Source organism: Talpa occidentalis, unplaced genomic scaffold, assembly GCF_014898055.3.
Source record: "Talpa occidentalis isolate TD23 unplaced genomic scaffold, MPIMG_talOcc4v2.1, whole genome shotgun sequence".
Classification (NCBI taxonomy): domain Eukaryota; kingdom Metazoa; phylum Chordata; class Mammalia; order Eulipotyphla; family Talpidae; genus Talpa; species Talpa occidentalis.
In genome coordinates, this window is record NW_026555331.1 from 67427262 (window position 1) to 67499350 (window position 72089).

Sequence of the window (72089 nt, forward strand, 5' to 3'; positions counted from 1 at the left end):
CCACCTCTGGTCTTCACCTCTGGATAGTTTCTATAGCATTCTGCTTTTTCTATAGCACTCTGCATCTGAGGATTTTTCACTTCTATTGCTGGTTTAACAACTGTGTCAATCATTTCTACCCCCACCTCCAGTTTCTGGTCTTGTGATGCCTCCTACCCAGATTATTTTTACTCTAAGCCTCCATCAGGTAGCTCATTTTATAATTTCATTCAAAGATTTAGTTACTGGTTTTAGATTCTTTGAAGATAAGCCTTTTTCTAATGAAACATACACATCCTTTTTTTTTTTTTTACTTTAGATTCTAAGTTTGACCTTTACTGATAACAGTTTCTTTTGCCTTAAACAGTGCTTGGAAAGCATTAATTGTACAAGTATGTTCTAATAATATCTTCTCTTATTGTATTATTCAAAAATACTAATTTTATAAGTCAAAATTTTGGGACATATTTTCCTTGTTTGATAATATGCCTAATTTCAAATTTCAAAATAAAATGCAAGTAAGCTCAGAATCATAACATTTATATATGCATATGGGTATATGTATAAATATATTTATATCTCTATATATGTATTAAATCATTAAAGTCTGTATGTTAACATATCACAACTTTGCCAAAAACATGCTTTTCTCATTTATACCTATGGGATTTTATTTACAGGGGTGACTGAGTGATAATATGGAGAGATCAATGTCCCTTAAATTTAGTAAGGTTAAAATCTAAATGCCCATCCCTTGCCCAGCAGGAAGGTTTGGGAGGCTTTAATAGATAAAGGGAATTGATAAGGTTGCTATGGGAACCAGGCCAGAAAACTGATCAATTTCATCCTGAATGCAGAAGCAGGGCCAAGACACATTATGTCAAAGGTCAATCCCCAAGACCAGATATCCCAGCACTAACTGGCCCAAACTGACTCCCCAGTCATGACAGTCTTGTGAAACAGTTTACAAAAGGGAGCCCAAACCCTTCTTCACAAGCAGACCTCTCCTGCCTGGCCGGCTGCTTCTCCTAGCAGTGTACTTCAATAAATCCCCCTTTTCTACTCTCCACTATGGTGAATTCTTTCATCCCCACACCGCTGGTTTTGTTAGGGGGAAAAGATGTCCTGAGCTAATTCCACTCCACCCCCACTCCAGACCAAAGCCATCAAGACATTGGGAGAGACAAATGCCATCACCATCGAAGGGAAAGTGGCTGGGACCTGAGGGTGGGGTTAAGCAGCCAGGTTTGGTACAAAACCAGACACGTGGGTCTTGGGGGGGGCTCTCCCTCTTCTTGGCTTCAGGGGTCTTGGCTCACCGCCAGCTCTCAGAGTGCCATTTGGGATTCCATGTCGGCGGAACTGTTAGGGGGAAAGAATGTCCTGAGTTAATCCCATACAGGCTTTGTGGACTCCACCCCCACTCCAGACTAAAGCCATCAGGACACTGGGAAAGACAAATCCCATCACCACCAAGGGGAGGGTGGCTGGGACCTGAGGGTGGAGTTGGGCAGCCAGGTTGGATATAAAAACCAAACACTGGGCCTTGCTCTCTCTCTGGCTCACGATCGCTCGCCTCCTGGCTTCAGGGCTCCTGGCTTGCAGCCAACTCTGAGAGCGCCATTTTGGGATTCCTGATCGGCGGATCGGGTAGGACTCATTTAAAACTTTGTCTCCCACTTTTCTCTCAGAGCTGTACATTTCCTCATTTCCCCTTCCCTTGTAAATAAACCTTTTATTAACCTTTTGTGTGTGCCTGCAGTAGAGCATTGATAAGTCCTTTTAAGCACGCGGGTGAGGACCCACAGTCAGGCACCCCGTTTTGTATCGGGGTTGCTCTACAACAGAACGAGTAGGACGCATTTAAGACTTTATCTCCCACTTTCCTCCCTGAGTTGTACATTTCCTCATTTCCCCTTCCCTTGTAAATAAACCTTTTATTAACCTTTTGTGTGTGCCTGTAGTAGAGTATTAATAAGTCCTTTTTAAGCGTGTGGGGGAGGACCCACAGTCAGGCAACCCATTTTATATCGGGGCTTCCCTGTAACAAGTTTCACCCTGATCTTCTCTCCCCAACAATCAATGCAGTGAAAGGACTTACTATTTACATTTCCAGAAAGAAGGGGGTATGAAACACCACAAAGGACCACAGGGGAAGCACTAGACATGGTCAGAAGCAGAAGCCAGGATTGTTAGTGGAGTTTCTGCAGAAAAGGCAAGGCAATGCAGTATAAACATTTTAGGACATGAAACAGTTAAGGCAAGTTTAAATAATTTTGAGTTGGTACTTGGCCGTGAAATGATTTAAAGAAGGGGAAATACTAGACCAGTATTGAGTTTGATAAAGGAGGTTGTTGAGATATGGACTTGATGTCAGTTTTGGAGAGGTGTTGTATACAGAGAGCGGGGTCCTTGGGTTAACTCTGGGGAAAGTTTCACTAGAGCTCCTTTCAGTGGCAGAGGAGAGTTTCCCCACAAAGATGTTCTCAGTTATATCCAAAAGTGCACGTTTATTATAAAGAGGAAGAAAAGAGTAAAGGTCACTTGCACAGACACAAGCAGGCAAAAGAGCTGCCCCTGAAAGGGACAGGTTTGCTAAAAGAGAGGCCTGCAGGGTCACAGGGAGGCAGGAAAGCAGCTGTAACAGGGTGGTCCCCAGGGAAAGGGGAAGTCCCAGGTTCCTTGCCCCACCTAAGGAAGGGTGAAGCTGAGCTGGAGAAGGAAGGAGGGAAGGAAGGAAAGGAGAGCCAGAAGCAGACCTGGAGGGGGTACTCAAAATAGCAGCTGCAGCAACCAAACAATCTCACAAAGGCCACACTCACACAGCTCAGTGAGGCACACATCTCTGTATCTTCACCTTCTCTACCAGGCTGTAACAGCAGCAAAGCTGGAAACAGTTTCAGTTGCTCAGCTGCCTGCAAAGCCCCTGAACTTTTCCTCTGAGTTTGGCTGCTGGAGGCCTCTCCATGTCCTTCAGAGGCCCACAACAGCTTTCTGGAAGAGCTGCATGGTGGGGACAGAAATGGCTAACCCCAAATCACTGAAGATCCAAAAACACAGAAATCCTGAATGCTGAATCCTGGGGAGCTACTTCTGCCGTCCCTTATATTCCTTTCCCCACCAAGACTTTGTTCACATTTCCCCTAGGGCTATTCATCTCATATGCACTCCCCTCCAGGGGGCACCACCTGTCACAATCTTTGGCTTCAGCCCCCTGTTATACTAGGCCCAGAACTTTTGCTCTCTCTCTCCAGACTATAGCTACAAGACTAGAGGCAGATTCAGCTGCCCAGTCACCTGCAAAGCTCCTCTGCTTCTCTTCCAAGGTTCACTGCTGAAAGCTTCTTTTCTTCGGAAGTCAAGAACAGAGTGTCCGCAGTCTGGACCTCTCCACATCTTCAAGTCTGGACCATTGGCTTTGGGGAGGGGAGAGGTAGAGAAAGGGGGTCTGACAGAATGCCTCTGGGGCTTGCTCCTCCATTACCTTGTCTTTTCTTTACAGAGCCCAGCACCCCCCATTGATGCCTAAATTATTTATCTTAGTCCTTTCAAACTGGAGGTGCGCCCAGACTAGGAATACCCAATTTTTGGCACCCGTGCCATGATGAGAGATGCCACATTATCCAATGCTTCATGAAATGCCAGTCTTGCCCTGTAGTGCAACTATACCTATTCCCCCCAACCCCACCTCATAACAATAGGAAAAGCAAAAGCTGAAATTTTTCTATTCCAAGAAACTGGCTAAACCCTGCAGGGGCAGTCTTGATGAGAAAATACATTATTGAGCAAATGGATATAATAAAGATCCCAGCAGAACTTCCAGCCCAATGCAGGCATAATTAACAAGGTTGTTTACTTACAATTTCCTTTTAAAGATTCATGGTCAGCTTCTCAGCACTCCTGTCTAAACAAAGTTGTATTCAAAGAGTCAGCTAACCAGTGGAGCAGTCCTGTCTCTTTGGGGTAATCCCCAAAGGCCTGCATCCTCTCCCACTGTCCAAGACTCCCTTTTGCGTGGGAAGCTGCTTTGCTCACTTTTTCTCTCCACCAAAGGTTTTGCCAGTTATCAATGCAACAAATGTGAAGACAGTTATGGATGTATAAAAGGAACCCTTTGTCTTTAATGGCCATTTGATGCAGGCCTTTTGATGCAGGCATCTGGAGATCTGGGAGGATCGACAAGGATTGGCACCAGCTCTGCTTTATTTAACCTTCTGATGTTTAATTTCCATATTATCTTCTTAGGAATGTCCTTCTTATTCCTTAGAATGCAAGAAGACAAACTTGTAAAGCAACAAAGTTGTTAAATGCAAGACATAGTTATGCCCATCTGGTGGTACAAGAAGAGAGACCTGTTCTTTTGTCATAACATCATCTCTGCTCCAAGAGCCTCCTCCTTGCTCCCCTTCTGTCCTTCCTGTCTTCCTCCCAGCTTCTCTGCCTCCCAAGTCCTTGCTCAACTCTGCCCTTCCTTGGGTAGGGCAGGGAACCTAGAACTATCCCTTCCCTGGAGACCACCCTGTTATACAACATCCATCAAATTTCGCTTTCTTTATTTTTATCACCACTTACATGGTGAAGGTCAATTGTATGGGTGCTGGAGATGTGGCCTCAGAAGACAGTCTTTTTCTAACATTCCTATATATTCAAAGGAAGTAATAATCAATCACTAAGCATTATCCATGGACACCCAGTATGGCTAGTTTAAACAGTCAAGTTCAAGCAAAAACTGACTCCAAATGAATTCATCAAACAAAGAGAAAACAAAACACCAAAAAAAAAAATTAAAGGAAAAAAAAAAAAACAAGAATATATCTTTATAATGGTTCCACTATCAAAAGGATTTTTGCTCTACCTTCCTCATAATTCTACCAAATAATACAGTAAAAGAGAGGACCCCTCCCCCAACAACATGGTGGAATAGAGAGATTGGGATCACCCTGTAGTGGCAATAAGGGACACAGAGCAGGTTTTCTGATTCAGCAGACAGGTAAAGGAGAGTCCTGGAGCCCTTGGTGGCTTTCTCAGGCTTTTAGTGAGCTTTACGTGCATGGCAACAACCAGATACGCAGCAGTCAGGCAAGTCTCCAGGCCCCCAGCAAGTCTTCACTCTGGGCTTCTCTAGCATCTTTCTCTCCTTCTCTCTCCTGCCTGTCTCCTGCTTCTGCTTCTCTTGGTAACTATCTTAATACTCCTCCCATGGCCCACAGAAGTAAATAAGATAGTTTGCAACAATGTAACAATTGCAGGTGCCCCATCAGGCAGGGCAATCCCAATGGTGGAGAGGCAGAAAAGCCTGAAAACCATTTACCAAACCATTTACCCTACACACCCTTTCCCCTAAAAACAGCTATAAAATAAAATAGTATGTGCTCATAGGAAGGTCTAGATGCTCTGTCATCTACAGAGTCCTAGGAATTTCCCATGGAGATGTCAAACCAAGGTTGGTGGCTACTGAGGGGAAGGAGTGGGAAGAATTGAAGGAGAGCTTTGCTGGCAGAAGAAATATCCCAATCTGAAGAACAGGCTGGGGATCAAAACATCCAAGTCACAATGGAGCACTGTGAGATTTCCTGGGGGAACTTTGTCACATGTGTGTGCACAGTAGGAACTCTGCAGTTGTAGACCCAGGAAATTGGGAACTCGGCAGTTAGTACAGGCAACAAAAGCTCCCTCCCACCCTTTCCCAGAAGAAATCAAAAGATGCCCACCTGAGCCAGGCTGGACTCAATAAAAAGTTCAATAGCATTTCACTGAGCATAATTCCTTGTAGCTTCATCCACATTGCTGGGAATGGTATGAGTTTATCTTTTTTGATTGCTGACTAATATTCCCTGTGTATAAAACCACATCTTCTTGATCCAGTCAAGAATATAGAGGAACCAAATAAGACATCAGTGTAAAAAATAATGACAGATAACAGTACAAAACACAACAAAGCAAAAACAGACAATTATAAATCAGAGACATACTGCAGGGGAGGAGGAGGGAGAGGGATCAGAGGGATGGAGGGAGGAGCACAGGGAACTGAGGTGATGGTGCACAGGTATATTGGGAAGGAAATTCCATGGGGACTACATCTGAGGGGGTGGGGGAAAGCAAATATTGTTTAAAAATGAACAACAGGGCCTCCCCAGTGTCACAACAGTTGAGCGCTGGGTTGTGAAGCTGCCCGCAGCCTCTGCAGCACCGGTTCGATCCCCAGCCACCAGGGAGGGTCCCACATGGCACGCAGACCTCTCCTGCCATCTGCTGCTCCCCTCAGCAGTGTACTTCGTCAGTCTGTCCTGCTTTCTGCTCTGGCTCTGGTGAATTCTCTCACCCTCCTGCGCTTCTGACTATACCCAGTGCTTGTATAAATAAATAAATAAATAAATAAATAAATAAATCTTTTTAAAATGAACAACAATGTAAAGAAATAAAAATTAATTTAAAAAAATTTTGGAAGTTGGTGGCCTCCCTGGTGGTACAAGGGGTTAAGCCACAGCACTATGAAACTATCCACAGCCACTACAGCATGAATTCAATCCCTGATTGGCCAGGGAGCTACCCACATGGTGCAGCAGACCTCTCCTGACTCGCTGGCTGTTCCTCACAGCAGTGTGTTTCAGTCAGTCTGCCTGTACTGTTCCCCACTCGGTCTCTGGTGAATCCTCTCACTGCCCTGCACCTCTGGCCTGTACCCCAGCTCTTGTATGCATAAATAAATAAATCTTTAAAAAAAAAAGTTCAATAGCAAAAGGGACTTATAAGATAACTCAAGAATAACTTGGGAAATAAACAAAGAGCATGCAGATATTACAGCACCACAGTAGTGGCAACAGAAGTAGGGGTGGAGTGGCAACAAGCAATGTTGGCAGCCATAACAAAAAGGCAATGCACTCACACCCACCACACTTGGGCTCAGTGCTGCCTGCCTGCCAAACACAACTTAGTCCTGGAGTCTGAGCCTGGTAGTTCAGACCTAGCTCCCCCACCAAGAAATTCATGCTTCATAGATCATAATCAATGACAGAAAGAAGCAGCAGGGAGTTGGGGAGGATGTTAAGACCACCTGGGTACAGAATATAGCTTGCTATGGAAAGAAAGAAAAAGAATGAGAAGCAACCAACTTCACTCCTCAAAATGAGTATTAAAGCCCCAGAATCTCTTGCTTCTACCTCACACCAAGGAAAACTAAGAAGAGAAACAAATAAAAATAAATATCCAGTACCCCAACCACACATGTGTATGCATGCACACACACAATAACAAGACCACACACATGCCTAGGAAATGAGGAACATCTGATCACAAAATGAAAAGAAAAATGAGAAGAACAGAAGTCCTGAGACAAATAAAAAAAATACAGAAATAGAGGACTTATTAGGCAAAGAACTCAAAACAATATTAAAAATGCTAAATGAACTACTTTGAAGGTAGTAGCCATTAGCTTCTATGAAGGTCAGCTAATGAAGGTCAGTCAAAGGCAGATAAGCAAGTACAAGATCTTAGAAAGGAGATCCAGGAACAAAGAGATTGAATATATTTGAAAACATCACAAAAAGAGACTGAATAAAATGCATACAAATTTAGAAAGCAATTTAAATAGAATTAAATTGGCAGAAGAACTTCAGATGTAGAAGATGAAAATGAACAAATCACCCATTTAGAAAGAGAATCAAGAAAAGGAAAAATGAGGAAACTCTATGAAAAATACTAGACTTACTTAGAAGAGGAATTTAAAACTAATTGGCAACCCAAAAGGTGAAAAGAGAGAAATGGGAACAGAAACCCTATTCAAAGATTATTCCAAACCTAAAGAATTAATTAAAATGGGTGTCAGGAAGCAGACAGTACACCCAAGTTTTTAAATGCAAAACAATGTACATCTATATACATCATTATCAAACTATCAAAAATCAAAACCAAAGAAAGAATTGTGTAGGAAACAAGGGGGGAAATAACTTAAAAGGCTCCCGAAGTTGGATTTCCCTGGACTTCAGCCCATACAATTTCTAGGCAAGAACAGAGTGAAAGGAACTTTTTACAATCCTGAAAGACAAGCACTGCCAGCCAAAAGTACTCTATGCTGCAAAATTATCATTAAAGCATGAAGGTGCAATAAGTCTTCCCAGACAAATAGAAGCCAGTGAATTTTACCATCCTTAGATCTGCCATTCAAGAAATGTTGAAAAGAGTCCTTCTATAAGAAAAGGGGGAAAATGAAACATAAATTCCTAAGCAAAATGACAATAGGTGAAAAGAGAAGCCAGAAGCAAGAGAGAGAATACTAATAGTCAATAATAAAACACTAAGGAGGAGGAAGAAATGGATGGAGCCTATACAGCCAAATGTTGGAGAGCAGACACAATCTCATAAAGGACTTATGACAAAGGAATTTAAGTAAAACGCCCACACCAACCAGGATTTAATAGACAGCTTAAACAGTCCAATCACAATTGCTGAAGTTGAAAGAGTGATAAAAAGTCTCCCAAAACACGAAATCCTAGGACCAGATGGTTTCCTCCAGTAACTTCTACCAAAACTTGAAAGATCTAGTACCTATCCAACTCAAACTCTTCAAAAAAATCAAAAAGAGAAGAAAAATTCCCAACTCATTGTATGAGGCTAACATTTATTGACCCCAAAATCAAAAACAGAACAATAAAAAGAAAATTATAGAGCAATATCTCTGATGAAAATACATGAAGAAATCTTCAACAAAATGCTAGCCAACCAAATACAGCAACATATTAAGAGAATAATCCACAACATTCAAGTAAGCTTCATCCTAAAGATGCTTGCAGGCTGGTTCAACATATGTAAATCAATCAATGTCATTCACCAGATCAACAGAAACAAAGAAAAAATGACATAATCATATCAAATACATCCTCAAAAAAAAAAATCCTCCAAAAATGGGAATAAATGGAACTTACCTAAACATTATATAAGTGATACATGGCAAACCTACAACCAGCATTATATTCAATGGTGAAAACCTGAAATCCTTCCTACTAAGATGAAGAAAAAGACAAGGATGTCTGCTAACACTGCCATTATTCAACATAGTATTGGAAGTCCTAACCAAAGCAATTGGGCAAGAAAATGACATAAAAGGAATCCAAACTGGAAAAGAAGAAGTGAAACTGTCACTATTTGCAAATGACAGGTTAATATTATCTGCTTTGTTAGAGAAACAAAAAAACAAACAATACTAGCAACAATGAACGAATAAAGTAGAGTGGCAGGATTTAAAAGTAATATACAAAAGTTAGTTGCATCTTTATATGCAAACGATGTATCGGAAATAAGTAATACAATTCCATTTATAATCATGCCAAAAAGAATTAAGTACTTAGGAGCAAACTTAACAATGGAGGTAAACGACTTACATTTTAAAAACTATGAAACTCTGTTAAAGGCAATGAAAGAAGACACAAAGAAATGGAAAGCTATTCCACGCTCATGGATTGGAAAAATAAACATCATTGAGATGGCCACATTACCTAAAACAATTTAAAGATTCAATGCAATAGCTATAAAAACACTGATGACCTTTTTCAAAGAAATAAAACAATCATAAAATTTACATGGAGGGCCTCCCCGGTGGCGCAGCAGTTGAGCACTGGGTTGCGAAGCTGCCCACGGCCTCTGCGACGCTGGTTCGATCCCAGGCTGCTCCCCGGCCACAGGAGGAGGGTCCCACATGGCGCCCAGACCTCTCCTGCTGCCCGCTGCTCCCCTCAGCAGTGTACTTCGGTCCTTCTGCCTGCTCTGCTCCCTGCTCTGGCTCTGGTGAATTCTCTCACCCTCCCGTGCTTCTGACTGTACCCAGTGCATGTATAAACAAACAAACAAACAAACAAATAAATAAATAAAACATGCCTCTATTAAAAAAAAAATTAAAAAAAAATTTACATGGAAATATAATAGGCCCCAAAGAGCAAAAACAATCCTGAGGGGGGAAAAAAATGGAAGTATCACACTTCCTGACTCCAAGTTATACTACAAAATAAAACAGTATGGTACTGGAACAAAAACTGAAACTCAAATCAATGGAACATATTAGAATGCCCAGAGATAAACCCACAGAAATATGGACAGTTCCTCTCTGACAAAGGAGCTACAACAATAAAATGGAGAAAAGATAGCCTCTTTAATAAATGGTACTGGGGGAGCTGAGGGACCCCCACAAGCTAGGCCCTGCCTGGTAACCTCCAGTCTGAGCCCAGAGGGGAATCCATCCAGCTGCCAGGGCAGACCTCAGGCACAGGGAAGTGCACTCCTGACTCACCATTTTAGAATAGGGATCTTTGCCTTTGAGTCCAACACCACTGAGACTGCTTGGAACTGGAAAAGGGCTTCCCCCACAGCCAGAGTTGAAAAGCCCCCACACACCAAGACCTGTCTGGCCACCAGTCAGAGCCCAGAGAGGGATCCAGACACCATCCTGGCAGACCACAAGCACAGGGAAGTGCCTTTCTGACTCACCATTTTAGAATAGGGATCTTTGCCTCCAGAACTCACCAAGACCATGTGGAATTGGGAAAGGGCTGTCCTCACAGCCAGAGGTGAGCTGAAGGTTCCCACAAGCCAGGCCCCACCTGGCAAGGAGTCGGAGCCCAGAATGGGATCCAGCGATGTGGAGTTCAATGGGCAATCTAGCCACCCCACCTCCAGGGCAGTCTGTAGGACCTCAAGACACACCTTTGGAATTAAACAAATACAGAAGGAGGAAGATACTCTGTGACAACGACCACTAACATATTCATAGTACTACTGCCTTACTGGACTTCTGGCATAACAGTATTTAAATCAATTGGACCACCAGTTTCCCACATCCCAGAAAAGCACACCAACAAGATGCCAACCAGGGCCTCCCCAGTGGCACAGCGGTTGAGTGCTGGGTTGCAAAGCTGCCCGCAGCCTCTGCAGTGCCTGTTTGATCCCTAGCTGCCAGGTGAGGGTCCCACATGGCACGCAGACCTCTCCTGCCGCCCACTGCTCCCCTCAGCAGTGTATTTCAGTCAGTCTGCCTGTTCTGCTCCCCACTCTGTCTCTGGTGAATTCTCTTACCCTCCCGTGCTTATGACTGTACCCAGTGCTTGTATAAATAAATAAATAAAATAAAAATCTAAAAAAATAAAAAATTAAAAAATTAAGATGCCGGCCACCACCAGCAACAATGTCCCAATGCATAAGACAGATTAGAAAACAAGCAGCAGGGAGAAGAAAAACTGCAAGCAACCAAGCAAGTCCTCAGGGAAAAGACACACCACAAAAAGAATATCACATTCCTCAACAAAATCCTTGCCAACAGAATCTGTCAATGCATCAATAAGATAATTTACAGGGGGCCTCCCCGGAGGCACACAGGTTGAGCGCTAGGTTGCGAAGCTGCCCGCAGCCTCTGCAGAACCAGTTTGATCCCTGGCCACCGGGCGAGGGTCCCACATGGTACACAGACCTCCCCTGCCACCCACTGCTCCCCTCAGCACTGTATTTCCTCAGTCTGCCTGTTCTGCTCTCCGCTCTGGCTCTGGTGAATTCGCTCACCCTCCGCGCTTCTAACTGTACCCAGTGCACGTATAAATAAATAAATAAATCTTTAAAAAAAATAAAAAGAGCCAAAAAAGAAAAGGAAAGAGAAGTACAAATGATAAAGAATGAAGAAAGACTTCGGGATCTATCTGACTCCATGAGGAAAGGAAATATAAGAGTTATAGGAATCACAGAAGGAGAGGAGAGAGACATAGAAACAGAGAAAATAGTCAATGAAATAATTGAAGAGAACTTCCCAAACATGAAGAAGAAGCTGAAAGTAGACATACAAGAAGCAAGAAGAACACCAAACTTCCATGATGAAAGGAAAAATACAGCAAGACACATAATAATAATGTTCCCAAGAATACAAGACAAGGAAAAAATAACGAAGCTGACAAGAGGTGAGAAACAGATAACATACATAGGAAAACCAATCAGGCTGACATCAGACTTCTCCGAAGAAACACTATGGGCAAGGAGAAAGTGGAGGAAAATAGTCAACTGACTTCAAGGCAACAAATGCCAACCAAGAATACTCTATCCCACAAATCTTTCCTTCCTCTATGAAGAAAGAATAAGGACCTTCTGAGACAAACAGAAACTCCAGAATTTCATTAGGATTAAACCCCCACTCCAAAAAATACTACAAGGAGTCCTAAAGCCAGAACCAACAGAGGGATGAATAAGAATGAAACAAGAGAAAAAAATTAAATGAAAAAATGGTAAAAAATGGTAAAAAAAAAATTAAATGAAAATAAATAAATAAAACCAGAAAAAAGACAAACAAAATGGCAAATACAGACACCAACATATCAACATTAACTCTAAATGCAAACGGACTAAACTCTTCAATAAAAAGACACAGAGTCACAGGCTGGATTGAAAAACAAAACCCACCCTTTTGCTGTCTTCAGGAAACTCACTTAACTACAAAAGATAAAAAAAGACTGAAAGTAAAAAGATGGAAAACAATCCTACAAGCAAATGGACAAAAAAAAGAAGGCAGGAGGGCCTCCCCGGTGGCGCAGCGGTTGAGCGCTGGGTTACGAAGCTGCCTGCAGCCTCTGCAGTGTCCGCTCTATTCCAGGCTGCTCCCTGGCCACTAGAGGAGGGTCCCACATGGCGTGAAGACCTCTCCTGCCTCCTGCTGCTCCCTTGAGCAGTGTACTTCAGTCTGCCTGCTCTGCTCCCTGCTCTGGCTCTGGTGAATTGTCTCACCATCCCGTGCTTCTGACTGTACCCAGTGCTTGTATAAATAAATAAATAAATCTTAAAAAAAAAAAAAAAAGAAGGCAGGAATAGCTATACTTATATCAGATAAAACAGATTTCAAACTCAAAAAGGTAAAAAGAGACCCAGACAGTCACTACATTATGATCAAGGGGACAATACTTCAAGAAGACATAACACTCATTAACATTTACTCACCAAAAAATAAAAGGGCAGAAGAGCCCATTTACTCTCCAAAGAGGAAATGCAAATGGCCAACAGGCATATGAAAAAATGTTCAATATCACTTGTAATCAGGGAAATGCAAATCAAAACTACAATGGGATATCATCTTACACCAGTGAGAATGGCACATATTAAAAAACTAGCAATAACAAATGTTGGCGAGGATGTGGAGAAAAAGGAACTCTCCTGCACTGCTGGTGGGAGTGCAAACTGGTCCAATCACTATGGAGAGCTGTGTGGAGTTTCCTCAACCTATTAAAGATAGAGCTTCCATATAATCTAGCAATCCCACTCCTACTTACCGAAAGGTAAGTACTTACAGAAATATTAATTTAAAAGGGCACCTGCACACCTATGTTTATTGCAGCTCTATTTAAAATAGCTAAGCTATGGAAACAACCCAAATGCCCAAAAATAAATGACTGGATCAAGAGATATGTGGTACATATACACAATATGTATATGTATATGTATATGGAATAGTATGTATATGGAACATTACAATATGTATATGGAATATTAGTCAGCAATCAAAAAAGATAAACTCATGCAATTTGCAGCAACATGGATGGAGCTGGAAGAGATTATACTCAGTGAAATAAGCCAGAAAGAAAAAGAAAAATATCAGATGGTCTTGCTCATAGCAGGAATTTAGAAAACCTAAATAAGGGACCAGGGAAAACACTAATTATAATAAAGAAAATATCAAAATCAGCAAGCAACTATAAACCAGAGACACACTAATGGGGGGGGAGGGGGGACCTGGGGAGGGGTTAGGGTTAAGGTTAGGGTTAGGGGAGAGGAGGGATGAGGGCCAAAATAAGGGGGGGGTGGGAATTTTACGGGGAATATAACCAAAATGAAAATGCATACATTGTACAAAAATGAAAAATGATGTAAGAATTATATAAAATAAAATATAAAAAAATAAAACAATAAATAAATAAATGGTATTGGGAAATAAAATATGCCACATGCAGAAACATGAACCAAGATCCATACTTAATTCCATGCACAAAAACTAGTTTGACAAAGGGCCTCCCCTGGTGGCACAGTGGTTGAGTGTTGGGCTGCAAAGCTGCCCAAAGCCTCGATCCCCAGCCTCTGGGGAGGGTCCCACATGGCGTGCAGACCTCTCCACCTGAGCCCGCTGCTCCCCTCAGCAGTGTATTTCATCTGTCTGCCTGTTCTGTTCCCAGCTCTGGCTCTGGTGAATTCTTTCACCCTCCCACGCTTCTGACTGTACCCAGTGCTTGTAAAATAAATAAATAAATCTTTAATAAAAAAAAAGCTAGTTTGACATGGATTAAAGGCCTGTATATAAGAACTGAAACCATAAAGTACTTAAAAGAATGCACAGAGGGCACACTGCAGGACATCTACCACAAGGATGTATTTGTAGGCTCAACCCCAACAGCAAGAGAAACAAAAGCAAAACTAAACAAGTTCATCTACATCGAACTAAAAAGCAGTTGTTTTACAAAAACAAAAAGACAACCTACAGATTGGGAAAAAAAAATTTGCATATCACAAATCTGACAGTAAGCTATTTCCCCAAACTTACAAAATTCTTATATAATCTAACAAGAACAAAACCTAATCAAAAACTGGGCAAAGGACCTAAACAGACAATTTTCAAAAGAAGACACACAGTGATCTACAGACATGTGAAAAAATGTTCAATATCACTTATTATATGGGAAATGCAAATCAAAACTACGAAATATTACCTCACCCCTGTGGAATGGCCCATATAAAAAAGAATGGAATCAACAAATGTGAAAAAGGAACTCTCAGCGACTATTGATGGGGAATGCAAGTTGGTGCAGGCCCTGCAGGAAATAGTATGGCGATTTCTTAAAAAAATAAAAATGGGGCCTCCCTGGTGGTGCAAGGGGTTAAGCACTGCACTATGAAGCAATCTGCAGACTTTGCAGCTCGAGTTCGATCCCTGGGCAGCCAGAGAGCAACCCACATGGCGCAGCAGACCTCTCCTGTCTTGCCCACTGCTCCCCTCAGTAGTGTATTTCAGCCAGTCTGCCTGTTCTGTTCCCCACTCTGTCTCTGATGAATCCTCTCACTCCCAGCATCTCTGGAATGTACCCTAGTTCTGGTATGCATAAATAAAATCTTAAAAAAAAATTAAAAAATGGAAATTTTGTAGATTCAACAATACCTCTATTATGTATTTATCCAGATAATATGAAAACTCTAAAATGAAAGGATTCATCTATGTCTGTGTACATAGCAGCACTATACACAACTGCTAAGTCATAGAATCAACTTTTCTGCCCTTCAACAGATGAATGGATAAAGAAATTGTAGATGGTACAGAAAATGTAATACTATATAGCTGTGAACCAAAATAAAATAGTGGTATTTGGCACAAAATGGACCTTGACATGATTATGTTAAGTGAAAGAAGTGAAAAAATGTAAAAATACAGATATTGGATGGTTTCACTCACCTGTGGAATATAAATGGCCAAAAACATATCCAGGCAAAATACAGTGAGGATAAATGTTGAACTTATTAAAGAATATAATGGTTATCAGAGGGAACAGGGGGCAGGGAGGAAGGAATAGGGGAGGAAGGAAGATGAGGTATTGGCGCAGGTAATTTAGTGGAGGGTAAGTGGAATATGTGCACATATAGAAAAGCAAAAATGTAACCCCCTCAAATTAAGAAAAAAATAATACAGCAAAATGCATCATTTGCAAACATATATAATTCCATTCCATTTGATCTATCTTTGCATAAACAATAGGGCATAATAAAAAATTTATGTTGACTTTGCTGAAACTTTCCATGGGGATCTTACATTGAGCTCTTCAGAGGAAGGTCAGTCTTAACAGATTTCACCTGAGATTTCCTTTTCTTGAAATTCCCAAGGCTATTCTCTCTGTGTTCTCCAAGCCTGTCAACAGAGGAAAGCTTCCCCCATTTTCCTTAGAGGTCTCAAACTCTACAGGCAAAGTGGCAAGCTGGTTTTGCTGCTTCCTGATTTTGCTCAATTTCAACTCCAATAAGACAGTCCAGTCAAATCACTGGTAATGATACATGCTTTCAATTTTCTGATTTAAGGAGTGAAAAAATTTCCTACTGAAATTAAACAAAGATAAATATTGCCATGAGAAGTAAGAATTATTATTTTTCCATCATGTTATCATGATGGATATTCTATCAAGGAGAAAAAATGCAAACACAATTTATTTCTGTTCACAAAAATGAAATTTAGCATTACTGCAGATCATGATCAACTAAAAGAAAGTTTTCCTTGAATAAAAAAAAGTGTTATTTTTAAAAAATATTAAAATTATATTCACTTTATGGGGACTCTCTGGTGGTGCAAGGGCTTAAGATGCAACCTATGAAGCTGTCTGCAGCCTCTGAAGCATGAGTTCGATCCCCTGGCCGGCCAGGCAGAAACCCACATGGCACGGCAAACCTCTCCTGGCTTGCTGACCGCTGCTCCCCTCAGCAGCGTACTTCAATCTGCCTGTTTTGTTCCCTACTCTGTCTCTGGTGAGTCCTCTCACCCTCCACACCTCTGACCTGTACCCCAGCTCTTGTATGCATAAATAAATCTTTCAAAAAAAAGAATTTAAAAATAAATAAAATTATGTTCATTTTAAATAGCCCATTTTTTTTTTAAGATTTATTTATTTATTTATACAAGCACTGGGTACAGTCAGAAGCGCGGGAGTTTGAGAGAATTGACCAGAGACAGAGCGGGGAACAGAACAGGCAGACTGACGAAGTACACTCCTGATAAGAGCAGCGGGGCACGGCAGGAGAGGTCTTTGCGCCATGTGGGACCCTTGCCTGGTAGCTGGGGATCAAACCAACGCAGCAGAGGCTGCAGACAGCTTTGCAGCCCAGAGCTCCCCCACTGCGCCACCAGGGGAGGCCCTTAAATAGCCCATTCTGTCCAGTGTAAAAACTTTCTCAAGTTCTATCAATTAGGATTAAGGGTATGAAGGTATTGTTAAGGTCTTTCTCCTGCTAATTCCTCCAGAAGCATTTCAGCAAACTTTTAAATTCTGAATGTCTAAAATTTAAACCAAATAACATAATTGACAAGGAAATTTGTTTAAAATTATAGCTTACAACATTCCAGTATCAGAATATATCAGACACTTAAAAGATTTCACATAACCACAATGACATACATACCACCTTACACCAGTGAGAAAGGCTCATATTAAAAAACAGGAAAAAACAAATGTTAGCAAGGATGTAGTGAAAAAGGAACACTCCTACACTGCTGGTGAAAATGCAAACTGGTCCAACCACTATGAAAAGCTGTGTAGAGATTCCTCAAAGTACTAAAAATGGAACTTCAGCACCCCCCCCCCGCACCTCCCCCCTTCTTGGTGCAGCGGTTGAGCACTGGGCTGCGAAGCTGAAGGCAGCCTCTGCAGCACGGGTTCCATTCCTGGCTGCTGGCAAGGGTCCCACATGGCACAACAGACCTCTCCTGCCATGCCCACTGCTCCCCTCAGCAGTGTATTTTGTCAGTCTGCCTGTTCTGTTCCCCATTCTGGCTCTGGTGAATTCTCTCACCCTCCCATGCTTCTGACTGTACCCAGTGCTTGTATAAATAAATAAATCCTTTTAAAATAAATAAAAATAGAACTTCAATATGACCCAGCAATTCCACTGCCAAGGATCTACCCAAAGGACACAAAAACATTAATTCAAAAGGGCACCTGCACCCCTATGTTTATTGCAGCACTATTTACAATAGTAAGCTATGGAAACAACCCAAATACTGAAAAATGATGACTGGATCAAGACGATGTGGTACATATACACAATGGAATACTACTCAACAATCAAAAAAGATAAACTCATGCATGTTCAGCAACATGATGGAGCTGGAAGGCATTATGCTCGGTGAAATAAGCCGAAATGAAAAAGAAAAATATTGGATGGTTTCACTTATAGGAGGAATGTAGGGGAACCAAATGAGAGATCAGGAAAAAAATAATTATATTAAAAAGAAAAATTAATAGGCAACTGTAAATCAGAGACACAGCAGGGGAGAAGGTGGAAGGGGGAACAAAGCAAGGGAGGGAAGAGCACAAGGGACTATGGTGATGGTGCATGGGTGAATTGGTGGTGGGAATTTTATGGGAACTACACCTGAGAGGAGAAAGCATACATTGTACAAAAAGGAAGAACAACGTAAAATATCTATAAATAATATTTTTAATTTCACATCAATTTTAGAATGACAATATTAATATTCATGTGTATGCTGAGGTTAAAACATTTTTTCCAAGTGAAAATGCTTCCCAGAAGTCCCAATTCACAAAATTTTATGGAATCTTAGAAACTATTGTGTTCCCTTAAAATTTCATCTGATCAATCAATAAAAAGACTATCAAGGCCTCCCGGTGGCGCAGCGGTTAAGCGCTGGGTTGCGAAGCTGCCCGCGGCCTCTGCGGCGCCGGTTCGATCCCCGGCTGCTCCCCGGCCCCCGGAGGAGGGTCCCACATGGCGCGCAGACCTCTCCTGCCGCCCGCTGCTCCCCTCAGCAGTGTCCTTCGGTCCTTCTGCCTGCTCTGCTCCCCGCTCTGGCTCTGGTGAATTCTCTCACCCTCCCGTGCTTCTGACTGTACCCAGTGCATGTATAAACAAAACAAACAAACAAATAAATAAAACATGCCTCTATAAAAAAAAAAAAAAGACTATCAAATTTTCCTAGATTTTTGAGATAATTTTTTACCCTAATACTTATGAAAAAATAACAGAGACTTTGAAACAGCTTTGTTCACAATGCTGATATTCAAACCTTAGCCTATTGTTTTGATTCAATAATTGGAGTTATAAACATTTTTAAACTTAATTTCCTTGCTCCTTTTTTATTCAATATTTAATGCAATACCACAACTTTATAAACATGTATGTTTCAAACCAACCCATTAAACTCCTAATTAGATCTCATTAACTAAGGATTATCTCAGGCCACACTTCCTGGAAGCACCTGTACCAGTTCTCATTAAAAGCTATAATTTTAAACAAAATTTCTGTAGAAGTGCCATCTATACCAAAAGGATTGGCGCAGTAAAAAAGGAAAGCCAGGCTATGTTTCTCACAGGCAAAAGTTTATTACGCGCCCTCCCTCCCCCCCATGTTCATCCACCACCACAGAGGTTAGAGAAGCCACGCCGCTTGGGGGATGAGGGTAATCTTTTATAGGGTAGGGTTTGACCTTGGTGGGAGGTGGAGTGAAGTTGCTCTTCTCTTGGAACTTAGTGTTCTTTCTTGGCTGCTTATCAGGCGGTGCAAACCAGGTAGAGCCGGCACCAGGGATGCAGGTGGCAGCAATTTCAAGTTCCCCCCTCTGTCTCTTCTCTGCCTGGGGCTTGACCTTACATATACCAATTTTATATTCTCCAGAGGCCAGAACAGTTAGACCTAAAGGAGAAGACAGGCATACATACAGCATATACACAGACAATTCCTTTAGCTGTTAACCTACATGGGATATCTTATGCAAATGCAGTTTTACTCATATTTGCAGAGTTTTCTCTACTTCTTTATAAGGACAAACACTACTTTTCTGAAGCTAAGTTCTTTTTACCACTGCCTTACAGAAAAACAGTTTTACCCACATTGAAGTATCCAGACTATTTGTTCACCTGAACCACACATGTACCTGTAAATAGTCTACAAAGAGACAAAGAAAAGGAAAAATAAGATAGACTCATATACAAAAACTTCACAAAAATCAAAATTTTAAAAATGAATAATAAAAAGCAAAAATCAAAACCAAGTTCTTTCCATGGAGTCAAAATCAAATTCCTAACTCTGGACAGTGATGACTGCAGAGGCCACATGCTTCCACATGCCTTAGATTTTGGAAGGAAAAATAAAACTTTAGTTAGAGCAATCACAAAGGAGACTTTCAGTCTTTTTCACAGTCTCAAGAGTTTCTAGTATTCATTAGGAAGTCAGTCCTGGGGAATCCAGCAACAAAAGCTGAAAAAGCAAAATTCAAAATCAAAATGCAATCAATTCCCCCAAACTATGGTGGAACAACAGCAGAAGTCATAAAGTCTTGTCTTGCACCTGGTGGTACTACACCAATGATACTTATCAAAACGAGGTGTGGCTGCCTTATGCAAAAATGTCACAAATGTCTGCCCATAAACCTGGAGACTCTGGACTGCATTTATGATATTCCCAGAAAGTTTTAATCAATCCAAATAGAGTGTTTTTTAAAATCAGACCTTCCTTAGTAAGAAGCAGGGATCTTAGGAAAATATCACTCACCAGCAAGCAAACAAATCCAAAAATTCAAATGGAAATTATGCTCCAAATGCTGTAGAAAAAGAGATTCCCAGTAGCAGCCTGTAAGGAGCAGGAAGACCAAAGTGCAGGTTTCCTGATCCAGCAGACCAGGTAAAGGAGGAGTCAGAGTCCTCAGTGGTTTTTTGTGGGTCTTTTATTGGGATTTACCTGGTACACAGAAGGCAAGGGTGCTGGGGGGCCGGGAGGCTGGCAGTCCTCCCAGCCCCCAGCAAATCCTCACTCTATCTGGGCTCTCTGGCGTTCTCTCTGCTTCTCTGCTCTTCCGTTCGTTCTGCTGCTTCTTGGCTTCTTCATCAGCTTCTGCTGGAGTCCCCGTGACGCCGCCCTTAAAAGCCCAGTCTCAGCCCAGGTGTTTCCCATCTACCTACGCCCACACCCTATTCCAGGTGCCCGCCATCAGGCATGCATTCAGGACCGCAAGGATCCATCATCTATCCTGATGGCAGGAGGGCAGAAAAGCCTGACATTTTTTCCTTACCCTACACAGCCCCTTTAAATTTAATCCAGAGGAAATCTCTCTAATTGTTGTGATCCAGACCTTACAAAACCCATTACTCCAAAACGTATTAGGGTTGCAGTCACCTAGAGTTGCAATCACCAGTAATCTCTCAATCACAAAGCCTCATGTGCTTTACTTAATCTCAACCCCAAGCATGAATTTTCTAATTTGAAGACAATGAACCATCTTTGGCCTCAGTCTGAGCTGCAAAAACCATCCAGATGTCATTAGGCCTGCAAGATAGTAGAGATGAGGAAACAGTCACAAATAAAATACCCAAATCGCAGAACTTAATTTATGGCACAAACTGAAATGTTAAAATCTCAGGAGACCAAAAGGAAAGAATTAAAATGCTGAGTTCCAGGACACCTCACAGTGCTTCACCATTTTGGAAAACTTAAACCTCAGAAAGAAAAGGAAGTTACTTTTCCATGAAGCATCAGATGCCATCTCTCACCTAGCAAAGCAAGAATTTACCACATAGCTTCAAAGACCATCTTGCAAAGGAACCCTTTGCAAGAAGAAGAAGAGAGAAGAAGAGAGAAAACCACTTACTCCCACACAGGAGTATTTTTGTATTTAAAGAACAGGTTTATTAGGGAAAGGAACAGAAGAGTAAAAGACACTTGCATAGACACCAAAGGGACAGGTTTGCTGAGAGAGGCCTGGCGGGCGGCCTTGAGGAGAGCTGCCCTCTGCTGAAGGAGGTCGGTGAAGAGAAGTCCTGGCATGGTACAGGTCACAGGCAGGCAGGAAGCTGCTGCCCTGTAGGAGAAGATAATTGGTAAAAGAAAGCACCTGCATAGTCACAGGTGGGCAAAAAGACTGCTGCCTGACACAGGAAAATTTCCATAAAATCAAACCTCTGAACTAGTGAGACATTGGGCAAGTTAGGGTAATTAGGCAGTTTTAGGGACATTGCAGGAGGGGACCTCTGAAGAGTTTAGGAAGGCTTCAGAGATAAGGACAACTAGAAGAATGTAACTAATTCCACTGGGAATAATAAACATCCCAGGACCAAGGACAACATTGTTAAGGCTGGCCTTGGTTTCCCTAAGGTGATAAAGGGAGGTGGAGTTTGGGGAAATGGAGAGTGGTTTAATTTATGGACACATTAGGAGGGCAGCAGACTCATGTCTGGTAGGCCACCATTCTGCCCTTTGTCAGAGTGCAGGGATATTTATGCAAGGGCGAAATGAGATGGGGTCAGCACTGAGACCGGTGGGCACCAGCCTGTTTTTCTTCAATAGCTGATGTTTAACTTTCTCTTCCCCAAAATGCAGGTGTGCTCATCTGGGAGACTGGGCCATAAAGATAAATCTACCAAACAAGGGGGAAGATGCAACAAATGGGGAGAGACAAACCTGTTAGATAAGGAATGTGAAGATCCCCCACTCAGTAGCAGATTAAGTGAGACAGCCGAGAACTAACCAATCACAGACTGGTGGAGCTTTAGAATAATGGGGGAAAGAAGGTATATGTTCCCTGAGACACGACTCCACTTTGGCTTCCTTGCCCCTCCCTGGCCTGGTTTCATGGCCTGGGAGTCCCGCTTTATTTCTGTTCTTTTTCTCCTCAATAAACTTTTTCTTTCTCTAAACCAACCTGCCTCTACTCGCTTGCTTGCCTGAGAGTCTGCGAAGTTCCTGCTGTGGCTTTGTGAGACACCATCCCATGGTGGTCTAGTGGCTGGGACTCAGCGCTGCCCCTGCAGCCTGGGATCTGTTCCTGGCTGGGAGACTAGGTCTGACAATACTGGTATCAGTAGTAACTAGAACTGAATTGCACATGTACCCACAATGCCCCCACAAGGCCATAGCAGCCTTTCTAATCAAAGGGTAAAGGATAAATCACACATATCTGAAGCAAAAAGATACACAATACACCAGAGAAACCAAAACCACATTCAAGCTTATGGTAGCCAGTACTATGGGTCTCCCCATAGGGCTGAATCACTGGGAGTGGCTTTTTCCTGAACAGCACAACAAAACTATTACTAGAGGCTTATTCTTAGTAAAAGCCTCCAAAACTGTTATCAGGCAAAACTGAGGGACGCCCAGGGACCCCAAACATGGGAAAACCCCATGCTGCCTATTTTAAAGGTCCATACCACTAGCATGCACAAAGGTGAGCAACTGAACTCTAATAGCTCAAAGATTTTTAATACATAGAGAAGAAGAGTATGGGGGAAAAGGAGTTCAAATAAAACTCTCAAACTCTGAAATAACCAACCTCTCAGGGCAAACAACCAAGCAGCCAGTCCGGACCCAGGGGCTGCTGAGACCTGAGAACAAAGCATCTAGGAGTCCAAGGCAGGACTTCCCAACAGGAAAGAGAGGCAGGGCCCAGGGGACTCAGAAAAGAAAGACCTAAAACTCACCATGTAACCTAAGCAGGATAATCACCACGAGGGCAAGATGAAAGGTGCTGTTGTCTCTGAAGAGCCTACCTGCCAAAAGTGCTAAACCTGCCAAGAGCAAAGACCAAAAACAATCTTCCTGTGTGTCCTCCACTGCTCACACAATGGCTGCCTTGTTCCTTATGACAGGGGTTGGGAAGAAGGGTGAAAAGGGAACCGTACATACTACAGGAATATGCATGTACACACATTGTTTGATTTATGACCTGTTTGCTCTGAGTTAATGTCCCAGCCCAGGAAACACCTAGGAAATGTGATGGATACCATTACTGTCAGACACTTATCAGTCCCAGCATCCTGGGAAGTGCTCCTAAAATCAAGATGCCTGAGGAGGGGGTGTGGTGGGACATTTTCCTAGAGCGAAAGTCAAAAGCCAGCTTACTGTGGGTCTGCTAGGCTTAAACAGCCTGCTTGGCTGCCATTTTGGTTATGTGCAGTTCTGATTCCAATGCAAGGTCAGAACAGCCTCATCAAACAGCTATATAACCTAAAAGAATATAGTACTAGACCCTACAGGGCTCCTTTCAAATTAAACAAGAACAGGAGGCTTAATCATCCTGGGATAATGGGTACACTCACAAGGTTAGACCAGGATGCCAAGGGGGCATTCACTGATATGTGATTGTGTGCCCCAGAGACTGATCAATGGAACACCTTGTTGATCAGATTGGAACCATGGATGAGGATCTGGGGTTACTTAAGTGGAAAATGTCTAAAGTTATGTTGAAACAATGCCTCACTGTAGACTGAAAGTTCCAGAGAGTAACTGATAAAGGGTCTCAAAGCCACATGCCTGACTCATCCCAGATAACTGCTTAGAAGGCTCTTGCTTCTGTACTCCCTGCTGGCTTTTAGGTGCAAATGGACTCCTACTAAGACAATAAATTCCTATTGCCTAATTGCTCAGGGCTTAGACTTTGGAGAAGGATCTCCCCTGAGCCCTCTGGTGTTAATAAAGAACTTCTCTTCTCCTCTCTGAGTGCTGCTTGGTTTCCTGACAGAATTTCTATTTCTATTACAACACTGGGTCATCAAGCAGATAAATAATACCTGGTCAGTGGACTCATCTCCCCCTGGATCCCTAAATGATATAAACACATGTTCAGTTTCACCCACCCTTTTTCTCTTTTTTCTCCTACCCCATCTATTTGATGCTGTGTGATTATTCTAGCAATAAAAAGGTGAGCATTTTTGCTCTTAAGGCAGCATCCTGCATTGTACACCTTGCTCCACAACTCCCATTTTGTTAGGGGGAAAGGATGTCCTGAGCTAATTCCATGCAGGCTTTGTGGACTCCACCCCCACTCCAGACCAAAGCCATCAAGACATTGGGAAAGACAAATCCCGTCACCACCAAAGGGAAGGTGACTGGGACCTGAGGGTGGAGTTTAGCAGTCAGGTTTGGTATAAAAACCAGACACGTGGGCCTTGGGCTCTCTCGCTCTGTTGCTCGCCTCCTGGCTTCACGGCTCCTGGCTTGTGGCCAGCTCTCAGAGTTCCATTTGGGATTCCAGATCGGTGGATCGGGTAGGACGCATTTAAAACTTTGTCTCCCACTTTTCTCCCTGAGCTGTACATTTCTTCATTTGCCCTTCCCTTGTAAATAAACCTTTTATTAACCTTTTGTGTGTGCCTGCAGTAGAGCATTAATAAGTCCTTTTAAGCGCGTGGGTGAGGACCCAGTCAGGCAACCTGTTTTGTATTGGGGCTGCCCTGTAACAGTTTGTCAGTGTGGTGTTGTGAATGCAACAGCTCACGAATAATTATCTGTTTTTGTATAACTCACTATAAAACAGCAAACCAGAGATGAAGTATTAGAACGTTTTATTTGGGGCATGATGGTTGGCCACCCTCAGATATGCTGGCAAGTCTGAAAAACTGAAAAAATCATGAGTTATAAGATTCAGTTCCTATCTTTGCTTTTTATTGTTGTCGTTTTGGCTTCTGGCAAGTGGCAGGCAACGTACCAGGATTTTCTGGGTAATTTCCTTGATTCTAAGTGTGTGTGTTGGGGGGAGGGGGAAGCAAGAGGAGTTTCATTCAGAAAGTCCAGTTCATGACGTGCTGGGAGTTGTAATCCAGAGCATCTAAGATGTCAACAGCATGGAAGTGGAGACAGGGAAGATGGAGCAATTCCTGTGGCCTCGAAATGTACTCCTTCCCCTGCCATGGTGTCAGACCCTATAACACTCTCATATACTAATATATGTTGGACTATTTCCCAGGTATGAATCCTCACTTTGATTATCTAATAAACATTTTGTTTAACTATTTTGAGACTTTATTTTCAGTTAATGAGAGATAGACTTGCAGCTAACTCTTCCTCATCATCAAAATGCATGTTCCCAAAGTTTTGTTGAGGCACAGAAGAAAGATTCCTGTGGGTTCTTCCGAGTTGAATAAGTAATCAAAACAAACTCACATGGATTAGCAAAGGAAAAACAATCAATTTAATATCATACATATAAAGAATTTCCATGGTTCTAAATTATAATGAAAAATGGGATGGATCGGGAATTCTTATCATGTGTTTTGGGACCAGGGGCATAAGGAGGAAAGAGGAGACTTCACAGGACAGACAAGGAGCGGGTTACCACATCCTTACTGAAAGTAAAGATGAAATTCTTAGATAGAAAGGACGTACTTGCTGATAAGCATGTCAGATAAACTTTACCAACTACATTATTCTAGATAGCTCTTACAAGAAAGAGGTTTCCAGGGAAATTTCTACCTTGAAAAAAAAAATTAACGCTCGTGAAACTGGCTTTCTATTAGATTTCATACAGATTATTAAGTTATTCTCCCATTTCTGTAGCTTACCAGGAATATGAAAATAAAGTTTTCTTGTTCTTCTTTCCTTCCTATGTCCTCTAATGCTATCAGCCTTTCAGTGTCAAGAATACCTCTACATTTTAATGGAGTCTCCTGCATTCATTCACTCAGTAATTCACTTAGTCAACATTCATATATTTGGTAGCTGTTATGTCTCAGGCATCATATTTCTATTTAGGGAATTCTCAATTTTCACAACTGTGAACATTACTAGAATGTTTTGAGAAAAATTAAGACATGAACTGAAAGAATATATTAGTAGTTAAAAGTGTCAACTTTGAATCCAAGTTTCACTACTCACTTTCTGTGTGATCTTGGGCTGATGAACTATCCACTTTGGATTTCAAGTCCATCTTCTACAAAACAAACAATATGTTGTGAAGGATCTATGAGATACTAGGAGGTGTGAAACTCCAAGATTTCTGCCCATCAGCAAATCTTGACACATTTCTTTGAGTTTGTGTATCGGTCACTCACATCCAATTCTAGAATTTATCTTTTCCCAAGAGTGTTTATAACATTCCTTGATGGGTAATATGCACATCCATGAATAACAGGATAACTGCACTGTTATAATGCCTGGGTGATAAACAACTCGTAGAAAACTTTATATGAACCTGCCCGAGCCCGCGGACTGGTCAACGAGGTTCTCGAGGGGAGAGCAGCGACCTGAAGAACAGGGGTACACCACGGAGGGAGACACGTGCACTCTTCGTTCAGCTATCACAGGTCTCGTTTACTTTCGGTTTCGGCGGGGCTTTATAGCTGGGGACCGGAAGCGGAAGCAGCAGGCCAACAGTGCCTAGCCAATGATCAAACACATATACGGATCGCCAGAGGCCGTCATGCACACTGGGCCAAAAGAAGCTAATCCCGGAAGGGCACATGCCCTTATTTGGTGCGCCGGAGGTCGTCATGCGCACTGGGCCGAAAGGAGCACAGCCAATCACGGAAGGGGGAAGTATCCTGATGCCACGAGGTAAGGCGCCAACATGAACCTCTGGTTTTGACCAGGCTCAGCTTCCAATTTGGATTTCTAACCGCAATGAGCACCTGGACTGTGTTCGCTCTATTACAGGAGCATTTGTTAAAGCTGCTTCCTGCAACAGGCATTCCTTCATGTGCTGAAGATGCTCACTTTTTTTTTTTCCACAGGAAATTCTCTATTTTCTGTTAGCTCCCACTTTTCAGGAGCTGGGCCTATCATGACCTCCATGAAGCCAGTTCTGATTGTCCCACACCTACCAAGGAGCACAACTGACAAAATCTTGGTAGGATTCCATATCACTTTGACAATATACAATAGTGGTTATTTGTGAGGTCCAGAGCTATGGCATGGCAGAAGAGCTGGCTATAGGCAGCCATCTTTTCCATGCATAATTAGAAATCAATTATTACCCAAATGTAAATCTCACCAGTTCACCATGTTACTATATTGACACACACTTTTTTTATTCTCTTAGGTGCTTGTTTGATCATTAAGGTAGCAGAAGAGAGAAAAGATAGAAAGGGGGCTGTGGTCATAGTGGGGGCCATTCCTGGTGGAGGGACAAACAGGAGGAGGTCTGTTGCTCTGGTATGTCAAGGCTGGCACAGGTGCACTTTACTGTGAGTGAGAGATACTATATTGATTGCTGACTTAGCCCTGGAACAGAATCATTAGTCCCGAAGTGTAAGCCTGGTAATAGCAAGAATGGTGGAGGAGGCACATTTCCCCACCCAGCAGGAACTGAGGGACTCTGATGGTGAAGAGAAAATCAGCTGTGAATTATGGCGTCCCATGTTACTGAGGAAGAGACCTGGAAAGTAGACCCAGGCACCAACTAGATTGTGGCCTGTCTGCAGAGAGAAAGGTGTCTCAGGCTTTGCATGCCCTCCTCCCCCGCTAAGTCTCTGAATGTTGTGACTGAGACATTTGAATTAACACACGCACAGCAGAACTCTCCTGTCTCACCTGTTTTTCCCCTCAGCAGTATATTTCAGTCAGTCTGCCTGTTCTGTCCCCCACTCTGTGGTGAATCCTCTCACACACACACCCGCACCTCTGGCCTGTATCCCAGTCCTTGTATGCGTAAATAAATAAATATTTTAAATAAAACACTGTCCCATATCCCCCTTCCTGTAACCTATATAGAAAAGGAGGACCCCAAAACTTAAGCCACAATGCCACCTACAGGGAAAAGGAAAAAGACAGCAAAACACAAGCAAAGGAAAAGTTAATGTGGAAATATAGAGACACTGAAAGAAAAAGATAAAGTAGAAGCCAGGGTTTCGACACTGAATTGGAGGTCCTAACAAAGTTCTGAAGACCAGTTATGATGAAACTCAATGAAGTTTGGGACAAATATGAGATAGGATAACCAAATATGAGATATGAAAATTCTTCATCAAACAAATTAAAGCTTTTTTTTTGAAAATTCCAGATAGAAATGAGGATACAACAAAAGAACTGAAAACAAGCACAGGGGGTGGAGTAAGACCCAGCAAAGTGTCCACCAGTCACCACCATTGCCCAGATATGCTGCGACAATCCCTGGCACAATGCAAGAAGTAGGGAGGGAAGTCACTCCCCCTGTAGCAATTCCCTGAAAGCAAATGGGAAGATGGAAAACACAATAGTCACATGAGTCCTTAAGGAATACTACACCACAGAAAGGGAGCTTAGTATCCAGAACCCAATGACAAAGTCATGGAAGTCTGTTTTACCTATCAGATACAGGATTCAAACTTGCTATGATGATGAAATCCAAAGAAAATAGAAAAGCAAATCAAAGATATTTAAGAAGCTTCCCTCAGCTTTCCTAAGTACTTCCAAGGAAGCTAAGGTTGCACTAGGGTGAGAACTTCACTTCATCTGGCCACTAGTACCACCCCCAGCAGAGTCTGTCCCGCACCATGACTTCCGCCTTGGAGCTCCCTATCTGCATCTACTAAGCCCTCATCTTGCACGATGATGAGGTGGTGGGCAGGGAGGATAAGATCAATGCCCTCATTAAAGCAGCAGTGTAAATGTTGAACCTTTCTGGCCTGGCTTGTTTGTAAAGGCCTTGGCCAGTGTCAACAATGGAAGTCTCATCTGCAGGGTAGTGGCTGGTGGACCAGGCCAGCAGCAGGTGCTGTCCCAGCAGGTGGTCCTGCTCCTTTCACTGCTGCTGCTCCATCTGAGATGGTAGAAACAAAGAAACAACAATCTGAGGATTCTGATAATGATATTGGTCTGTTTGACTAAACCTCTTTTCTAACATGTTCAATAAAAAGCTGAACTCTTTAAAAAAAAAAGCAAAAACATCCAGAAAGAATTCTGATGTTTCATTGTCTCATAAATGTCCTCAACTATAAGTGATTTGTGGTGGGAGAACTATGGTGACCACACCTGAGGGAAGATAGCCTATATTGTGAAAAAATTACCAAGGATATAAAATTATCATACTTGATTAAAAATAAATAAATAATAAAATATATTCATAGTTTAAAAAAATAAATACATGTCCTTGATTCTTTCAAAGTAAAAAAAAAAAAGAGTTATTCAAAATTTAGAAAAACAAGGAAATAGAACTATAAAATTTAGGACAAAATGTCAAAAACAGGTTTTCATCTATCAATAATCATTCTAAATGCAAATAGATGAACTCACCAATTAAAAGACACAGTATCTTGTTTGATCAGGAAACACAATCAAATTTTTGTATGTCTTGAGGAGATGACTGCATTTCTTTTGTCTATGGAATTGTAATGTGTCTATGGAATGCTGTATTTTAGAGAATATTCAATTCTTCTACAGAAAACACACACACAAAAATGGGATGGATGAAACTAAAGGCCTGGGTTAAGCATCATAGCAAATAACTCATTAACACATGAGGTAATTAAACAAGTACCATATTTGTATGTGAACATAGATGGGGAAGGACGGAAAGGTGAATATTCAAGAAGTCTTAAGACAACCTTCAAGTAGTGACACCATTCAGCCCCATTTTTCCTTTACCAAATGAGCAAGGAGAAGCATGTCTCTCATCAGACTAACTAGTAAGTCATAGCTGTTGTCTGCCGCGGACCAGCACAGCAGTAGACGATGAGGCCGTCTCAGGGTTGAGAGAAACGTGCAGGGTGGTCAGGGAGTCGGCGAAAGAAATGACAAACAGACACAATTTAAGAGAGTGAAAATCTGAGTGTAATTTTCTTTGAGTTGGTGACCAGTATATATATGTTTTTCTAAAGGCATAGGATTGGTTATCAGTGAACTAAACCAGTTGTCTCATAGGTTTAATTTATCATTGACAAGGCAGTGATTTATGTCCAGAGTTACATTTGGATCTAGGCACATTCCTAAGCAGTCAGACCATTAGTTTTGTCTTTTGTTTTATATAATTACATTTTCTCCTAGCTAACCACTAAATTTATTAATCATTATTAATTATAACAGGTGCACTTATTTTTTTATGTAATAAAACTTTTTCATTAAGGATCAAAGCTAAGGAATTTTAACATATAACAGAGCAATTATTGAACTAACAATTTTGTTGTTACACAAGGTTTAGTGGTGTTTCATTTGAGTCATCTTTGTTACTAGATTTCATATGTTTCTTTAATTTAGCAATCAATGACCTTTATAGAAGAGAAGGAAGAAGTTTTAGAAAGAGAGTGAAGGGATAAAGTTTGTTGGTCTGAGGAGATGAGATAAGGCTCCTTTTGGTCAGCATTCTTGTGGTGGCTCCTGGTGGTCATTATTTTTTGATAGGCGTCTGTCTTATCTATGTCTTCAGGGAACTTTGCTGTATTCCCCGGCGCGCTGGTTCCTTGTCCAGCCGGACCTAGGGACCGTGGCAAAAGCCATTAGCCCTAACGGTCACTGCAGGGGGAGGTGCAGCAGTTGTCAAGGTTTTTTTGTCCTAGCTTCTCTCCACTGAAAGAGTGTGTAATATTGACCCTGAATCCCTTTTGTCCATGAGCTTTTCACTTCAGCCCTAGCTGCAGTCCTCACGACCACACCAAGGCAGGCAAGTCTGATTAGGTGGAGGATAGATGCACAGATGGCATATGTCCACCATCTGTCCAGCGTGTGATCCACCCTGGCAGCCACTTCCCCTAAGTATATTAAAGTGCTCTTACCTCCTCTTCCCTTGTTCCTCTCTGTTTCAAATTCTTCAACCTTTATGCCTGAAGCATTTTATGTTGCCTGCGAGCTTTCTGTTCATGACCTCTGGGCAAGCTCACCTGGTAAAGCATTTAGAGATGAGCAGGGATTATGATGACAGTACACCGTCACAATTGCCAAGAACTTTCTGCCAAATGCTCTTTCTGTGATGATATATCTGCTTAGGCCTTCCTTCCCCACCACACTTCTGCTCTCATTTGTCATGGAAAATCATGTCCTCTGCATATGTTCATTACCAATAGAATCCTTAGTTAAGGGTTTAGCCCCGCTGTCAGGGCTGCTCTACTCACACCAGTGTGAGGGCACGTCTTTTCTGATGCCAGAAAAATCTGCAATTGTGGAATCACCAAAGGTTTTCATTTTAAAACCTGATATTTTGAAGTATAGATTTAAATGTCGCTATATGTTTGTTTGGATTAAGCAATTAAATAAATAGATGGTGGGTGGTGACGGAGTTACACATAATGAACAAGAAGCTAGATTGTTCATGTAAGTATGAACTCATTTTGGTTTAATAAAAAGACAGATGGTTGCATATAGGAATATTATAGTTATGTGTATATACACAGGGAAGTATACACACATATGTTTCCTTACTGTGGAAGAAACAACGCTCCACTAACAATGAGCGTAACTGGCAACAGATATTGATTTATAATGCCAGTCTTCAACTAAAGAACCGGGGCTCCTTGGAGAAATGCTGATCATAGGATTGGGACAGAAAGTGTGCAAAATGAGACAAGAACATCTCCTTACAGTATTGGATCATAACCCAAAGTGTAGAATAAGTAGTATGAACGTATGTCAAGGGACACCTCCCCTCCAGTCTAATAGACCAGACAGCCATGTCCTACTACCAATTTTCACCGGTGACTAGAAGCCTCTAGGATCCTCACCAACTCCCTTATTCTTCAGGTACAAATCGTCTCCCCAATGTGTGAAGAAGTCTGGAAAGACCAAACATCAAAAATCATAAAAATCTGGGAAAAGATAAAAAAGAAGAAAAAGAAAAAAGAAAAACAACAGTGCTACCTGCTAGAAAAGTGTAAGTTCTGCCAGCTTCTAAGCTGCTGCTAAGAACACTTTAAAAATGACAAACTTTAAAATACAAAATGGGCAAAGAAAATACAAAATGGGCAATTTGAGAGCTCAAGGAAATATTAAAGAGAGAACAAATCTCCAAAACCCAACCACAAAGATATGGAAGATTTTATCTTCCAATAAGATAGTTCAAAATAGCCATGATGTTTTTTGATAAAGAAATACAAAGAAACAGAAGAAATATAGCAAAGCAATTCAAAGTAGCACAAGAGAACTCTGGAAAGCTAATCAGAGAGGCATAATAAAATGCAGAAAAGAATGAATGTCAGGAGAAATGCAACTCATGAACAAAAAATAGAAATTGGATTTAAATAAGAGAGTAAGGGAGAGAGGATGGTAGGGACAGACAGGATCCTTGAGTTGTTTCTCCCCGCAAAAATACCGAGGATTAGCTTAAACAGGGAGCAGCCACATCTGGATGGATCTAGGAGCTAGGAAAGTGAGGACCAATGTCTTAGCAAGAAAGAGGGCCAGAATAAAGTTGGAAAAGGAAGGAAAAACTAAAAAAAAAAAAAAAAAAGTCAGGAACAGTGTCAGCTGGGAGGTATGCTGGCCATTCCACCAACAGTCTCCCAGGCTCTCCTGCATGACCTGGGAAGGACAGCATAATTCATTCTGAGAACACAGCCTGTTCAAAAGTTCAACACCCTGGTGGCCAGTGACTGGGTTTGGTCTCTGGGATTCCAGAAGTGTCTGTGACTGCGTTGGTGAACTGGGGAAGACACCTACCTCTCCCCCTGGCTGACACAACCTCCAGCCTGAACTTACAAGTAGGTGACAGGAGGCCACAGTGATCTTGGTTTACCTACTAGTTTGTTCAGGGCCACCACGTGGAGGCAGCCATTGGTCTGGAAATGGTGCTACTCCTGGCATCACTCCATTATAGGGGAGAGCATAGCACTGAGAGACATATGCAGAACATAGCCATTTTAATAGGAGCATGTAGAGCTCGTTATGGAGAGACTGAGTACATACCATCCTTTGCCTTCCCCTATGTGCTTACAAAGAAACTCCAAACTAAGGGCCTGTCTAGCCCCTTAGTAGGGGAGAACACGTCATCACCAAGCATACCAAGTGAATAAATTTTTTGAAGACTGAGGGTTTCAAAAAGACTGAGCATACATCTACTTGCTCCCCTCCTCCAGAAACACGAGACATGGCTTCCAGAATCTACAGTCAAAAACTATAGGAAACCGCAGGGAACAGAACCACTTTCACCACTTTCAAATAGCATTGGAATTCATAGCTAGAACAATTAATTGAGAAAAATATTGAAAAACACTCCACATTGGCAAAGAGAAAGTAAAACTATCACTATTGCAGATGATGTGACAATATACCTAGAGACCGTAAGTAGTCCACTAAGAAAGTTAATAGAAACAATAAATCTGTTAGTAAAGGGGAATGTTACAAAATCAATTTACAAAATTCCATTGTGTCCTCTGATGCAAATAACAAGGTATAAAAGAAAAAGATCAAGATAACAACTGCATTTACAACTATATCCAAAAGATTTAAGTACCTAGGAATAAACTTAACAAAGGAGGTGAAGTACCTGTGCAAAGAAAAGTGTAAGATATCATTAAAAGAAATAGCAGACACAAAGAAATGGAAAGATTTTCTCTGCTCCTGGATCAGAAGAATTAACTTTGTTAAAAGAATTAACATTAGGACCTCCCTGGTGGCCCAAGGAGTTAAGACGCAACCTATGAGGCTTCCGCAGCCACTGCAGCATGAGTTCAATCCCCGGCCAGGAAGATACACACATGGTGCAGCAGACCTCTCCTGCCTCACCCGCTGCTACCCTCAGCAGTGTATTTCAGTCAATCAACCTGTTCTGTTCCCCACCCTGTCTCTGGTGAGTCCTCTCAGCCCCCACACCTCTGGCCTGTGTCCCAGTTCTTGTATACATAAATAAATAAATCTTTTTTTAAAAAAAGAATTAACATTATACCCAAAACAATAGATTCAATGCAATCCCTATCAGAGTTTCAGTGGCATTTGTCAAATAAATAGAAAAAACATAGCCAAAATTCACATGGACCATAAAAAACCACAAACATATCCTGATATAAAAGAAAAATGGTGACATCATATTCCCAGATATCAAACTATCTTACAAAGCTATAATAATCAAAACAGTAAGTAAATGGAGTAAAAATAGACATGGGGACCAATGGAATGGAATTTAGAGCCCATCTTTATGTGGACAGTTAATCTATGACAAAGGAATCAAGAGTATATATTGAAGTCTCTTCAATAAATAGTATTGGAAAAACTGGACAGCCACATGCAAAAGAATGAAATCAAACCGCTTTCTCACACTATATATAAAAATTAACTCAAGGTGAATTAATGACTTGAAGGTAAGTTCTGAAACCATAAAATGTGTAGAAAATATGGGCAAAACACTCCAGGACATTGGCTTCAATGATATCTTTGTGGATTAGATTATGTAAATGAGTAAGACTGAATAAAACTGTGAAGCATGTGCACAAGCAAAAGAAACTACCAACAAAACAAAATGACACCCAGCTGAATATGAGAAATATTTTCACATCATATATCAGACAAGGGACTGATATTCAAGATCTACAAAGCACTCATACCAATCAACATAAAAAGCAGAAATTTGGTCAATCAAAAACTTGGCAGCAGGGCCTCCCCTGTTGGCCCAGCGGTTCAGCGCTGGGTTACGAAGCTGCCCGAAGCCTCTGCAGCGCCGGTTCGATCCCCAGCCGCCGGCGAGGGTCCTACATGACCCACAGACCTCTCCTGCCGCCCGCTGCTCCCTTCCGCAGTGTACTTCTGTCTGTTCTGTTTTCCGCTCTGGCTCTGGTGAATTCTCATACCCTCCCGCACTTCTGACTGTACCCAGTGCTTGTATAAATAAATAAATAAATCTTTAAAAAAAAAAAAAAAAAACCTTGGCAGCAGAGTTAAATAGACAGTTCTCCAAAGAAACATACAAGCAAAAGACACATGAACAAAATGCTTTTCGTCACTTATCAGGGAAAGACAAGTCAAAACCTCAATGAGACATCACCTTACACCTGTGAGAATGGCTCATATGGGAAAAAAAAAAAAAACCACACTAACAAAAAGTACGGGTGAGAATGTGGAGTAAAAGGAACCCTCTTATACTGTGCTGGGAACGGGGACACTCTACTTGTCCAGTCCCTATGGAAAACAGTATGGCAGTTTCTCAAAATATTGAAATAGATCTACCATATGATCCAGCAATTCCACTCCTAGGTATTTACCTGAAGAATGCAAAAACATTAATTTGAAGGGATATATGTATTCCTATGTTATTGCAGCACTATTTACAATAGTCAAGTTTTGGAAACAACCTAAGTGCTCATTAGCACCTAAGTGCTAATGTATTAGCAGATTAGGAAGATGGAATACTACTCAGCTCTAAAAAAATTAAATTATTTCCATTTGTGACAATATGAATGGAACTGGTTGGGGATTATGCTAAGCAAAATAATCAGAAGGAGATAGACAAATACCAAATGGTGTCACTTCCATAAATCAGAGGATCAGACAGAACCAAACCAGCAACAAACCCTAGATGTCTGACTGTAGAATTTAGGATACCAGAAAGGGAATGTGGAGAATAAGGTATGTAAGAATTCCAGTGGACTGTAGTGGAAGATAATGAGCCTCTTGGTTGTTGGTGTGGTGTGGTAACACACGTCTAAAGAGGTGTGGTCCTATAGCTTTGAATCCTATACAGTGTTATGAACCAATGTTGCCTCATTAAAAAAAAAAAAGATTAATGTCACATTTTTGGTTAATTACTTGTTTAAAATGTACTATTCTAATGCAACATGTTAAAAATAAGGGGAACTGGGCCTCCCTGATGGTGCAAGGGGTTGGGACACAGCTTATGGGGCTGTCCACAGTTACTGCAACACGAATTCAATCCCCGGCCAAGGAGCAACCCAGATGGTGCAGCAGACCTCAACTGGCTCGCCTGCTGCTCCCCTCAGCAGTGTATTTCAGTCAATCTGCCTGTTGTGTTCCCCATTCTGTCTCTGGTGAATCCTCTCACCACCCCCCATACCTCTGGCCTGTACCCCAGTTCTTGTATGCATAAATCAATAAATCTTTCAATAAAAAATAAGGGGGACTGAATCTAGGAATATATAAAAGTTTTCTGATCAGAAATTATCTAAAAATCTAAAATTAAAAAATTAGTAAAAATGCATAAGATTTTGAGAGATTAACCTTTCAAAGTGGTTTTTTTTAACTATCACTTAGCATTTTAAAATGTATTTGTTAAATTGTAAACAAGTTTTGTTTTCTGACTTGGTGAATTCCCTCATATAAATGTCATAGATAAAAAGTGAATTAAGAAGTTAAGGAAGGGCGCAGCGGTTGAGCGCTGGCTTGCGAAGCTGCCCGCAGCCTCTGCAGCGTTGGTTCGATCCCCGGCTGCTCCCCGGCCACTGGAGGAGGGTCCTACATGGCACGCAGACCTCTCCTGTCACCCGCTGCACCCCTCAGCATTGTACTTCATCCTTCTGCCTGCTCTGCTCCTCACTCTGGCTCTGGTGAATTCTCTCACCCTCCCGCACTTCTGACTGTACCCAGTGCTTGTATAAATAAATAAATAAATCTTTGAAAAAAATAAAAAATAAAATTAAAAAAAAAGAAGTTAAGGAAGAGGAAAATATTTTCTCATTTACTTAATTATTTTTCTGTTTTGGCACCTTGTCAGGCTCTCCTGATACAAAGAAGCACAGAATTCTGCAACCAGCAACCTTGACTTCATGAGGATCTGTCTCAGCCATGGAGCAGAGAACAGGTTATGTGAACTTTTCTAACCCACCAGCGTCAGAACAATGATACATTGGTCCTTCAGAACACAACATTTCAGTTCTGTGAACACAAGAGAAAATGATATTTTTAGACTGATAGTGTATTTGGTGCAAACAAAGTTAAAAGGTCAAGAAAATGATTGTATCTCTCTGCAAGAGGATTTATGTCTATTTGTACCTGGTTTCTATGTAATCACTTAGCACCAATGGCAGAAAAATGCTATTATTAGTCATAATAGTTTTTGTTGTTTTTCCATTGATTTAAGAGTTCATGCTGAAAACAAAGTGCTGTCAAATGATGAATCATTTATTACCACCTTGTCCTGAACAGGATTTGATGTGGGCAAGCCAGATGCACTGGGTCACCTAAGCACATTCCTTATATTGTGCTACATGGAAGCTCAAGCAACACAGGTCTATAACAAGCAGTCACTATAAAGCTAATTATTGTATGAGAATGTTTGTTATCATTGCTCTGTAATTGCTGCTAAATCCCACACTCTAAGTTCAGATAGACCATCTGCTATCACTTCACATATTGCAATGGTTTTAATGAATACCCAATAAATGGTTTCATGAATACCCAATCAGTTTCATGAATACCCAATTCACTCCTCTCGTCCTCAATCTACAGAAAGGGAGGCCACCCATAGGTAGCAAATTGTTGAAGAAAAGCTGTTACTGCTTTCCCTCAGAGGAGGCTCCCCTTCTCCCCTTCCTTCAGCAAGAAACTATAGCTTTGGGGAATCAGTTGTAAAGACTGAAGGCTTATGCTATGTAAAGACCAGTATTTTGTTCTTTGGTTGGGTGTCCATTCCCATTAACTTGGAAAACTCTTCTGGGCAGTGGATTAAGAAAATTAAGGAGGACCTCCCTGGTGGTGCAGGTGGTTGAGCTTGGCGCTGTGAAGCTGTCCGCAGCCTCTGTAGTGCAGGTTCGATCCCAGCTGGCCGGCTAGGGTTCCACATGGCGCGGCAGACCTCTCCTGTCATACCCACTGCTCCCATCAGCAGTGTATTTCAATCTGTGTGCCTGTTCTGTTCCCCACTCTGTCTCTGGTGAATCCTCTTATACTCCTGTACATCTGCTCTGTACCCTGGTTCTTGTATAAATAAATAAATCTTAAAAAAAAAAGAAAAAGAAAAAATCAAGGAGATTTGGGGCCTCCTTGGTGGTGCAAGGGGTTAAGCACTGCACTGTGAAGTTATCTGTAGTCTCTGCAGCATGAGTTCGATCCCTGGCCAGCCAGGGATCTACCCACATGGCACAGCAGACCTCTCCTCACTCACCCACTTCTCCCCTCAGCAGTGTATTTCAGTACATCTGCCTGTTCTGTTCCCTGCTCTGTCTCTGGTGAATCCTCTCACCCTCACCACCTCTGGCCTGTACCCCAGTTCTTGTATGCATAAATAAATAAATATTAAAAAAAGAAATAGATCCCAATGTTGTTGGAACAAAACACTTGGTGTCTCTGACACACCCATGGGGGACCAGTAGTGACGATCACTACTGGCCAGTACTGTCTGCCTCAGCTGTGTGACCTGGCAGCAGCAATGCTGTTCTCTCATGCTGCTGCTCCACCACAAGTCAGTTATGGAGTTGCTTCTCAGAGCCCAGCAACTGCCCTTTGGTCAGTTATGACAGTTGCTCCTCAGAGCCCTTTTATGCAACTGTGTAATTCCTGGATTGTGGAATGGACCAATCAGGTGCAAGCTGCGAACTGATTGGTACTAAATGGTCCAATCAGCGACAGGATTGAAAAATGGTCCAATCAGACTTGTTGGGACACCCTGAAAAAGAATAAAAGTCAGTTTCAGAGGGAGCTGAAGGATAGATGGTTCCAGCCTCCAAAGGAGGAAGAAAGAAGGACCAGAAGCTGAAAAAAGAAAAGAAAAAAAAATCCAGCAGCAAATATCCAAGGAGGAAAGAGAAACTGAAGACCTCAGCTTGAAGATTGCCTGAAAGGAGCACCAAAGACCCCGGGCCTGGTGTCTCAAAGAGCTATTTGTTGTTGGTATAACCCAACAACTCACAAAGAGCTGTTAACACTTGGTGTCTCTGACACACCCATGGGGGACTAGTAGTGATGATCACTACTGGCCAGTACTGTCCTGTGTTCCTGGTGACCATTATCGACCATCATTGACACTATCTGGGTGAAATAGCCACTTATGACTAAAGTAAACTCCTTGTTTGCCCTGTTTGTAAAATAAACCCCATGGTTATTGTACCTAGAGTCTGAGGTCTCTTTGCACAATTGTGCACGCGGGTGAGCACCCACAGACAGAGATCTGTCCTATCAAGCACTGTCCTTTTTTTTGTATTGTATTGCTATAATCCTTGGGTTTTGGCTTTTGGGGGCTCTTTGGTGGCTTTTGTCTTAAAGGTGGGCAAGTGGGTGGTTGTTCCTTTCCACCATCTGGCCTCCCATCCTACCATCCCTGTTTCACCAAGTGTCTAATGTTTTATGAGTTGGCCTCTTAAATTAGATAGTTTATAGTGGTAGACTTGCCAGCACCACTTCCTATATGGGCAAACTCAGAGTGATGTCCCAGGAAGATAAGAAAAAAAGTACAAATACTGAAAGCCCAGGAGAATATTGGGAAAGATCCATCACCATGAAGATATGTTCTTGCATCACAGAACCTAACTGGACCCACAGATAGTAAATTCCGACAGCAGTTGTAAATTCCACCAACCAGATTGAGAGGTACAACTTGCCCACCACGGACATCTCTTTAGACATTTTCCTCTCCCTCTTTCACTTCCCAAGGGAACAGAAGGAAGAAAATTACAGGGGGAGGGGTCTCTGAAGTTAAAAAAGAAAAACAATATGATTCAACATTTTTGAATGAGTATTCTAATATCTGACTTTGAACGCTGATGTGTGGAATATGGCCAAGGTGGTTTATTTAGGAAGCCAGTCACTCACTAGTAGGAGAGTTGGGCTTAGTTTCACCATTTAGTAGAGAGGTACTAGGTAAAAAAGCATTTCATGTTTTTACATCGCCACATCAAAACTTCAGGTTATACAAGTACCACCACCAAGAATTTAATAACCATGGGGATTTACAACATATAAAAAACTTTTTAGAAAAAAATATGGGGGCTACACTGATTTCCCTCTTCTCACATCACAGTAAGAAAATGCCAGTATGTTTGAAATTGGTTAAACTAATTTCATATATTTCTGTAGAGATAGTCATTTTATTTACTAATGTGACTGTAACTCATGGAAAATGGCACATTTACCCAGTAAGTTATGATTTTGAAACTACAGTGGACATTATTCTTAAAATTTTCTTGCTAAAAATGCACACAGATGTATTTTTCATGATGCAACAGAACTATAAATTGCACTGTGTTAGATATCATCAGCCTCTTGTAATGCCTGGAAATAACATATTACATCAGAATCAATGTCACTTCCATGAGCCCACTGGAACTATAGAAACAACTGACATGTCTTATTAATTGCTACTGTAAGGTGACAAAAACGTAGCATATAAAATTTTGAAAGAAGTTATGCCTTTTGGGAGACTGCCAAGTGAAGACCGCAAGATACAAATATCCTGATAAAAACAAAATAATTTTTTTTGTCATTTCCATTAAGTATAGATTCTGGTTTTCAGACTTTTTATTTCAATATCTTAGATGATCTTTGAACAATGGGTTCAGACAGGGAAATGATCCTGAGATATTACACATGATTGGTGTCACCGTTTATAAAATGTTCTGTTTTTCTTTTCTTTGCTGGGATCTGTGAAATCTTTGTCATTCATAAAAACACTCTTCCTTGGCATGGACATGCTTTGCCTTGCAGATTTTCAGAGAAAGTTGTGAAAGTGATGTAACTTTCATTTTTTATTTTTTTAAAAGTATGTCTGTTCCATTTTTTTAAATAAATTTTATTTTTATATTCCCATACAATTGCAACCCCCTTATTTTGATCCCAATCCCCCCTCCCCACCCCCACCACCCATAGAGTGTCTCTGGTTCATAGTTGTTTGTTGATTTTGGTTTTCACTTTCTTATAGTTATTCATTTTCCTGGTCCCTTATTTAAGTTTTCTAGATTCCTGCTATGAGTGAGACCATCCGGTATTTTTCTTTTTCTTTCTGGCTTATTTCACTGAGCATGATCCCTTCCAGCTCCATCTATGTTGCTGCAAATTGCATGTGTTTATCTTTTTTGAATGCTGAGTAATATTCCATGGTGTATATGTACCACATCTTTTAAGCTCTCTGTTTCCTTACAGATACCTAGATGTTAGGATGAAGATGAAACATGTGAAAAACCACCTAAATTCAATAGTGTTTATCCAAATATTATGTATTGCTGGAAAACACCCAAAGGTCTGTAATATTAGTGTATTAAATAAGCTAAATGTTTCTTTTCAGACTTATGCCTAACGTGACACCTGGCCTTTCTATACAGTTACTCAACAATCATTCACTTTTAACATACGACTGACTTTTGAGTTAGTCTGAACTGCTTATTGCTTGTTTCTAAGTTCCAGAAATGGGAAAAGCAAGTAAAATTACATTTGTATTTTGAATTTTTTAAAAGAACTTTCTGAAAAGAAATACTCTAAGACCTATATTTTCCCATGGAGTGCCTGTCAAAAATACATTGTTTTCTGGCTTCACTTAAAGAACCATTACAAATAAATATATCAACAACCTAATGTGACAGTATCCTGTCATGTACAGGCATCTGGTGTCTCAAAATCTGCTTGAGTAAAATATCACTCATGTGATTGGAAGCATTAAAGCTTTCACCAGTTACATGAATTCTAAAGGCATTGGCCCACCTCCAAAAACCATATACTAAGTGATATATCCCTATATATTCCCACCTCACAATCTTATGTTGGCTGTTCCATCTGTCTGGAATGATTTTCCTCATATTTTTTAATAGTTCATTCTTACCTGCAGATCTCAACCAGTGTGAGGTGGTATCATCATGGTTTTGATTTGCATTTCCCTGATTGTAATCAGGGAAAATGTTGAGCATTTTTTTCATATGCCTGTTGGCCATTTACATTTCCTCTTTGGATAAGTGTCTTTTTAGTTCTGTTCATTTTTTGAATGGATCATTTGCTTTGTTTTTGCTGAGTTCCATAAGCTGTAGATCTTTGATACCAGACCCTTATTGATTATATGGAGTGCAAATATTTTCTCCCTACCTGTGGGTTGTCTCTTTATTTTGGTTATTGTCTCTTTTCCTGTACAAAGGCTTTTTAGTTTGATATAGTCCCACCTGTTTATCTTTTCCTTCATTTTTTTTGATTCTAGAGGGGAGTCCTAAACAATGTTTCTGAGATGAACGTCATAGAGTGTTGTGTCTATGTATTTTATGGTTTTAGGTATTGCAGTCAAGTCTTTTATATGTATTTTGATTGGTTTTTGTGTATGTTGTGAGATAGTAATCTAGTTTCATTGTTTTGCATTTTCCCAGCACAATTTATTGACGAGACTTTCCTTTGTCTAGAGCACATTCTTTGCTCCTTTGTCATAGATTAGTTGACCATATATTTGTGGTTTTATTTCAGAATTTTCAATTTGATTCCATTGGTCTGTATGTCTGTTTTTGTTCCAGCATCAAGCTGTTTTAATTAGTATGGCTTTGCAGTATAGTTTAAAGTCTGGGGATGTAATGCATCCATTCTTCCTCTATTTAGTCATGAGAACTTTGGCTATTTGAGGTTTTTGTGTTGCATGTGAAATTCAGCAATATCCTATTTGTTTGAAGAATGATGTAAGATTTTTGTTGGAACTGAATTGAATTTGTAAGTTGCTTCTGGTAGGATGGCCATTTTGACATACTGATTCTTCAAATCCATGAGCAGGCAATGTCTTTCCATTTCTTTTAATCTTCTATTTCTTTTAACAATGTTTTTTTAATTTTCTTTGTATAAGTCTTTCATCTCCTGTTCAGTTTATTCTCAGTTATTCAATTTTTTTGGTACAATTGGAAATGGGATGGTCTTCTTGATTTGTTCATCAGATTAATTATTTGCATAGATGAAGGCAACTGATCTTTGTATGTTGATTTTGTAACCTGCTACTTTACTAAACTGGTTTATTGTTTTAATTATTTTTTTATGTGCAGTTTTTAGGATTCTCTCTATATATTATCAGATCATCTGCAAATAATGATAGTTATTCTTTTTCTTTTCCTATTTAGATTTCTTGTATGTCTTTCTCTTGCCTAATTGCTCTAGCTAGGACTTCCAGTATTTTTTTTTTTTAAAAGATTTATTTATTTGTTTATACAAGCACTGGGTACAGTCAGAAGCACAGGAGGGTGAGAGAGTTCACCAGAGCCAGAGCAGGGAACAGAACAGGCAGATGGACCAAAATACACTACTGAGGGGAGCAGTGGGCGCAGCAAGAGAGGTCTGCGCTCCATGTGGGACCCTCGCTGGCACCTGGGGATAGAACCAGCGCTGCAGAGGCTGCGGGCAGCTTTGCAGTACAGCGCTCAACCGCTGGGCCAACAGGGGAGACCCCTAGGACTTCCAGTATTATATTTAAAAGCAGTGTGAGTGTAGACATCTTGCTTTTTCTAAATCTTAAAGGGAAAGTTTTCAGTTTTTCATCATTAAAAATAACATTAAGAGGGACCTCCCTGATGGCACAAGGGGTTAAGTTCTGCACTATGAAGCAATCCACAGCCTCTGCAGCATGAGTTCGATCCCTGCCCAGCCAGGGAGCAACCCACATGGTGCAGCAGACCCCTCCTGTCTTGCTCGCTGCTCCCCTCAGCAGTGTACTTCAGTCAGTCTGCCTGTTCTATTCCCCACTCTGTCTGTGGTGACTCCTCTCACCCCCTGCATCTCTGGCCTGTACCCCAGCTCTTATATGCATAAATAAAAAAAAAATAAAATCTTAAAAAAAAAAGATGGCCTCCCCTGGTGGCACAGGCAGTTGAGCAACATGCTGTGAAGCTGTCTGCAGCCTCTGCAGTGCCAGCTCGATCCCCACCGGTCCGCGAGGGTCCCAAATGGCGCAGCAGACCTCTCCTGACTCGCGCACTGCTCCCCTCGGCAGTGTATTTCATCAGTCTGCCTGTTCTGTTCCCCGCTCTGTCTCTGGTGAATCCTCTCACCCTCCCGTGCATCTGGCCTGTATCCTGGTTCTTGTATAAATAAATAAATAAATAAATAAATAAATAAACAAACAAACAAACAAATAAATAAATAAATATTTTTTTTTAAAAAAGAACACCATTAAAAATTATATTAGGGGCCTCCCTGGTGGTGCAGGCAGTTGAGCGCAACGCTGTGGAGCTGTCTATAGCCTCTGCAGTACAGGTTCAATCACAGGTGGCCATGGAGATACCCACATGGTGCAGCAGACCTCTTCTGTCTCACCTGCTGCTCCCCTCAGCAGCGTGTTTCAGTTGGTCTGCCTGTTCTGTCCCCCGCTCTGTCTCTGGTGGATCCTCTCACCCTCCTGCACATCTGGCCTGTACCCTGGTTCTTGTGTAAACGAATGGATTTTTTTAAAAAAGAAGAATGATATTAGCTATGGTTTTGTCATATATGGCTTTTATTATGTTAAGGTATGTTTCTTCTATCTGAAGAATTTCGAGGACCTTCATCGCAAATGGATGTTGAATTTTACAAAATGCATTCTCAGCATCTATTGATATGATCATATGGTTTTTATTTTTCTTATTGTTGACATGTTGGATTACATTAATTGATTTTCAGATGTTGAACCATCCTAGTATCCCTGCAATAAATTCCACTTGGTCATGGGGTATATTACCTTTTTGATTCATTGTTAGATTCTGTTTGCAAGGACTTTATTGAGGATTTTTGAATTTGTTCATTAGGGAGATTGGTCTGTAGTTTTCTTTTTTCTGTTGTCTTTGTTTGGATTTGGTATTAGTGTAATACTGGCTTTGTAAAATGTATTTGGCAGTATTCCTTTTTTCTAGAATTTTTTTTGAAATAGTTTTTGTAAGATAGGCACCAGTTCATCTTTGAGTGTTTGGTCGTATACATTTGTGAAACCATCTGATCCTGGGCTTTTGTTTTTGAGGAGGGTTTTGATTTCTGTTTCAATTTTGATGCTGGTAATTGGTTCAAGATTTCCACTTCTTTATTTACCTTTGGATTTTCACAAGTTCTAAAAAATTGTTCACCATTTCTAGACTGTTGAACTTGTTTGCATATAAATGTTCATCGTAATCTCTGATTATCCTCTGGACTTCTGCTGTGTCTGTTGTAATTTCTCCTCTTTCATTTATGATCCTATTTATTTTAGTTTCTACCTTTTTTTTGTGAGCCTGTCTAGAGTCTTGTCTATTTTGTTTATTTTTTTCAAAGAAACTTCTTTGGGTTTCATTGATCTTTTGGGTTGTCTTTTTTATTTCAATTTCTCTTTGCTTGTATTTTTATTATTTCCTTCCTTCTGCTGACTTTTGGGTTTTTTTGTTGTTCTTTTTCTAGTTCTTTGAGATGGGAGATTAAATTGTTTTTTGGGGGTTCTTTCTTGTTTCTTCATATGGGTCTGTATCGCTATATACTTTCCTCTTCTTACTGCTTTTGCTGTGTCCCATGCATTCTAGAAAGATGTGTCCTCCTTGTCTTTTGTCTCAATATATTTTATAATTCTTCTTTGATCTCCTCATTAATGCAGTGGTCTTTCAGTAGTATTTTTTTCATTTTCCATGTAATGAGGGAGAGTTCCTTGCTTTCTTTTCATAATTAATTTCTAGTTTTGTTTTGTATTTACTTTTTTTTACATTTTTTAAAGATTTATTTATTTATGCATACAAGAGCTGGGGTACAGGCCAGAGGAGTGGTGGATAGGAGGATTCACCAGAGACAGAGTGGGGAATAGAACAGGCAAATTGACCAAAGTATACTGCTGACGGGAGCAGCAGGTGAGACAGGAGAGATCTGCTGTGCCATGTGGGTTGCTACCTGGCCGGGGATCAAACTTGTGCTGCAGATGCTGTGGACAGCTTCATAGGTTGTGTCTTAACCCCTTGAACCACCAAGGAGGCCCGATTTCTACTTTTGATGCCTTTATGGAAAAAGAAAATAATTGGTATGATTTCAAATATATTGTTGATGTTTGTCTTGTGACCCAGTACGTGGTCTATCCTGGAGATACATGGTCTATCCATGTATCTATATGTATCTGGAGATACATGGTCTATCCGTGTATCAAGTACATGGCCTATCCATGTACTTGAGAAAAAGGTGTATTCAGTTTTCTTTGGTGCAGTGTTTGTTAGGCCCCTGTGGTCTAGGTATTTATTTAGTGCTTTTATGTCCTTGTTTATTTTTTGTCTCAACAATCTGTCTCTTGGTGAGAGGGGGTATTGAAGTCTCCTACTACATATGTATTTTCTCTAATGTTTGCTTTCAGAGATGATGGTAATTGTCTAATGTACTTAAATATTTGGGTGTTTCGGTTATAAAATTCAGATATGTTACTTAAAATCTATTTGGGCTTTTTACTTCTAAGCATTGTTAGTACAGACTGGAGTGAAAATCCAATCCTACTTATTCCACCATGACCAGAAGTGGAGACCCATCCAGAATCATTTTGATAGCAGTTCTCTCAGGCCTCCTCTGGGTGAAGGACATATAACAACTCACAGTATGATTACTTTAAAAGCAACAAAACCTAACATAAAAGACATAATATTGAATGGTTGCTAAGAGTTTTTCTGAAATGATTCAGACCTGGTTGAAATTTTATTCCTGTTGCTGTGCAACCTGAGCTAGTTAACCTTTGTAGGCCTTGTTTACATCATCTGTAGAATAAAGATAATAGTACTCTCGAATACATTTAATCTGGCAGATTAAATGAAGTAAGAAATTTAGCAAATTTAGTGCTATAATAACTTAAAACATCTAATTTGTTAAATATGTTAGGTATCAAGTAGATTTTGTTGTAGAGGCTTAAAAACAAACATGAGCCTGTTACCAAGAATGTTAAATATTGGGTACAGATTAAACATCAAAGGGTGAAAAAGTCTGTTATAAAAAACAATTTTACAGTTTAGATGACTGAAGAATGAGTAGGAAGTGGACTATGCACTGAAAATCTACTAAAATCTAAAAACAAGATGCACCATGGGCTTTTCACTCCCACTAATTTATCTATGGTCTAGTGCATTAGAAATATAATCCACAAGATTTTATGTAAGAAAGTTCTCAGGGCCTCCCTGGTGGCACAAGGTTTAAGACGCAACCTATGAAGTTATCCGCAGCCACTGCAGCATGAGTTCGATCCCCGGCCTGCCAGGGAGCTACCCACATGGTGCAGCAGACCTCTCCTGACTTGCCTGCTGCTCTCCTCAGCAGTTTATTTCAGTCAATCTGCTTGTTCTGCTCCCCACTCTGTCTCTGGTGAATCCTCTCACCCCTCACACCTCTGGACTGTACCCCAGTTCTTGTATGTATAAGTAAATAAATCTTTTAAAAAAAAAAAGAAGTTCTCAAAAATTATTTGTAACCCACATATTCAACAAAGGACTATGATCTAGGTACATAATGAAATCTCAAAACCCAGTAAACTGTAAAGCCAATTAGAAAATGAAAAAAAAAAAGAATAAAGGCATTCACCATAGAAAATGCAAAGGAAGCACATGAAAATATGTCCAACCTCACTAGCCTTTGGGGATATACAAATTAAAACCAAAATGATATATTAACGACACGAATAGGATAGGTTACAATAAAAATTTGTGAGAATGGAAAGGCTGGTGAGGATGTGGAGCAACTGGATCACTCACATATTGTTGGTGGAAATATAAATATGATAAAGTCACTCTGGAAAACATTTTGGCATTTCCTTAAAAATCTAAACACTTGGGGCCTCCCAGGTGGTACAGCAGGTTGAGCACAGTGCTGTGAAGCTGTCCGCAGCCTCTGCAGCACAGGTTCAGTTCCCGGCTGGCCAGGGAGATTCCCATATGGCGCAGCAGACCTCTCCTGTAATGCCCCCTGCTCCCCTCAGCAGTGCTTTCCGTCTGTCTGCCTGTTCTGCTCCCCACTCTATCTCTGGTGAATCCTCTCACCCTCCTGCACCTCTGGCCTGTACCCCAGCTATTGTATAAAAAAATAAATAAATAAATATTAAAAAAAAAGAAAGCACTCCTTTTAGGGCCTCCCTGGTAGCACAAAGGGTTAGATGCAACTTGCTCTCCGCAGCCACTGCAGCACAAGCTCTATCCCCGGCCAGGAGACTACCCACATGACACAGCAGACCTCTCCTGAATCGCCTACTGCTCCCCTCAGCAGTGTATTCTGGTCAATCTGCCTGTTCTGTTCCTTGCTCTGTCTCTGGTGAATCCTCTCACCCCACCCCCCACACCTCTGTTCTTGAATGCATAAAATAAATAAATCTTAAAAAAAAAATCTAAACACTCAACTACATATAACACAGCATATTCACCTTTGGGTATTTATTAATAGGCATGAAATTTTATGTTCACATAAAAACGTGAACATGGATGTTTATGGCAACTTTATCCACAATAACCAAAAATAGTATCAATCCAGATGTTTATTAATGAGTAAATGGCAAAAAACAAGCTGGTACATCCCTACCATGGGATGCTAGGTAGCAATAAAAATGAATCACTATTGATACATGCAAGAACTTTAGTAAATTGGGGCCTTCCAGGTGGCCTAGGGCTTAAGACTCAGGGTTACCACCAGGCAGCCTAAGTTCGATCTCCAGCCAGTGAGATAAACCAGGTGGCGCAGGAGACCTCTTCTGTCTAGTAGCTGCTCCCCTCAGCACTGTATTTCAGTAGATCCACCTATTCTGCTCCCCACTCTGTCTCTGGTGAATCCTCTCCCTCCCTACCACCCCCCATCTCTGGCCTACACCCTGGTTCTTCTACATAAAAATAAATGAAATCTTTCTTTTTTTTTTTTTTTTTAAAAAAAAAGTCAGTGAATTTCCAGAAAATTGTTACATGAATAATGCCATCCCCAAACATTATATATGGCATGATTCCATTTATATAACATTCTTAAAACTAAAAACTTACAGAAATGCAAAACGGATTAGTGATAGAAGTTAGTTAAGAGGTAGTCTGATTGAGAGGCAAATGGATATGGCTATGAAGGATCCTTTTAGTAATGGGCGTGTTTTGTATCTTGATTGTATGAATGTTATCCTGGTTGTGATATTATAAAAAAAAAAAAAAAGTAAAAGTTTGAAAACATCCACAGGGAAGCAAAACACTCAAATTTTGCCAGGAAAATTCTGTTAGAGGGCACTATGGCAATATCTACCAAAGTTACAAGTGATTAAACCCTTTGAGTATTAATTCTGGTTCATTTGTGAAAAGACCACATACAAGGCTATTCATCACAGAATTTTTATTGGAAACAATCTTCATACCACTCTTGGTCTTTGGGACCATGTTTCACTTGTATATCTTTGTTTATAAGAATAGTAATTAGAGGATAGCAGTCTTATAGGACTGGACCTATAATCAATGTGATCTGATGGCATGTCCAGGTAGAAAATTCATAATTGAGTTAAATTATAAGATATCTAGGTGCAATCACAGAATTGCTTCACATGTGGAAAACACACACATCTGGTATCTGAAGTGCAACTGTTTTGTAGTAGAATATTGAGTATTAGACACACAGTGTGGTTTTGTTAGAGAAGGCTGGCATGACAATATGTTCAGGACTCCACACCTCTGGGCACTAAGCACCTTAATTTCCAGCATGCCTGAACAGGGAGCTGTTGGGAAGGAGAAAAGAGACACACAGCCACTGTGGAAGAGAGCGAAGGCCAAAAGCACATGATTAGAAGTTTCTGTTTGATCTCTCTTTTGCACGCTTGGTAGTCAACAAGATTGAGCTCTCTTCAGAGACAATGGCAGCTGTCATAATCCTCTGGTAGATTTAGCTTGGACTGTCCATTGACTTTCCCAGTTCGCTGGGACAAGCCAAACTTCTTGCTTATGGTTCCTCTTTACTCCTGGCAGTTTTGCTTTTGTGACTTGGCTGCTTGACTCTGGGGACTGGCTGTTTGGATGAACTGGTGCCCACAAGTGAATGGTTAATTTTGGAGTTTGCTAGGGAGTCCATACTTTGAAACCCTACTTCTCATCTTTCTCTTCGAACTGCTCACTGATTAAAAATCTTTGAGTGCACTAGTTTGGGATCCTTGGGTATCACTCAGTTTTGCCTGGTATTAGTTTTGGTTCTTCAACCAGAAATGAGCTTCCTGGTATCAATTTTCCCTCTACACTTGTCCTCTATTGCTTCTATGATTGTGATACTTATGTTTGGAACTTTAATTTTCAATAGTCTAAGGAGAGTGAGAAATGAGTATCAGTGTGAATGTCCTAAGGTTCCAAAACAAGAGACATAATAGTTTCTCCATATCGGTCATGAATTAAATTCCCAGTTATAGGAATTTCTTTCAGGACACACCAACAAGATTTGCAAAATTGTAATTTTAAAAATGTAGGAACTGGGGGCCTCCCTGGTAGCACAAGGGGTTAAGACACAGCACTATGAAGCTATCCGCAGCCATTGCAGCACGAGTTCGATCCCTGGCCAGGGAGCTACCAACATGACGCATCAGACCTCTCCTGTCACGCCTGCTGCTCCCCTCAGCAGTGTATTTCAGTAGAACTGCCTGTTCTGCTCCCCATTCTGTCTCTGGTAAATCCTCTCACCACTCACACCTCTGGCCTGCACCCCAGTTCTTATATGCATAAATAAATAACTTCTAAAAAAAAGAAATGTAGAAACTGCTGTGGAATTTCATATTGGAACACAGTGGTTAAACAAGCATTCAAGTAAGTTGTAGCTTTGTTAAGTAAGAGCATACTGAGGTTTTGTTAAATCCTTAAGGTTAAGCACTATAAAATCACCATGACACCAGCTATCATTCAGTAAATACTAATTGAAAGGAGCGATGAAAACAGGCAAGTGTTTCTCTAGCTGGAGTGATGCCACATGTAGGTTCTCCTCTGATTTGTTGACACCAAAAATTAAACCCAGATATTCCTAAGTCATATTTATTAGTTCTGTTACAGGGCAACCTCGATATGAAACGGGTTGCCTGACTGAGTCCTCACCCACATGCTTAAAAGGGACTTATTAATACTGAACTGAAGGCACACACAAAAGGTTAATAAAGGGTTTATTTACAAAAGAAAGGGAAATGAATATCCCAGGGAGAAAAAGAGCGAGATAATTCGTGAATGCATCCTACCATTTCTGCTGACCTGGAACCCCAATGGCACACTGAGAGCTGACAAAAAGCCAAGAGCCCTGAGGCCAAGATAGCAACCTAAGGCCCACATGTCCGGTTTTATACCAAACCTGGCAGCTTAACTCCACCCTCAGGTCCCAGCAACCCTCCCTTTGGTGATGGTGGGATTTGTCATTTCCAGTGTCTGATGGCTTTGGTCTGCAGTGGGGGTGGAGTCCACAAAACCTGTATGGAGTTTGCTCAGGACATCCTTTTCCCTTAACAGTTCTATTATTGGGCAAGTTGAGGGGCACCCCAGGACTTCTAAACCTGCACCCTCTAAATGAGTTTTGCCATCTGCCACATAAAGACAAAATATACTCTAGTGTGTAAGACCTTCAAAAGAAAATGCCTTTAATACAACTAGTGTGCAATAATACCATTAATGTGCAATAGAAGAGAAAATATATAGTTTCAAATAGTTTCTAAAGGAAGCACCCACAGTTACCTATACCCTGTAGGTAAATGCCCAGGCAAACAGGATTGGCCCAAAGCAGGGCCATTGAGGCCAGAAAGTTAGCCACAAATCTAAGGCACCACAGCACTCTGTCTGCCCACCTGTGACTATGCAGGTGCTTTCTTTCACCAACTCTCTCCCTCCACAGGGCAGCAGCCTCCCTGCCTGCCCATGACCTGTTGCATGCCGGGGCTTCTCTTCACTGACCTCCCTCATAGGAGGCAGCTCTCCTCAAGGCTGCCTGTCTGCAACCACACAGACCTCTCAGCAAACCTGTTCCTTTCGGGGCAGCTCTTCCTGCCTGCTTGTGTCTATGCAAGTGTCTTTTACTATCCTATCCCTTTTCTAATAAACCTGCTCTTTAAATTAAAAAAAAAAAAACAAAACACACAAATCTAGGGCACCTTGTATTGGGAAACCACAGGAAAGGGGCATAAAGGGCCAGACAAGTCTAGAAGGAAAAGAACAAAAGCAAAATACAAGTCAAGGTAAAGGCTGCCATTGTCAACCTCCCCACGGGTTTCTCACCCACATCTATTTCTTTCAAGTATCTTCTTCTGTTACAGGGCAACCCCAATATAAAATGGGTTGCCTGACTGTGGGTCCTTACCTGCATGCTTCAGAGGGACTTATTAATACTCCACTGCAGGCACACACAGAAGGTTAATAAAAGATTTTTTTACAAGGGAAGGGGAAATGAGGAATTGTACAACTCAGGGAGAAAAGAGGGAGGTAAAGTCTTAAATGCGTCCTACCCATTCCGCCAACATGGAATCCCAAATGGCATTCTGAGAGCTGGCGGTGAGAAGAGCCGTGAAGCCAAGAAGAGAGAGCCCCAAGACCCACGTGTCTGGTTTTTTACCAAACCGGGCTGCTTAACTCCACCCCCAGGTCCCAGCCACCTTCCCTTTGGTGATGACGGGATTTGTCTTTCCCAATGTCCTGATGGCTTTGGTCTGGAGTGGGGGTGGGGTCCACAAAGCCTGTATGGGATTAGCACAGGACATCCTTTCCCCCTAACAATTCCCCCCTTTCACTTTTTGCCACCATTTCCGTGGTGTAGAAGATCAAATATATAGACGCTGGGATACAGTCTCAGATGAAATCTTTTCAGGGTTCCAGTGTGAAAGAAAACCAGTCTCTCCAAGTATTGTCCACTGTGGAAAGCAAAAGTCCTCTATTCCTGGAAAAACAGTTCATTAGACCAAGCCAAAAAAAAAAAAAAAAAAAATCTGGAGGCATTAGTCAAAATGAGACAACAAATATGTCAAAATTACAGGGAAAAAAATCTTAAAATTGGTTCAACTTATGTAAAAATTGGTTCAACTTATGTAAAAAATTGGTTCAACTTATGTATTGGTTCAAGTTCTCTCAACCTTGATACCAAATTGTTTTAACAGCACAGCACAAGTTTGCAAACTAAATCTACGTTTAAACCATATTACCTATTTTTGCATAAAATCACAGGGCAGAATAACTAAGCAGCAATTTTTGCTGGCTTTGTTGGAATACTCCATATAGGATTCAGAGCAAACTGTTGACATCTGGTCCATGTAGGCTTCAGGAACAAGTTGGTCTCATCAGACTTCACCTGGGCTTTCCTCTTCTCAAGAATACCAGGGACTTTTCGTTGGCTGGGCTGTCCAGTCCTGCCAATGGAGGTAAGCTTCTTCACCTTCTTTGGAGGTCTCTGGAACCCTATGAACAAAGCAAACAGGTTCTCCTCTTCTTGGTTCAGCTCTGTTTCAACTTCCTGGAAGAACTCCACACAAAGCCACACAATGAAACTCATATCCAATTTTTTAGTTTAAGCAGGCAAAATCCCTATGGAGGTTATGCAAAAACAGACTCTGAGATAAGTAGCAAAAAAAAAAAAAAAAAAAAAATACTGGGGGGCGGAGCAACATGGCTGCGAGGAGACGCTGCGAGTAAGATTTCCCATTAAAAAAAGTGAATAGGGAGGAAAAGCGGCAGGTCCCAGTGAGAACTGGGACACGGAAGATAAACGGGTGACACCAGCGAACTGCCCGAAGAAGAAAGTGGCCATAAAAGAGGACTAGAAGGGAGGGAAGCGCAGAACCCTGCTCCCCTCCCCCGCCCACAGAGGCGGCACTCTCCGACCAGCAGAGAGGAGGAAACAACAAACCAAAACAACCAACAAGAACAAACGACGCAGCAAGCGGGACTGTGAGCGGAAAGGAACTATTGCAGCCACCACACCCCGTGAACGGGAGCTGAGGCGAACCCTGCAGGATCCGCCGCGGCGGCGAGCGAACAGCTCCGGGCGCCATTAGAGAAGAACAAAGACCCCGGGAGACGCGCACACAGCCCGGCTGCCGGTAAGCTGGCGCGGAAACGCGGCGCGCCTGGCGCGCTTGAAAAGCAAGTGCAGACCGGGATCGCGGCTGCCCAGGTCCCCGCGCCTGCGACCTAGGCTTGCGGGAGACGACCTAGGCTTGCGGGGAGACGCACGGAGGTCCTCACTGAGGTGAAGGTCCCTCCCTAAGTAAGCAGGAACCAGGCGCACAGGCACTGGAGCCGGGTGCAAAAGGCGCCATTCCCGCGCCACTGAACTGGGCTACAGCCCGCGTCCTGGACCTGAGGGCTTTGAACTGAGACCCGGGGCACGAAAATTCGGGGCGTGGTTTCTCCACGACGGTGGGGCACAAGGCAGACACAGCACCCCAAAGCTGTTGAGGTGTACCCTACCATTCCCGCTCTGTTCTCTGTCCCACGGGGTGGGGGGAGGCGAAAAACAGCCCCCCAAGGACAATAGGAGAGATCTCTGGCGCCACCTAGCGACCAGGAAAAAAAAAAGTCACTAACACCCTATAAAACAGGACATTTCTTAAGTCTGCTTGAAAAGGGCAGAAGGTTTCTGGAGGACCCAGTGGCCAGCCGGGAAGTTATTCCACGCCAGGCCCCCGACCAGCAGTCTGAGCCCACAGAGGGAGCAGGCACCCACGTCCGGGGCAGACCGGGGGCGCAGAAGAGTGTGCCTGAAACCGGAGGCGCAGGGACTGCACCCCGCTTCGCCATTTGAGAACAGGGACATTTCTTCAGTAAAAACTGCCTAAAACCAGCAGAAAGCTCCCCCAGAAGACAGAGATGGCTCCTGGAAGAGCCAGAGGGGAGCGGAGAAGTTCACCCAAGATGTCAGTCAGTCCGAGCAACACAGTGTCCCAACGCATACGACAAATTAGAAAACAGACAGTAGGGAGTAGAAGAACCACATGCAACCTAACAACTCCTCAGGAAAGAAGCACACCACAAAAAGAAAACCACTCCCCAGATTGCAACGACAGCAACTTGGAAGAACTTCTGAGCCTTCCAGAAAGAGAATTTAAAATTGCCATGATTAAAAAAGTGATAGATCAGAAGAAGGAAATTGAGTCCCTAAAGAGGGAAGTAAGAGAAATGCAGGAGATCAAAGAATTAATGGAGGAACTAAAGAACTCTGGGAAAAGCAATGAAAGCAGAATAGATGAAATGGAAGAACGAATAAGTAATCTTGAAGACACAGAAATAAAAAGAACCAAAACAGAAAAGGAAAGAGAAGTACGAAGGAAAAAGAATGAAGAAAGACTTCGGGAACTATCTGACTCCATGAGGAAAGGAAATATAAGAGTTATAGGAATTCCAGAAGGAGAGGAGAGAGATGTAGGAACAGAGAAAATATTCATGGATATAATTGAAGAGAACTTCCCAAATGAGAAGAAGAGCTGAAAATTGATATACAAGAAGCAAGAAGAACACCAAACTTCCACGACGAAAGGAAAAACACAGCAAGACACATAATAGTAAAGCTCCCAAGAATCCAGGACAAGGAAAAAATAATGAAGCTGATAAGAGGGAAGAAACAGATAACATTCAAAGGAAAACCAATCAGGCTGACATCAGACTTCTCTGAAGAAACACTACGGGCAAGGAGAGAGTGGAGGGACATAGTCAACAGACTCCAAGAAAACAGATGCCAACCAAGAATACTCTATCCCGCAAAGCTCTCTTTCCTCCATGAAGAAAGAATATGGACCTTCCCAGACAAAGAGAAACTCCGGAATTTCATTGCGACTAAACCCCCACTCCAAAAAATACTACAAGGAATCCTAAAGCCAGAACCTCAGAGGGACGAATAACAACGAAAGAAGATCAAAAAAAAAAAAAAGTTATTAAAAGAATAAATAAATAAAATCAAAGGAAAGACAAACATAATGGCAAATACAGATGCTAACATATCAATATTAACTCTAAATGTAAATGGACTAAACTCTTCAATAAAAAGACACAGAGTTGCAGCCTGGATTAAGAAACAAAACCCAACCTTTTGCTGTCTCCAGGAAACACATTTAGCTACAAAAGATAAAAATAGGCTCAAAGTCAAAGGATGGAAAACAATCCTACAAGCAAATGGGCCAAAAAAGAAAGCAGGAACAGCTATACTTATATCAGATAAAACAGACTTCAAACTCAAAAAATAAAAAGAGACCCCAATGGTCACTACATTATGATTAAGGGGACAATACTTCAAGAAGAAATAACACTCATTAACATATACTCACCAAACGAAAGAGCACCAAAATATATCAGACAACTGTTGTCCTCTCTGAAAACAGACATCAGAGAAAACACATATGTAGTGGGAGACTTCAACACACCACTATCAACAATGGATAGATCAACAAGACAAAAAATAAGTAAAGAAACTAAAGCTCTAAATAAGGACCTAGAGCATTTGGGCTTAACAGACATCTATAGAACACTAAACCCCAAAAAAACGGAGTACACATTTTTCTCAAGCGCACACGGATCATTCTCCAGGATCGATCACATACTGGGGCACAAGACAAACATCAACAGATACACCAAGATTGAAATCATACCAACCATCTTTTCTGACCACGAAGGCATCAAACTAGAAATAAATCATAAAAAGAAGGCAAGGAACTATCCTACCTCATGGAGATTAAAAGCCACACTACTGGAAGACCACTGGACTAACGAGGAGATCAAAGAAGAAATTAAAAAATTCTTTGAATTGAATGACAAGGAGGACACCAATATCCTAAATGTATGGGATGCAGCAAAAGCAGTAATAAGAGGAAAATATATAGCAATAGAAGCTCACATCAAAAAACAAGAAAGAACTCAAAGAAACAACCTAATCTCGAAGCTCAAAGATCTAGAAAAAGAACAACAAAAAAACCCCAGAACCAGTAGAAGAAAAGAAATAATAAAAACCAAAGCAGAAATAAATGAAATTGAAACTAAAAAAACAATCCAAAAGATCAATGAAACCAAGAGCTGGTTCTTTGAAAAAATAAATAAAATAGACAAACCCTAGCCAGGCTCACAAAGGAAAAAGGGAGAAAGCACAAATACACAGAATCATAAATGAAAGAGGAGAAATCACAACGGACACAGCAGAAATCAAAAGAATAATCAGTAACTACTATGAACAGTTATATGGAAACAAGTTCAACAATCTAGAGGAGATGGACAAATTCCTACAACTCTACAATCACCAAAGCTAGATAAAGAAGAAATAGAACACCTAAACAGACCAATTACAAGCAGCGAAATTGAAATGGTAATTAAAAACCTCCCCAAAACAAAAGCCCAGGACCTGATGGATTTACAAATGAATTCTACCAAACATTCAGAGACGAATTAGTGCCTATCCTTCACAAACTCTTCCAAAAAATTGAGAAGAAGGGACAATACCAAACACGTTCTATGAAGCCAATATTACACTAATACCAAAACCGAATAAGGACAACACAAAAAAGGAAAACTATAGGCCAATCTCCCTAATGAACACTGATGCAAAAATCCTCAATAAAATTTTAGCTATCAGAATGCAACAATGTATCCATAAGATAATTCACCACGACCAAGTTGGATTCATTCCAGGGGCACAAGGATGGTTTAACATCCGAAAATCAATCAACGTTATCCAACACATCAACAAAAAGAAATATAAAAACCATATGATAATATCAATAGATGCTGAGAAAGCTTTCGACAAAGTGCAACACCCATTCATGATAAAAGCCCTTGAAATTCTTGGGATACAAGGAACATACCTCAACATCATAAAGGCCATCTATGACAAGCCAACAGCCAGTATCATTCTCAATGGTGAAAAGCTGAAAGCAATTCCATTAAGATCTGGAACAAGACAAGGATGTCCACTCTCACCACTGCTTTTCAATATAATACTGGAAGTCCTAGCCAGAGCAATAAGACAAGAGAAAGACATCCAAGGAATCCAAATAGGAAAAGAAGAAGTCAAACTATCACTATTTGCAGATGATATGATAATATACATAGAGAACCCCAAAATCTCCACAGAAAAACTAATTCAACTCATCAATCAATTCAGTAAAGTGGCAGGATACAAAATCAACACGCAAAAGTCAGTAGCCTTCCTATACACAAACAATAAATCTGAAGAAGAAGAAATCAAAAAAACCACCCCTTTTATTATCGAAACAAAAAAAATCAAATATTTGGGAATAAATCTAACAAAAGAGGTAAAGGACCTATACAAAGAAAACTATAAAACACTGTTAAAAGAAATAGAAGAAGACACAAAGAAATGGAAAGACATCCCCTGCTCATGGATTGGAAGAATAAACATTATTAAAATGGCCATCCTACCAAAAGCAATATACAGATTCAATGCTATTCCAATCAAAATCTCAATGGCATTCTTCAAAGAAATAGAACAATTATTGATGAAATTCATATGGAATCACCAAAAACCCCGAATAGCCAAAGCTCTACTGAAAAAAAAAGAAGGAAATGGAGGCATCACACTCCCAGACTTCAAACTATACTACAAAGCCATAATCATCAAAACTGCATGGTATTGGAACAAGAACAGACATACAGACCAATGGAATCGAATAGAAAATCCAGAAATAAACCCACAGATTTATGGTCAACTAATCTTTGACAAAGGAGCAAAGACTATGCATTGGAGCAAAGAAAGTTTGTTCAATAAATGGTGCTGGGAAAACTGGGTCGCTACATGCAAAAGAATGAAGCTTGACCACTACCTCACACCATACACAAAAATCAACTCAAAATGGATTAAAGAACTAGACATAAGACCTGAAACCATAAAATACATAGAAGGAAATATAGGCGAAACACTACGGGATTTGCACATCAAAGACATCTTTACAGACACATCACCCAAAGCAGTGATAGTGAAGAGAAAGATAAACAGCTGGGACTACATCAAATTAAAGAGCTTCTGCACAGCAAAAGAGACAATAACAAAACAAAGAGAAACCCCACCAACTGGGAGAACATTTTTGCACCCAACACTAATGATAAAGGACTGATCACAAAAATCTGCAAAGAGCTGATGAGACTCAGCAACAACAAAGAAAATAATCCAGTCAAAAAATGGGCAGAAGAGCTAAAAAGAAACTTCTCTGAAGAGGAAATGCAAATGGCCAACAGACATATGAAAAATGTTCAACATCACTTGTAATCAGGGAAATGCAAATCAAAACTACCATGAGATACCATCTCACACCAGTGAGAATGGCACATATTAAAAAAACTAGCAACAACAAATGTTGGCGAGGATGTGGAGAAAAAGGAACTCTTGTGCACTGTTGGTGGGAGTGCAAACTGGTCCAACCACTATGGAGAGCTGTGTGGCGATTTCTGGACCTACTAAACATAGAGCTTCCATATGATCCAGCAATTCCACTCCTAGGTATTTACCCAAAGGACACAGAAACATCAATTCCAAAGAGCACCTGCACTCCTATGTTTATAGCAGCACTGTTTACAATAGCTAAGCTTTGGAAACAACCCAAATGCCCAAAAATAGATGACTGGATCAAGAAGATGTGGTACATATATACCATGGAATATTACTCAGCATTCAAAAAAGATAAACACATGCAATTTGCAGCAACATGGATGGCACTGGAAGGGATCATGCTCAGCGAAATAAGCCAAAAAGAAAAAGAAAAATACCGGATGGTCTCACTCATAGCAGGAATCTAGAAAACTTAAATAAGGGACCAGGAAAATGAATATAAGAAAGTGAAAATCAAAATCAACAAAAACTATGAACCAGAGACACTTTTTGGGGGTGGGGGCGGGAGGGGAAGGATTGGGGTCAGAATGGGGCGTTTGCAATTGTATGGGGGAATATAAAAATAAAATTTAATATTTAAAAAAAAAAAAAAAATACTACTACTATTATTTTTACTACTACTATTTTTTATAATATAAAATATATTATATATAATATAATATATAAATATATAATTATAAAATAATCAAAATATAAAAATTATAAAAAATAATTAATATATAATTATAATTAAAATATATAAATTGTAAAAAAATAAAAATATAAAATTATAAAATATATAAAATTATAAAAACACAAAATATATTATAAAATAATTTATAATTACTATTACTATTATTTTTATGCTGTATTGGTATCAAGGGGAGAGAAAATGTGAACACAAGTTAGCTCTGCTGAAAAAGTAAAAATTCAACATTGCTGCAGGTTCTGGTCAGTCAAAACAAGAAAATTATTGTGGCGTCGGAACGAAATGCAAAAAAAAATTACCAGCATTACATTAAAACAGTAAAAATCAGGTGAATCTCCAGGTCTATTCAGTCCTTTGTAGGACATTTTTACTCTCAACAGTTTCATCAATAGGAATCTGTTGAGGCCTTTTCCCCCTATTTTCTCCAGAAACAATTTCTGTCGATAAACAATTGAAGTATACAATATTACAAGGCGACAGTCACCACTGACAATTTACATACATATCAGGTCAAGGTGTTACCCGTTTTCCCAAGTGACAATGCTTCCCTTCTAGTTTTACTCTATTAGGTAAACCAAATAGAACAAATTCATCTAATGCCTTTCCCAGAAGGAAAGGAAGACACTTTGTGGAGTGTCTCAGGAGCTCTACTGAGGTTCCACAAAATTTCCTTGCATCAGCCAAATGGCAGGCTACCAAATTTTTACTTGAATTTAGATTTCTGGGAAGCTTTGCCATAAATATCAGAAAAACAGCAGAAACAACAATATTCAATCTCTATGAAGGCACTGGCTTAGTTCAGTAGTACAATGTTGACAACCAAACCATAACCTTTAGTTTTTCCTCATAACTGGAGACTCTTTTTTTTTCCCAATGTCTATAGGCACCATGTATACCAATTCATCAAACACTAGAGGCCAAGACAAGGACACAAGGAACGGACATACAGACATACAACATATAGACACAAAGAGCTCTTTTGTTACCATTTATCACACTTGGGATATCTTATACAACTGCAGTTTCACTCATAGGCCAAAGTAACAAAAATGAGCAGAAAAAAAAAAAATTTGAAGTTAAAAAAAGGTAAAAGGAAATACCAAAAGCCTTTCTGTGTAAAAAAAAAAAAATACTGCCAGCATATGTGTGATCCTAGATGTTATTTCACGTCTCCTAAACTATGAAAGGAAGAGGATTGGTTAGAGCATGTTAGTTTTCTCAGGGTTTCTTCAGAAAAGTGAGTCCTTGGGTATCCTGCAACAGTAACTGGAAAAGAAGTCAGTAACATTCAAGTTTTTGTCTGTTTCTCTTTTTTTAATATTTTATTTTATATAATTCTTACATCATTTTTCATCTTTGCACAATGTATGCATTTTCATTATGGTTATATTTCCCATACAATTGCACCCCCCCTTATTTTGACTCTAGTCCTTCTTCTCCCTGCCCCTCCCCCCACCCCGATAGTGTATCTCTGGTTTATAGTTGCTTGTTAATTTTGATTTTTACTTTGTATTGATTAGTCTTTTTCCTGGTCTCTTATTTAAGTTTTCTAAATTCCTGCTATGAGTGAGACCATATGGTATTTTTCTTTTTCTTTCTGACTTATTAAATAAATATTTCAAGTCCTCAATGGGTTCACAAGACCAATGGGACTTTGTCTCTGGGTCAGTTCCTCCTGGGGCTTTCTTAACTCTGGAATGGTGTACCCAGGGTTTTATGCTGCAAGTTTCAGAGAAGTATGTGTGCTCAGCAAAATATCATAGGGACCAGTCCATTTTTCTTGACAGCTGGTTTTGGGCATCCCGACTCTGCCAGGTCTTCAGTGAGACCTGATCTCCAGGTCTGAAGGGATGCAATGGTTGATCAGGAGGCATAGAGATCCTCGAGGTTGCAAAGTTGTGAATTACTGCCAGAACCTCTTGTATGTGTTTCACATACTGTGTGATCCGGCAATCTTGTGCTATTTCTGGACTGGCTTTCAGAACTGAGGCCCAGAAGGGTCTTCCAAATGCAATTTCAAAGGGGCTTAATTGTAGCCCACTGCTAGGTACCACTCTTATCCAGAGGAGGGCAAGAGCTAGAACCTGGTCCCAACGAAGTTGTGTTTCTTGGCACAGTTTTGCCAAGGTTTTCTTTAAGATGTGGTTCATTTTTTCTGTTTGTCCCGGAAGACTGTATTCTCCATGCAGCATGCAATTTCCAGTTGATCTGTCATGCATTGCTTACTGCATGAGTAATGTCAGAGACAAATGCTGGCCCATTATCACTCTGGCTGGAGTCGGGCAACCCAAAGTGCGGGATTATCTCCTTCAGCAGCTGTTTTGCCACCTTGGAAGCTTTTTCCGTCTTTGTGGGAAATGCTTCCACCCATCCCAAGAACGTGTCCACAAAACCCAGTAGGTATTTGAAATTGCCTGTTGTTCTAGGCATTTGTGTAAAAAACTACCTGCCAGTCCTCAAAAGGGCACTTGCCCCGATATTGAACCCCAATGGCTTTAGGGTGGGAGTCAGTCTTGGGGTTACTCCTGGCACATAGTTGACAAACTTGGGTGATCTGTTTTGCTATTTTGTATAAATGTGGCCCTTCAAATATGGGTGTACAGTTTCTAATAAGGCATCTCTCCCATAGTGAGATCCTTCATGAAGATGTTTTAGCACCGGATACACCAGGGCCTCCAGGAGGAGTATCATCCCATGGGAGTTTACTCTCCAAGTAGAGCTGGGGTCAAACTCAGTGAATCCCCATGCACGAGCTCTCTCTTCATCCCACTCAGTGTATTCAGGAGCATACTGAGTCAGGTCCACAAGAGGGATGAGTGCAACCTGGAGAGCAGAATGGGCAGCTGCCTTAGCCACCTGATCAGCTGCCCTGTTGCCCTTTGCCATGTCAGACCCACCCTTTTGATGGCCAGGACAATGCATCACGGCACCAGCTGATGGTAAAGCTACTGCCTTTAGCAAGGCCAGGATTTCTAATGGGTGTTTGACGTCCTTGTTACTGTTGGTAAGGAGTCCTCGTTCCTTCCAAATGGCCCCGTGCATGTGGAGAATCATGAAAGAATACTTGGAGTCCCTTTTAAGCCCACGGGTGAGGACCCACAGTCAGGCAACCCATTTTATATCAGGGCTGCCCTGTAACAAAGGGAGTTTAGAAATTTACTGGAGATGCAGAAGGTACCTGTGAATAAAAACTGGATTACTATTCAGGAAAATAAATGTGAGCCTGATAAGTTAAGTCTCACAAAAAATAGCCTAGTGACATAATAATTTCTATGGCATTCAGTGAACACACAAATACATGGCTTGGAAACAGAGTAATGAAGGAGCAAAGACTTTATGAGGGCATAGTACTTTAGCAATGAGGTGAAATGAAAGTGATTTATCAATTTATGAAAAACAAAGGTCCCAGGAAGCTGGATTGGCTTGAGCAAAAATTTAAGGTTGGAGGAGTTTGAGGACATAGCTGAAAGAAATCTTAGGAAGTTAGGAAGTCCCCTAAAGTCCCTGGCTTAAAACCTTGATATAATCATTTCATAGATTTCATTGATTGACTTGGGTGTGACTGAGGGAGTGTTGGATAAAAGAAGGGGACTTTATGTTGGCAACATAATATTGGATTAAGTTGAGAATAAGATACAATTTCAGATCTAGTTCAGTCTTCCCCTAAGGCCTATCCCTAAGCAAAATGGCCCTCCCAAAGGAGAAGAAAAGTTCTTTGACCTTCTGTATAGTATTAGAACACTTAAAAGCAATAGGTGGTCTAAATTTGCTGATAATGTTATCAAAAAACTGAAAACTGGATGAGATCTTAGAAATAATCTTATTTAGTCTCTTCCTAACATGAAAATTTAGGAAGCAAGATTATACAAATTCAAGAATTCATTTTTTTAAATTTTAAATCTGGTTTTATCTACTGAACTAAAACATCAAACCTAATTTTGCTGGAATAAAGGATTACCCTATATTCTCAGAAATATAGAATTTTGTCATTATTGGTCTGATTGTGACTGCTTCTAAAAATGCTAAAGGAAGAATTTTTCTTTTATTTTCAGTAGAATTAAAATTGGAGAGTTTAAAATGAAAAAGGTAATATGTGCTGTTAAAAAACCAAGCATTGAAAAATGATCTTGTTAGGGGGAAAGGATGTCCTGTGCTAATCCCATACAGGCTTTGTGGACTCCACCCCCATTCCAGACCAAAGCCATCAGGACATTGGGAAAGACAAATCCTGTCATCACCAAAGGGAAGGTGGCTGGGACCTGGGGGTGGAGTTAAGCAGCCAGGGTTGGTATAAAAACCAGACACGTGGGCCTTGGGTTCTATCGCTCTGTCGCTCGCCTCTTGGCTTCACGGCTCCTGGCTTGCAGCCAGCTCTCAGAGTGCCATTTGGGATTCCTGATCGGTGGATTGGGTAGGACGCATTTAAAATTTTGTCTCCCACTTTTCTCCCTGAGCTGTACATTTCCTCATTTGCCCTTCCCTTGTAAATAAACCTTTTATTAACCTTTCGCGTGTGCCTGCAGTAGAGCATTGATAAGTCCTTTTAAGTGCGCGGGTGAGGACCCACAGTCAGGCACCGCGTTTTGTATCGGGGCTGCCCTATAACAGTTTGGCACCCTGCATGGTTTCCAAGTTATACCCGCGGTTGACCAGCCCAAAGTAACATTCCTTGCGTTGGTCACCATAAGCGCACTAGTTCTGCAGGACTTGCAGTGTAATATTTGTCTCAAGTCCTGAAAAGTCTGTTTTTTCCCTGTGTATACAGCCCTTGTGGGTGCGTTTTTGACTCAAATGTGGCCTCAACCATGAGCCTATACAGTTTTATCCCTAGCTTGGTTCTTTCAGTTTCCTTCCGGCCTTGAATTTGAGTAGCCTTATTCCATTAAATAACACCACCAGTTTCATTAATGTAAATAATTTGATGAAGCCTGGTGTATGGCACATGATTTTACTATTGTATACATACATGGGTGGTTTACAAGCCATCCCTTTACAGTCTGTGCTTCTGGGTGTTTTTTTGGTAATATGTGTAAGTGCCATTTGCTACATTCTTGTTTCTATGAGAGGTAGATGTTCTACTTCACATACTGAGAATGTGCAACAACACATTCAGGCTCTTAACTTAGCCATGCAACAACAAATTCAGGCTTTTAACGTGGCCATACTACAACAACAACAACAGCCCTTTGATTTAACTATTAAGTGCGTGAGGGATGAGAACCGTAACATCTTTGAGTCAGTTTATAAAAGCATACAAGATCAAGCTTTTAAAAATATGCAGGACTGGATAGAGGTCACCTTCCATAAATTGGATACTGCGCAGGCTCGGTTTATGGCACAGAGAAAGGATAAAACTTCCTCTTTCCATGAGGACTGCTAGCGGGCAGAGTTAGAAGAGGAGGAGCATCATATTTTAAATACTTTAAATACATCAGGACAAAATTCTCTTCCATGTGACAAGGCCCCTCCCATGCAGATTCCTGAGGCTTCACAGCCTCCACTGCCCTCTGGGGAGGAAACTAAAATGGCATCTCCTCCCCACACTATACTCAGCACCTATTTTGACAGGAAGGATCACCCTGAGGCAGAACAGTTTCCCCTTCACCAGATGACAATGGGTGGCTTGAATGAACATGGGAGACCTGCTGGGTACTTTTGGTCGCACCATCCTTTCAGTACTGTGGACCTCCTAAATTGGAGGAGCTCTGTTCCCTCGTACCAGCAGGCTCCTAAGAGGATGGCGAACTTGTTTGCCTCTATCTTTGTCTCCCACTGCCCTAACCGGGCAGATAAACAGTCCATGCTGCATACTTTATTAACTCTGGATGAGCAGAGAATGGTATTCAGGAAAGCCAGGGAGGAGGCTGACTGTCTCCACCAACAGGATTGGCAGTCCCCAGAGCCAGAGGTTGTCCCAGAGAAAGATCCTGGATGGGACCCTAACAATGGAGGAACGGCAATGTTGGATCTGTATAAAAAATATTTTTTGGTAGGACTGCAGCAGGGAATCCCCAAACAAAAAAACTTTAACAAAATATTGCAACTCGAACAAGGAGCTAATGAGGATCTGTCAGAGTTCCTTGAGAGGATTATTCAAACATACACTAACCACATGGATATAAACCCAGATGCCCCAGAAAATGCTCGTCTGATCACTATGGCTTTCATTACCCATAGTGCCCCAGACATAAAGAAAAAGTTAGCTAAGGTGGACGGCGTCACTGAGATGAGTCCGTCCCAGGTAGTGGACTTGGCATTTAGGGTTTATAATATAGAGGACAGGAGACCGAAACCTGCGACTGTTTTCTTACAAAGAGAACACAGAAAAGGGTTTCAGAGAAACAGTAATGGACAGAGACGTGAACCCCTAGGAAGAAATCAGTGTGCTTTCTGTAGGGAAGAGGGACATTGGAAGTACAGTTGTCCCAGATTACAGAAGGCAGGATAGAAGACTGAGGATACCACGATATGATGATTCACGCAGGGGTTACAGGAGGGAATATAGAAGGAGCACACAGAACCAGGAACCAAGGAGAGAGGAAAGAAGACAAATGTTAGCACAGAGTAGAGGCTCAGATGATGACAGGGAATGCAAACAGAGAAGGAATGGAGAGCCCAGCACAGAGGAAAGGAGACAAATGACAGCAGAGGGTAGAGCCTCAGGTGAAGATAGGAGGGAATACAGACAGAGTAGAAGGAATCTAGAGCCAAGTGCAGAGGAAGGGAGACAAATGATAGTTCATAGAGAAAGTTCAGATGCAGAATAGGGGTGCCTGGGGGCTCCACTGGATCTAGAGAAGCCCATTAGAATAACCCCCTCAGAGCCCCGGGTAACACTCACTGTGGGGGATCATCTCATTGATTTCTTGGTGGACACTGGAGCGACATACTCGGTTTTGAATTCAAAATTAACTAAAATGAGCAAAGAGACTGTAGCAGTCACTGGGATTACGGGAAGGCCACAACAGTAAGCCTTCTTACAACCTTTGGAGTGCCGGCTGGGCACCACACAGCTCCAGCATAGCTTCCTATACATGGAAGAGTGTCCAATCCCTCTACTTGGTCATGACCTTTTAAGTAAGCTCAATGACAAATTATATTCTCACCAAAACATCAGAGGCTTCACCTACAGGTAGCTCCAGAGCATGCTCTGCGGTTCCAGATGTTGCTTACTCAAGATGTTCCACTGAAAGGTGAAATTTTACCTCCAGAAGTTGTTGAAAGAGTAAGTAAATGGGTATGGGCTGATGGAACCCCAGGACGTGCGAAAAATGCAGAGTCTGTTTTTGCATAACTTCCATAGGGATTTTGTTTGCTTAAACTGAAAAAAAAAAAAACAAACAAACTGGACTTAAGTTTCATTGTGTGGCTTTGTGTGGAGTTCTTTCAGAAAGTTGAAACAGAGCTGAACCAAGAAGAGGAGAACCTGTTTGCTTTGTTCATAGGGTTCCAGAGACCTCCAAAGAAGGTGAGGAAGCTTGCCTCCATTGGCAGGACTGGACAACCCAGCCAACGAAAAGTCCCTGGTATCCTTGAGAAGAGGAAAGCTCAGGTGAAGTCTGATGAGACCAACTTGTTCCTGAAGCCTACCTGGACCAGATGTCAACAGTTCGCTCTGAATCCTATATGGAGTATTCCAACAAAGCCAACAAAAATTGCTGCTTAGTTATTCTGCCCTGTGATTTTATGCAAAAATAGGCAATATGGTTTAAAAGTACCTTTAGTTTGCAAACTTTTGCTATGCTGTTCAAAAATTTGGGATCAAGGTTGAGAGAATTTGTTTTTACATAAGTTGAACCATTTTAAGACTTTTTTTCCCTGTGATTTTGACATATTTGCTGTCTTGTTCTGGCTAATGCCTCCAGATGTTTTCTTTCAGCTTGGACTGATGAACTGTTTTTCCAGGAATGGAGGACTTTTGCTTTCCACAATGGACAATACGTGGAGGGACTGGTTTTCTTTCACACTGGAACTCTGGAAAATTTTCATCTGAGACTATATCCCAGCATCCATATATTTGATATTCATCACCATGGAAATGGTGGCAAAAAGTGAAAGGGGGGAATTGTTAGGGGGAAAGGATGTCCTGTGCTAATCCCATACAGGCTTTGTGGACTCCACCCCCATTCCAGACCAAAGCCATCAGGACATTGTGAAAGACAAATCCTGTCATCACCAAAGGGAAGGTGGCTGGGACCTGAGGGTGGAGTTAAGCAGCCAGGGTTGGTATAAAAACCAGACACGTGGGCCTTGGGCTCTTTAGCTCTGTTGCTTGCCTCCTGGCTTCAGGGCTCCTGGCTTGCGGCCAGCTCTCAGAGTGCCATTTTGGGATTCCTGATCGGCGGATTGGGTAGGACGTATTTAAAACTTTGTCTCCCATTTTTCTTCCTGAGATGTACATTTCCTCATTTGCCCTTCCCTTGTAAATAAGCCTTTTATTAACCTTTCATGTGTGCCTGCAGTAGAGCATTGATAAGTCCTTTTAAGCGCGCGGGTGAGGACCCACAGTCAGGCACCCCGTTTTGTATCGGTGCTGCCCTATAACAGTCTCACTAATAAGTCAATATTCAAACACAAATAGTATGGTTAACATTAACTCAACATTTCTACACATATTGAAGACTTCGAGCTTACAGTGACCCCTGGTGTTATTTTGAAAAACATGCCATACACAATTGAAATCTCTAACCTTTAATATCTTCCAGAATATCTTTTTCCTGGCAAGATGGGGCAAATTTTATAAAAAAGCACATTCCTGGTAGTCCATGGACTAAATAGAAAATCTCTCCATAGGTAATTAGACTCAGTGCACGACACATACAAAGAGCAACATTAGTTTAGATAATACTTGCACATGTCACTTAAAAAATTACAATAAGACCATTTGGGAACTAAATTCATTTTATTAAAGCTCATTTATTAAAACAATTGGAAAAATAAAAGTGCCTATAGGAATCCAAAGATAATTATAGCCCAATGCGGTGGAAGGCATTATTCAGAAAGAGACAAAAAATATTTTTCAAGTGTCTTAAAGTTCATAATTTTGCCAAATTATGTGTTCTATCAAGAAAGGTAAATTTAAGAAATCAGTCTAATCTAATAAGATTAGACAGATCTAAAAAACACATACTCTATATTAGAACATTTAATTCTGGTTATGCTATTATAATAAGAATAAAACTTTCACTTTAAATCCTTCATGGAACATAATGGGGAATGACAAAAGAGAGACGGACAAGAGAGACAAAAATAGGAAGAAAGTAGACAGAGAAAAAGAAAAAGAATAGGAAAGAGGAGAGAAAACATATGTTGAGTAGACTCTTGCTGCCTGAGAATTTGAGCCTTAATCTCCACTGAATCCACTGCTAGCCTCCAATGCTAAACATACATTAGATTGAATAGGTTAAAGGATGGAAAGTGTGCATAACACTTGCTAAAAAAAGGTAAGGCAGATTTTTTTTTCAGGTAATACATTCATGATAAAAATAGGGACTACTACAATGTGGTTTGCAATAAAGAAAGATTGGACTCAACTTCAAATACCACAAGGAAAAATGGAAATTTGTCGGCCAATGAATAAGAGGCAGGTCAACTGACAAAGTTACCGAGAGGAAACAACTGAGGTAAGGGTATGTGTGTTGCCTGTATTTCTGGTATACAGTGCCTAATTCAAAGTCATAAAGATTTCTTCTTACGCTTTCTTCTAAGAGTTTTACTTACTAACATTTAAGTCTTTTTTTCAATTTGCATGAATTTTTAAAGGATTTATTTATTTTTGCATAGAAGAACTGGGGCATAGGCCAAAGGTACCAGGGGTTGAGAGGATCCACCAGAGACAGAGTAGGGAGCAGAACAGGCAGATACACTGAGATACACTGTTGAGGGGAGCAACAGACCAGACAGGAGAGGTCTGCTGCACCATATGTGGGTTAGCTCCCTGGCGAGGGTTTGAATTCAGGCCAATCTCAGGCCATAGCAGTGATAGTATTAAAACTTAACCCTTGCACCACCAGGAAGGCGCTGAATTAATTTTTGTATATGGTACAAAGTAGGAGTCCCACTTTATTCTTTTGTGTATGGATATTGAATTATCCTAATACCATTTGTTGAGAAGGCTATCCTTCTCCATTAAAATGTCTTGATACCCTTTTTGAAAATCAGTTACTTTTAATAGTTCATTTTAAGATTCTTAATTCTATTCCATTTATCTGTCTAATTTTTTGTCAGTACACACTATGTTGATTGGAAAACACAAGTGTTACATTTCACACTGCATCTTGCTTTGGACAGTTTTTGGAACACTAATAAGTTTTTTTTTTTTTTTTTTAATAGAGGCATGTTTTATTTATTTATTTATTTGTTTGTTTATACATGGACTGGGTACAGTCAGAAGCACGGGAGGGTGAGAGAATTCACCAGAGCCAGAGCGGGGAGCAGAGCAGGCAGAAGGACCGAAGTACACTGCTGAGGGGAGCAGCAGGCAGCAGGCAGCAGGAGAGGCCTGCGCGCCATGTGGGACCCTCCTCCAGTGGCTGGGGAGCAGCCGGGGATCGAACCGGCGCCGCAGAGGCCGCGGGCAGCTTCGCAACCCAGCTCTCAAGCGCTGCGCCACCAGGAAGGCCCAACACTAGTAAGTTTTGTAATAAGTTTTGAAATTGGGCAGTGTGAATGCTCCACATTTATTCTTTTTCAAGGTTGTTTTGCCTACTCTGGGTTCTTTTGAATTTTTTTTTTAAAGATTTATTTATTTATACAAGCACTGGGTACAGTCAGAAGCGTGGGAGGGTGAGAGAATTCACCAGAGCCAGAGCAGGGAGCAGAGCAGGCAGAAGGACCGAAGTACACTGCTGAGGGGAGCAGCGGGCGGCAGGAGAGGTCTGCGCACCATGCGGGACCCTCCTCCGGTGGCCAGGGAGCAGCTGGGGATCGAACCAGTGCTGCAGAGGCTGTGGGCTGCTTCACGACCCAGTGCTCAACCGCTGCGCCACCAGGGAGGCCCTCTTTTGAATTTCTATATGAATTTTAGGACATGTTTGCCAGTTTATGCAAAAAAAAAGTCATCTGGGATTTTGGCAGAGAATGTAATAAATAGGTAGAAGGATTTGGAAAGTATCACGATCTTACTAAGTCTCAGAGTCCCATAAACATGAAATGGCTTATTTCATTTTTTTTAAAGATTTATTTATTTATGCATACAAGAACTGGGGTACAGGCCAGAGGTGCAGGGGCGGGGGTGTGTGTGTGGAGGATTTGTTACAGGGCAGGGAGAGGGGCACTCCAGACCCCTCAAGCCTGCCTGCTCCAAACGGGTTCTGCCATTTGCCGCATCAACACAAAACATATGAGACTTTAATGGGAAGGAACTTTAATACAATTAGGAAACAATACAGAAAAGACAAAGAATATAGTTCCTAAATTAAGCACCTAAAGTTACCCATCTCCTCGTGGGTAAAAGTCCATTCAAATGGGATAGGCCCAGAGCAAGGTCCCAAAGCCTGCTCCAAGTCAAAAGCATCTTCCAGTGGGGACCCACAAAAAGCAGACAAGTCTGGAGGGAAAAGAGCAAAATTAGCATCAAGACTAAAACAACCACTGTCACCTCCCCACGGGTCTCTCACCCACATCTGTTTCAACCAGTCCACGACCAAAAGGCAAGCAGAGTTTCTTCACATGTCTCTCTGCTCCACGTGCCTCCTCCAGGTCTCCTTCTGGCTCTCCATCCTGTTTCCTTCCTTTCTCAGTCTCCTCCGCAGCTTCCTCTCTCTGCTCAGCTCCACCCTCCCTTGGGTGGGGCAGGAAACCTGAAACCTCCCCATTTCCTGGGGACTACCCTATTACAGATTCACCAGAGACAGAGTGGGGAACAGAACAGGCAGATTGAGGGAAATACACTGCTGAGGGAAGCAGTGGGTGAGTCAGGAGAGGTCTG

General features: G+C 41.2%; 2 long non-coding RNA genes and 1 pseudogene across 4 annotated transcripts; 2 read left to right on the forward strand and 1 right to left on the reverse strand.

Annotated features, from left to right (window-relative positions):
* Positions 1 to 19070: 19070 nt before the first annotated feature.
* On the reverse strand, positions 19071 to 37196 carry LOC119241401 (uncharacterized). Of its 3 annotated transcripts, none has more exons than XR_005124306.2 (4): positions 37014 to 37196; positions 31146 to 31250; positions 26338 to 26392; positions 19071 to 19389 (listed from the first exon to the last, which is right to left on the reverse strand). It is a non-coding gene; the product is annotated as an uncharacterized LOC119241401 (long non-coding RNA). The 3 variants fall into 3 exon arrangements; XR_008550654.1 differs by having other exon boundaries at positions 36990 to 37028; XR_005124305.2 differs by lacking the exon at positions 37014 to 37196 and having other exon boundaries at positions 31146 to 31428.
* On the forward strand, positions 28932 to 29265 carry LOC119241393 (60S acidic ribosomal protein P1-like; annotated as a pseudogene).
* Positions 31444 to 37581, forward strand: LOC129145304 (uncharacterized). The gene is made up of 3 exons (XR_008550655.1): positions 31444 to 31680; positions 32107 to 32236; positions 37022 to 37581. It is a non-coding gene; the product is annotated as an uncharacterized LOC129145304 (long non-coding RNA).
* The last annotated feature ends 34508 nt before the right edge of the window (positions 37582 to 72089 follow it).